Raw genomic sequence first — 70803 nt, 5'->3', positions numbered from 1 at the left:
CACCGAGCTCTTAATAAGCACTTTTCATCCACAGATCTCAAAGTGCTTTATAAAGGAGGCTCAGTAACACATGCCCCATTTTACAGATGGGGAAACTGAGGCACGGGGAAGGGACTTGCTAAAGGTCATAGCTGGGAATAGAACCCAAGTCTCCGTGTTCTATGCACTAGGCTGCACTGCCTGCCAAAGCAGCTTGCACTGTTTGGTTTGCAGGGGAAGGTTTAAAAAACACACTGTTCTCTTTGGAATTTCTTAATTTCTAGGGACTTTGGGGTATGTAACAACCTTGTTTTTACAACCCCTAAATTCAAGGTCTAAATCAACCCCAGCCCTGTCTACATGGGGAAATGCCCCCTCCTTCACCCCACCCAAAAAATTCTAACCAGTTTTAAAACCAGCTGGAGCCAGAGCATCGACCAGGCTCCGACCCCTCCAACCATCGGTTAAGGCGGGCCTGGGCAGCCTGGACCATGCCATGACTCCAGCCACTTTTCAAAACCGTTGAGAAGTTTGGGGGGGAAATTTTCACTGGTCTTCAAATAAATCTCTCTAAAATCTTCCCTTGCAGTGAGACAATTCATAGGTGCACTGAGTTTAAGGCCAGAAGGGATCGCTGATGATCATCATCATCATTCTAGACTGACCTCCTGCATAACCCAGGCCAGGGGATTCCACCCAGTCACACCCGCATCCAGCCCAACAAACTGTAGTGGAATAAGAGCTGATCTTTTAGAAAGAAACATCTAGCCTGGATTTAAAGTCTCCAAGCGATGAAGGATTCACTGCATCCCTTGGTAAGCTGTTTGCATGGTCAATTTCACTCCTTGTTAAAAATTTGCTCTTTATTATTCCCAGTTTGAATTTGTCAAGCATCAACTTCCAACTGATGAATTGTCTTGCCTTCATCTACGAGATGAAAGAGCCCCTGCTATTAGAAATTTTCTCCTAGTGTATTTATAGGTAGTGATCAAGGCACCTGCTCTTTGTTAGACTGAACAGATTGAACCTCTTACCTCTCACACTCAGACCTAGAAGATCTTTTCTGAGCCCACTCTACCCCCCACCCCCCATCTGATTTAAAGCACAGACACCAGAATGGGACGCAGTTCGATGGTGAAAGGCTAGAAACAGATTGTGCAACTGGCCAGGTGAATTTCCCTGTCCCACGCTCAGTCAGATGAAGAGAACATTAACCAAACAGCATCAACTGTGAACATTGCTAATGTTTTTAGACATTAGGACACATTTATATGAGTTTTCTGTTGACAGCGTCCCTTGAATTTCCTCAGCCTACCTGTCGCAAGAGACAGAGGAGCCAGAATCCTCTTACACTGGGGCTGGAAAAATGATCTTAAGTAATAGCATAACCCGCTTGTGAAAAGGGTATCACATCGAGCATGTGGCCCGCATAGAGGATGACAGCTTACTAGTGCTGCCAGCTAATAGAGATCACGCCTTCAGGTGACGTGGTAGAGGACCTCACTTGAACACTGAGAATCGTGGGGTCAAACCCCACCAGGACAGGGTTTGCAATAACATCACCCCTGCTGAGAACTAAAGGACCGTCCCAGAAATCAGAACTCTCACACTGGAGTAGTTATGGGGGACAGATTCTCCCACAGGTCATGCTGGTGTAACCCCCAAGGTACCAGGGCGATGGGGGCACCCCCAGCAGAGTTACACAGGTGCCACAAAAGAATTTGAACCCACAGTTTTGATATTTACTAACGGAGACCAGATCATGAAGCAAACCCCTCAGGGCAGCAACATAACTGAGAGCTGCACTCATCTCCTCTAGACAATTCAGTCTCTTGTCCCTTTTCCCCTTCTGTCCCCCGTTCCCCCCCTGAAATCAATCTGTTCCTTGTTCCTGCCCCGGACTCCACACATCTCATACACTTCCCCTCGCAGCCTCCTCACCCCTGAGGAGGAAGCAGCTGGGGGTGGTTGAGTCCCAGGGACAATGGGACCTGGATTGTGACTCAAGAGACCAAAGTTCAATCCTCAGCTCTGCCTACTTGTATCTGTCTTGTGTGACCTTGGGAGATTCACTTCCCCCCGCCCTGCTCCGTGCTTCAGTGTCCAGATCTGTGAAATAGGGATAATACTCTCTTGCCTCACTGCAAGGATCAAGTCTGTTAATGACCGTGAGGGGCTCAGATCCTATGTCAATGGGAGCCATACAAACCCCTAGACTGGTCCACACATGCCTTCCCACCCCCAATGCTGATCACCAGCGTTGAACAATCCCATGGGAAGGGACTGCCCTCAAGATCACCGTTCAAATCACTGGAGGAAAGAAGAGACCATTCCTGCCCCACCCCAGCTATGTACCCGACACATTCCAAGCCACAAAATTCATTCGAAGACTCACCACCCTCCATCAAGAAATTCAAAGTCAAGGCCCCACCCCTTTCTGGGAGGCTCCTCCCACAGCTCCAGGCTGGAGTGAAAGCACGTTCCCACGGCAACCACCAATTCCAATTTTTTTTTAATTCAAACCCCTTAATTTTCCTTCTTTCAATTATTTAGTGGATTTAGTGCTGGGATTGGGGCCTGACGCCCAGCCCTGGAGAATGAGGCTTCTGGGTTCCCCCTAAAACAGGGGCAGGAGGGCATCCCACCACCCCCCCCCCCCACAGATGGGGGCTCGGTCCCGAGGGTCCATCCAATCCTTGGTCTCTCTGCCAGCCAGGGGCCCAGTCAGTGCCCATGGGGTGGTGACACTGGACATCCATGCCGCTCGGACTGACCGAGACCCAAACCCTTTCCAGGGGCCGGTGAACGGGGCATCACAGGAAGCCTCGGGCCAGCCCTGACCTGCCACCACAGAGTACGAGTGACCCCTATTGGGGGCCAGCAGAAGTGACCCATATCCTAGGGGGCAGAACAGGGCCCGGGGCGGGGCAATAACCAGCACCCCCTCGAGGGGAAAGGCCCTGTGTCCCATTCCCATCCCGCCCACCCGCCAGGACCTTCACTCCCACCCCGGCTCACCTCCGGCCTCCATCTTGCTGGCCCAGCCTGTGGCCTCCTCTGCGCTCGGCCTACGGCTCCTTGGCAGGGCCAGTCCAGCCGGGCCCTGTGCCTGCCGCTGCAGGGGGCGAGAGAGGCGCTCGCTCTCAGCCAGGGCCCCCGGCGCTCTGCCAAGCGTGGGGCAGACTGACCCCGCCAGGGAGCCGTAGCTGGGGGACGAGGGTGGGAGCCACCCAGGATCTGAGCCCTCCGGGATTCCATAGATGGGGGGCAGGCCAGGGGAGCCAATGGGGGGTGGGCGCAAGGGCTTGGCCCCATGGGGGCTGGAGGGATGAGGCCAGGGGATCTGCCCCTGCACAGGGCTGGGAGGGCGACAGATTTAAAGCAGAGGAAAATCAGAGCGATACGAGGGGGTAAGCAGACACCCCTGGGAAGCCACACAAACCTCACGGGCTGCAGTTCGGGGCAGGGGCAGCACGTGGCATAAAAAAATCCTTCCCCCTCCCCTCCAGACGATGTGTTTGTGTTTGTCCCACCGATGGACAGGCCATTGCTGTCAGAGAGACGGCAGCAACAATCTCACCTGACGCAGGTTTGCCAGACGGCGATCGCTGCTCTCTGCCTCAGGACAATCGGTGCCAGGCTGGCATTCTTCCCCTGCCTTTCAACCAAATCCCTCCAAGAACCGAGTGTTTCCCCCAAGCCAGCCGATTTCTCTCTCTAGCATCCACTTACCCCTCAAGTTTTATTAAACCAGATCTTTTGCGTCATAGAGGGACGCTGGTGCAATGGTTAGAGCGCTAGCCTGGGACTTGGGAGATCCTGGCTCAATTCCCTGCTCTACCCCAGACTAACCTTGGGCAAGTCACTTAATCCGTGCTTGAGTTTCCCCATGCTACAGAGGGGGATGATAGCACTTCCTTGCCTCCCCGGGAGGGTTAGAGGATAAATATATTACCAGTTGTGAGGAGCTCGGATACTATCATAACGAAGCCAGATAAGGACCTTAGACAGAAGGATAATGCACTTCCTTATTGTCCATACATGTTTTATCCCCATTTCTTGTTCGACAGCATGAAAGAAAAAGCAGCTCAGCAGCTCTTAGTCATTTTAAGGTCATTAATTTTATCTCTCTATCCATCAACGAGACAATGCACCTCTGCTACTTACCTAGTTTACTCCTGAGCTCTGCAAAAGCCCCGTTTTCCATTAACCCTATTTGTAATTTTCTGCTCCGGCTGCCTGGCATGATTCCATTCTGCCTCCTTGAAATACACACCACAATTCAACTGGGATTCCTTCATCTTCACTTCCGGTCCTAAATTCCTAGGCCCACTCCCTCCCATCCCGTTTTACTGTAGCTGTTACAGGGGAACCCAGGTCAGCAGCTCACAGCGAGGAAGCGAGAGGGTGCAGGGGGAAGGTGCAGTCCAGGAAAAGGGGAAAGGTCGCCGGTTTGATCCCTCCTGGGACACACTCAGGCATGTCCCGAGAGGTCAGAGTCCCTGGTGGCTCAGTTTGCCCAATGCCAGCAACCGCCTCAAGGCTCACACAGACTCTGATCATCCCAGCAGAGCCAGAGTAGGGTGGGCAGCTGTTTACATACTAATCCCGCACCACACCCAGGGGGGCAGATTGTCCAATTGCCACCCCAGGCAGAGCGACTTCCAGCTCAGCCGCACCCTCAGGCAGCCAAAGGGGAGGAGACAAGCACCCACTGCCCTCGCAGTTGCAGCCCCCTGCTAGCCGAGCCCTGGGCTCCCCCTCTCAGTTCTGCCAATGCCCCTCAATCCCAACCCGGTTACATGTGGCTCTTTTGTGGCCCTGGCAGGTCACTATGTCAAAAGCCCCCCACCTCCCCAGAAGAGGCGAGTCAGACCCCTGGGAAATGGTGGGGTTTAGGGTCCAGTCTGGCTCCTGTGATATGATGTTCGTTGGTGTGAAAGATAAAACCTCCCCCAGCTGCAGCACTTCTGCTGCTTGACACCGCAGAACCTGGTCCCTCCTCTGGCTTTTCAGATGAGAATTTGGGGCCCCTTGAAGATCTTTGGGGGGGCCGTGTCCCCTATGCACCCCCAGGAGCTCCCTACAACACTGCCCCATGCCAGGGGCACAGGGACGGCAGTTAAAGGCTCTTGCCACTGAGCCCAAGTTCGGATAATCCAACACATAAATGTCCAAAGGAAAACAGCTCGGGGTCCTGTCAGGCCTGGTCCGTGGCTGTGGCCTGATGCTGGAGGCTGTGACCGAGGGGGAACGCCCGTCCCGGGACTGGCTAGTAAAATGGTGTGGTCTGTCATCTGCTCCTGTGATGGGAGGGGAGGCAGGGAATCGGGATCTGTGAACCTGTCCCTGGAAGTGAAAGATACAGATTAGAGGATTGGGCCAAAAGAAATCTGATGAGGTTCAACAAGGACAAGTGCAGAGTCCTGCACTTAGGATGGAAGAATCCCATGCACTGCTACAGACTAGGGACCGAATGGCTCGGCAGCAGTTCTGCAGAAAAGGACCTAGGGGTTACAGTGGACGAGAAGCTGGATATGAGTCAACAGTGTGCCCTTGTTGCGAAGAAGGCCAGTGGCATTTTGGGATGTATATGTAGGGGCATTGCCAGCAGATCGAGGGATGTGATCGTTCCCCTCTATTCGACATTGGTGAGGCCTCATCTGGAATACTGTGTACAGTTTTGGGCCCCACACTACAAGAAGGATGTGCAAAAATTGGAAAGAGTCCAGCGGAGGGCAACAAAAATGATTAGGGGACTGGAACACATGACTTATGAGGAGAGGCTGAGGGAACTGGGATTGTTTAGTCTGCGGAAGAGAAGAATGAGGGGGGATTTGATAGCTGCTTTCAACTACCTGAAAGGGGGTTCCAAAGAGGATGGATCTAGACTGTTCTCAGTGGTAGCAGATGACAGAACAAGGAGTAATGGTCTCAAGTTGCAGTAGGGGAGGTTTAGGTTGGATATTAGGAAAAACTTTTTCACTAGAAGGGTGGTGAAACACTGGAATGGTTACCTAGGGAGGTGGTGGAATCTCCTTCCTTAGAAGTTTTTAAGGTCAGCCTTGACAAAGCCCTGGCTGGGATGATTTAGTTGGGGATTGGTCCTGCTTTGAGCAGGGGGTTGGACTAGATGACCTCCTGAGGTCCCTTCCAACCCTGGTATTCTATGATCTATGAAAGAAAAAGAATGAAAAATGTGGGAAAGAAAGAAAGAATCCAAGTCTCCCAGGAGAGTTGGTGCCTGGGTCTGTCTTTTAACCCTGCCCGTGGTTAAAGCAGCTCCCTCTGTCGCTAGGGGGCGCCAGTGCTAGACACTTGATCTAGGACACCTACACTTTTTGGACCAGTGATCCAGACCCGGCAGCTTTTGGGGGACTTGCTCAAGAACCCAGTGACCTCATTGATCTAGGCCAGGGATGGGCAAACTACGGCCCGGGGGCTGGATCCGGCCTACGAGTCCTTTTAAGCCGGTCTGCGAGCTCCTGCTGTGGAGCGGGGTCTGGGGCTTGCCCCGCTCCAGCGCTCCAGATGGGACACAGTGTTTGGGCCACATCACGCAAGCTCCCGGAAGCTGCGGCATGGCCCCACTCCAGCTCCTAAGCACTCCAATGGGAGCTGCAGGGGCGGTGCCTGCAGATGGGGCAGCGCACAGAGCCACCTGGCCACACCTCCGCATAGGAGCCGGAGAAGGGACACACTGCTGCTGCTTCTGGGAGCAGCTTGAGGTAAGCGCCGCCCGGAGCCTGGGCCCCTGAGCCTCTCCTCATGCCCCAACCCTCTGCCTCACCCCTGATCCTCCTCCCACCACCGAACCCCTCGGTCCCAGCCCAGAGCACCCTCCTGCACCCCAACCCTTCCATCCCCATTCCCCCGCCAGAGCCCGCACCCCCAACCAGAGCCCTCCCCCTTCCCCCCGCACCCCAACCCCAATTTTGTGAGCATTCATGGCCCGCCATACAATTTCTATTCCCCGATGTGGCACTCAGGTGAAAAAGTTTGCCCACTCCTGATCTAGGCTTTTGGGGCGAAGGCCCTCTAGAACCTAGATCACAACAGTATTTTGGCATTGTTCTAGCCCACATCAGTTTAGTGTCAATCTAGAACATGCCACAGCATTCTGGAGCCCGAGTCTAGAACACCGTGGCATTTTGCTGTTCGCATTTACACTGGGGTGTGGTCAGGGATCACCCGGCACTGTACATACATGCAATAAAATGACACAGGAGATGACGGCCGTAGCATTTTGGAGGTTGGCTCCAGAAAGCAGCAGGGGCAATGCAGCCCAGGGGCCAGCACTCTGCCCTGTGACTCAGAAGCCAACGGTGCCAGCCCTGGGTTTATCAGAGCCCTGGGCTGAACAGGTGCTGCTCCACAGCCCAGTTATGACCATTTCAGAGCCTGTCAGACAAGGGGGTTTCCATCTAAACCGTCTCTCCACTGCCAGGGAAAGGGACCCAGAGCTCGTGTGGAAACAAAAACCCAGCTTAATACTTCACATCGCAAATGCAGTCGCTGGTTTCCCTTCTCTTCTTTATCTTTACAAAGAGGTTTGAAGGACTTTTAGTGGGGTGTTTGCCAAGGGACTGAGCAGGATGAGGTCTCTGGATACAAGCGCCCGAACCTTGTTTAATGTGGCAGAGGGACTGGGTTCTGTTACCGTCTTTGGGCCCCTGTATTCTAGCTAAATCAATACAGAGCTCCGACGAGACAATCAGGCCAGGCAGCCTAGGTGGGCTGAAGTGTTTCAGGCAGCTAATCTAGAACACTGCAGGATGTGGGGGCAAATACTCAAGAATACCAGTGTCCAGAAAGAGCATGTTGTTTTGCGTCATTGCTCTAGAAAGCCACGTTACTGTGGGCTGCGACTCTAGAATCCCACAGCATTTGGACTAGGCCTCCGGACCCACCTCATTATTGTATCTAGAATACTGTAGTGCTTGGTGCGACTGCTCTGGACCAGCCCTGTGTTTCTGGACACGACTCTAGAATGTCACAGCACTCCGGATGATTATTCTGGAATGCCTCCATGCCTTGGGCCGTGACTCTAGAATATTGCTGGGTTTGGACCAGCCCTCCAGAACACAGCAGAGCTTTTGGGTTGTGGCTCTAGAACACCACACTGTTTGAAGCCCTGCCTCTAGAATGCCAGGGCACATGGGGGCCCGTTATGAGAACTCTGCAGTATCTGGGCCCATCGTTCTAGAACACAGCAGCATCGCGCCCCGTGGCTCTAGACCGGGGGTGGGCAAACATTTTGGCCCGAGGGCCACATCTGGATATGGCAATTGTATGACGGGCCATGAATGCTCCGGAAATTAGGTGTCGGGGTGCAGAAGGGGGTGAGGGCTCCAGCTGTGGGTGTGGGCTCTGAGGTGGGCTGGGGATGAGGGGTTGGGTGTGCAGGAGGTTGCTCCGGGCTGGGACTAAGGGGTTTGGAGGTTGGGAGGGTGGTCAGGGCTGGGAAAAGGGTGTGGAGTGTGGGGTGGGTGCAGGCGCCAGGCGGTGCTTACCTCAAGCAACTCCCAGAAGCAGCAGCATGTCCCCGCTCCAGCTCCTACGGAGAGGTGCAGCCAGGCAGGTCTGCGCACTGCCCCATCCGCAGGCACCACCCCTGCAGCTCCCATTGGCTATGGTTCCTGGCCAATGGGAGCTGTGGGGATGGCACTTGGGGCGGGGGCAGCTTGCAGAGCCTCCTGGCTGCCCTTATGTGTAGGAGCCAGAGGGGGGACACGCCGCTGCTTCCAGGAGCCGTGAGGAGGAGGGCAAGCCCTGGACCCCGCTACCCAGTGGGAGCTCAAGGGCCAGATTAAAATGTCTGGAGGGCCGGATACAGTCCCTGGGCCATATTTTGCCCACCCCTGCTCTAGACCACCACCGTAAATGGGCTCGTGGCTGTAGAATGCCATCCAGGTCTCTTTCTGTGACTCCCATCGCCCTTTCCTGTCTCTGCCCTACAAACTGTTCCCACCTTGATTGTTCAATCCAGATTGGATGCTGTTCTAAGAGATCTGCTCCAGGAATCGTTTGGGGTAAGTCCTATGGCCTGTGTTCTACAGGAGGTCAGACCAGATGATCCCACCAGTCCCTTGGAAGCTCGGACTCTATTTTGTCCTGTTCTCACCATGCTGGCCTGTTCAGCGCCCATCTCTCCCCACCCTGCCCGATCTGCACCCCGGAAGCCCTGACTCTCCATTCACAGACACCTGGCCTGGCACATTGAGCTCTTTGATACCAATTTTAGTTCTCCGATTTGCTTTAAAGTGCCATACATTGCTCCGAGGGCGACTCTTGGGGAAGCGCGGCAGCCAGGGCTCTCGGAAACAGGCAAAGGGAGGGGAGGAATAGCTCCATTTGGAGGAGGAAAAATAATCACAGCTTCTGACAGATGATGTGTTAGTGATGGTGTTATGAATTACACCTGAGAGGACACGCACACAACTGCTGCGAATTATACCTGGTAGGACACGCACACAACTGCTGCGAATTACACCTGGTAGGACATGCACACAACTGCTGCGAATTATACCTGGTAGGACACGCACATAACTGCTGCGAATTACACCTGGTAGGACATGCACACAAATGCTGCGAATTATACCTGATAGGACACGCACACAAATGCTACGAATTACACCTGGTAGGACACGCACACCAATGCTGCGAATTATACCTGATAAGTCACGCACAGTTCGAATCTAGGCTGAGGCACATAAACAAAGTCCACAACTGCAGAGTTCCCAAAAGACACTAAGTTTATTACGCTCGAGCATGGTGCCCCCCTGCTAGCCAGGAGGGGACCCTGAATACAGATTATACAAAGGTTATATACTTTTTAGCAAAGCATGTTGCCCTCGTGCATCGGAAACCTTAGCCAATAAACAAACCCTTGTCTTATCTACCACCTATCCCTGCTTGGTGCATTCCTTGTGCTATACCAGTATGTTAATTACACAGCATGGTCCTAAAGCCATGCATCAGTAACCTTTATTATCAGGATGGGAGGCCTCACATCAAGGCCAAGAGACAGGGAGTTAGAGACTGACAAAAACCAGATACTGGGAGTCAAGGCAGACTGGAGACAAGGAGGAGGATTTTTACAGGGATTCAGTATCTAAGGATCACTCCTCCTGGTGTATGATGTGCTGGCATTTAAACAATGGTGGGCCCCAAACCAAAATGGAGTCACATGTGCTAACTTTTCCTTAACAACGGGCAGTGTGAGCAGGGAGGGGCCCTGGCCTTTTAAAAAGCCTACAGATACTGGTGAAATTCTGGGCTTGATTTTTGGTTCCCAGCTACTGACACAAGCCTGGGAATTAGCAGCGCTCCCCTCCCACACACACACACAGTGAAGGAGGGGCCTGCATCCTGTCCAAACGGCTGAATGGAGTTGTTCTGGACCAAGCCCCAGCCAGGACTGATGTGGTCCAGTGGGTAGCATCTAGGGTAGGAGTCAGGACATTGGGGTTCTGGCTGGGCCTAATCTGGGCAAGTCGCCGCCTTTCTCTGTGCCTCAGTTTCCCCTCCCAAACAGTAGATTGTAAGGTCTTTGGGGGCAGAGGCCGTCTCTCAGTGTGTTTTTCTGCAGACAATGGGGCTCTGATCTCGGCTGGGGGTCTGTGCAGCACCTGACACAATGGGGCCCTCATCTGGGGCTTTCTGTACAGAACTGGGGACAAGGAAGCCCTGATTTCAGCTAGGGCCTCGAGATTCTGGTGTGTTAATAGCTCTCAGTTTGGGAACATGTGACAGGGAGAATTATTTGGATGATGGGTTGGAATCCTGGTTGGCTTTCCGTGCTCGAGCTCAACCATCAGCTATGGGCTGGAGGCAGGAGTAGCCGGGCGGATTCTCTGGCGTCTGCTATACAGTGGGTCAGCCTGGAGGGCCTGAAAATCTAGGAATCTATGAAAGTTGCAAACAGAAAGAGAAGGGAAATTCCTCCAGTACATTATTTGTTGCAAACTTTTGGCCCCGTTCTAGCAAGGACCCTGTTACCCCCTCCCCCCGACCACCCCATTTCTGGGAGCAGGATGTCCGTTTTATGATGCATATAAAAGGCAGCACTGCTACTCCATGTTAGGCCATTGGTGTCAGCGCTGATGGAGAGGGGAGAGGGCCACCTGCTGAGCCCACACCCTGCTCCCTGCAGCATAGTGCCCCCTAGTGCTGCACTGCGGCCTTGGGGTCAGCGCTAACCGAGAGGGGAGCGCCCCTGCTGACCCCTCACCTTGCAGCACAGCACCCCCTCCCCCACCAATTCTTTTCCCTGTCTGTGCGTCCCCTGTGGCCAGGCATCCCCCATGAAATGGCCGATCACCCGGCGCTGGTGGCTCGGCTTGTTTGGTTCCTCTCCTCCACCCTCGCTCTGTCTTATTTTCCCTCTATTTATTCTTGTTTTTCCCCCCCTCGAGAGAAAAAACGTTGCTCTCAGCATGAGAAAAAATAAATAGCAGTGAGCAGCATCGGAGACGGATGCCGGGAGCGGGGCGGCTGCAGAACGTCCAGGGGAAGAGCTTAATGACATGATGCTTCCTCGCTAATGAACTTCTCCTTGTGTTCACATGCAGCCTGCTGTTCTAGCTCCCTCTCCAGCCCCCCCAAGCAAACAGCCAGCCCTGCCGAGGGGCTGAGCTAGTCCCCATCACCCCACTTCCCGCATGGGGGAGCTGGCCCATGTCCCCGCTTGCGGCTGGCTTTGGTGGTGCTGCAGAGTGGCATTGGTGGAGGCTTGGTCGCCCCTTTAGGGGATGGGGGAGGTCATGGGGCGCTTCCATGCCCTCCCCCCAACCCTGACAACTAGGGGCTCAGGGTCCGGGCGAAGTAACCCTGGGTCCATCCAGAGGAGGCGCAGCTAAGAAAGGCTGGCTCAGAGGGGTGGGGAATAGAGCACGGAGCCTTTCTCCTCTAGGGGGCGCCTGTCTGGCGGGGGGGCTGGAATGGGACACAGGAGCCTGTCTGCCCTGGGGGGGGCTGCTGGTAGCAATTGACCTCTTACCCGCTGCCCCCCATTCTGCTGCCTCAGGGGCCCCCTTGCTGCAGTTCTTTCTGGCCCCCAGCACTCCCTTAGAGTCCACAGAGACGAAAGACTGATGCCAGCTGAGGATCTAGTTTCTTATCTGGCTACCAGCCTCAACCAACGGCCCCTGGCCTGAGGGATGGTACCAGGCACAGCTCCGTGCAGGACATCTTGGGGTATGAGGCTCCAGCCAGGCATGATGAAGGAAGTGGGGGTCAATGGGGGGGCTGGGGCGAGAACACCAGCCTTGGTTATCATCACTTCATAGATGGGAAAATGAGGCAGAGAGAAGGGCTCAGGTCACACAGTTGGTTGTACAGGACCTAGGAGTCCTGACTTTCAAGCCCCATCCGACCCTAATGCCCAGAGCCCACTCCCCTCTAGAACCCAGGAGTCCTGACTCCCAGCTCCAGCTGCCCTGGCCTTACTCAGTAGATCCCGTCACAGAGCTGGGACTAGAACCCAGGAGTCCCAGCACACAACCCCACCCCCATGCTCATGCACCCCACTTTAACCACTAGGACATGGTCCCTTGGCATTGCTGGAAATAGTAGCCAGTCACATGATCAGTCCTATGCCCTCTGACATGGGGGATGGATTAAGGAGGGGCCATGCTTGAAGCCGCCCTGCTAGGCTAATCATGGAAGGCATCCAAAATGGTGGATGGGGACAGTCTGCAGAGGTGTAGCCGACATAGGCGGGGTGGAGAAAAGGACTTGGAGAATCCAGACTCCTGGGTTCTATTTCCAGCGGTGGGAGCGGAGTGGTGTCTAGTGGTTAGGGGAGGGGCTGGAAGCCAGGACTTCTGTGTGTGCTCCACTGTGTATGAGGGGAATAATACCTGACACACACATTAAAGACAGTCAACATGCAATCTCAGTGATTTTTTTAAAAAGGAACTAAAAGTAGCTTAGGTCCAATGCCAGCCCCCACCCCAAAATCCTCTGCCAATTTTTACACCCATGTTTCCCTTTTTAGGCCCCCCACTCATGTAAGACCCACACCAAAGAAACAGGGGGATCTACCCATAGCCAGACAGCAACAGAGACCCGAGAAAATGCTGCAAAGTGTAAACTGGGCAAACTTGGAAGGCTATTTGCCTGGCTCCTGTCGCTGCAGCGATGCCAACCCCGACCAGTGAAAAATAACGACGGGCCTCAAACCAAATCTTGAGATTGGCTTCAAAATCGTGAGATTTTATAAATACTTGGCAGGGTGTTTTTATTCACTTCCTGCTATGGGGACTTTTAAAAGGTCACCTGGTTCAAGATTTCTCTGCAGTGAAGAGGGCGAGACAGGGAGGGTTTTTCCACCTGAGGAAATTAACAGAAAGAGTTACAGTGGAACATAGCGACTCCAGTCAAATTTCCCCATGCAGACAAGCCCTGATTGCTTTTTAATCAAACTCGCATGATTTGGTGACTGGTGCTTTAAGAAAAAAAAAAAATCCCCACAAAGAGTGTCAGCCTTGTGCCCAAAGCACAAAGGTTGCTACGAGTAACAATATGAAGGTTACATTAAAAAATTGCAGCTGGGTTCCTTTGTAGAGGCAGTGGCAGCCCGAGGCAGAGCTGGGCAGGAGTTTTATCACCAGAAAACCTGATTTATAGACAACAAAACTTTTCAAGGATAGATTGGTTTCAATAAAAGGTTTCTCAGGTCAAAATGAGACACCCTCCCAGTAACCCAGTGGTTTGGGCACTCACCTCTGCTGGGGAAAAGCAAGGTCCTGCTCTGACTCACTCCAGTGTAGAATGGGATCGAATTTGAAACCCTCAAATTCTCTCACAAAACACAATCGGTTTCCAGCCCGATCGTGCTTGGAACCCCCTTGTGCGAGGGGTTGTATGGAAGGGCTCATCACTTTCATTTTATTCCTCATAAACTGCCTTTCATTCACAGGGGTTTCCTCTCTCCCCACCACCACACCGGGAATTAGCTGGCCTCTCATTACCTGATCCCCTTTGGAAGCAGATTCACACACATGGCAGGAGTTCCCCTGCAGTAAGGAAGGAGTGCACATATCCACACTTTGAGGAGAGTATTCTGCTTCTGGCAGTCCCCTGCATTGCTGCACACCGGGGTCGGCCTGGCTGTTCACCTCTCCTGCCCCGGCCTCATAAGGCTAGATTATCGATTTAGACAGGACCACTGTGAGCACCTCGTCTGACCCGCATAACACAGGCCACAGGACTTCCCTGAATCAACTCCTGTTTGAATTGGAGCTGATCCTTTAGAAAAACCTCCCATCTCGATTTAAACAGCGTCAGTGATGAAGAATCCACCACGATGCTTGGTGAATTGTTCCAACGGCTAATTACACCCCCTCTCCCCACCCCAGTTAAAAATCTGCCCTTTTTTCCTGTCTGAATGTTTCTAGTTTCAGCTTCCAGCCATTGGCTCTCCTTCGACCTTCGTCTGCTAGCGGGACTAGCCCGTTATCACAGTTTTATTCCCCATGTGGGTACTTGGAGACAGGGATCACGGCACCCCTTAACCTTTGCTTTAAGAAGCTCCTTGCCTCTCAGCATAAGGCAGGTTCCCCCCCATTTAATCGTTCTCATGGCAACTCTCTGCCTATTTTTCCCCTTCCTTCTCGAATTGTGGGTGTCAGACCTGGCCATGGTATTCCAGCAGCTGTCGCCCCCCGCCAAACACCGAGATAAAATAACCGCTCCGCTGCTGCTTGCGATGCCTGTTTATCCATCGGCCAGACGCCCCCCCCCCCCCATTGATGCGCGGACACTCGCCCCTTGGGGCTTCCAACTCCAGGCGAGTTCAGGTCCCGCTTATGGCAGCCGCCGGCCCCCCGGCTCCATCCCTGAACTCCTTGGGCCTCCGGGGAGAGGAACAGCTCCCAGCTCATCCCAGCCACGACAACTGTCCCCTGAAACCGGACAGCCCACACGCCAGTCTGATTTTTGTTTTTTTAAACAAAACTTTATGGTTTCCATAAAGCCTTATGGGGGGCACCAACCGTCACACTCTCTCTCTAGCCTGTTGAGAGGGAGGGACCTTGCTGCTGGGAGGTGAGCAGGTACCTAGACTGGAGCAGTGCTGGGGGCAGGCCATAGGAGCTAGGGAGCTTCGGCCTGGAAACCCCCCAGGCTGCAGGCCTAGTGTAAGGTCAAATAGGTACTGGGGTCGCAGGGGCAGCCCAAGGGTAGGTGGAGGCAGCAGGTCCAAACCCTCCTTTCTCGTGATGAGGGGCAATTATACTGCAGTCTGCCCCAGTGAATGGGGGCTAGATGGTGTCTGGCAGAAGCCATATACTGAGACAAGGTGGGGATAGGGGGTTGGGGGTTCCTCGTGGAGGGGAGACCCAGCGAGATGGCAGGGTACTACCAGGGGGCAGCCCCCAAGAGAAAGGGGCACCGGGGTCCAGGAGGGACATGGGGGTCCAACGGCAAGTGGGACATCGGCCTGCAGAGGGCGCTCCGACCACTGGAAAAGCTAATTCCTGAGACGACCAGCAGGAGGTGCTACAGGGGTGAGTCTCGCCTCGCTATGGGGGGGGGGGGCGGGAGACCCCTTATTCTAAACATGTAGTAAGTAAACAACAGTAGAAAAGGGCAGGAGTCTAATTTCTCCCATGCACACCCCTGATCCCCCCACTTGCACATGCTTCCCCCCACACCATCACAAGCCTGCAGCCCCCCCGAGCAGCTCTCCTCATCCTCCCTGACCTGGGGTTTAAACAGATTTCCACACACACACACTCAGCTCCCACTAGTTACTTTCCACCCCCTCACACTGATCCGGTTACCCCCACACTGCCTCTCAGTCCACACGTGCTGCCCCCCCCACTGTCCTGGCCGGCTTTATTGGTGGTTTTTAGTTTTTGAAGGGAGGCGCGGGGGGCGTGTTTTGCCATCAAATCTCCCCCAGATCTTCATGGCTATTTCAAAGGCTTCTGGGAGCAGGGTGTGGAGCAAAGATGCCCCAACACCCACTGACATGGCAGATCAACATCCTGGCTTCTGGAATAGCTTTGAATCCCCCCACCCCCCAAGGGGGAGACAAAATCACAGCCCCCCTCACCGCCACTCTGGAAAGTGTGTCTCATTTTTTAAACTGGGGCGGGGGTTGGGCTCCTTTTTTTTTTAATTAAAAATAAATAAGTAAATTAAACTTTATTTTCTGTTGGGGGATGGGGGTGGGGAAGAGGTTTTAAAAATGGAGGCGTGGGGCTGGGCTGGGCTAACTTACCCTACATGCCCTAACTTACCCTGGGAGGTGTTCTCACAAGAAAGCACCTCTGAACTCTGAGGATAACACCAGTGTGTGGGGTGAGATGGAGGGAAAAGTGAGGGGCACGTTAAATAAACATTTGTTTGTTGGACTATATTTTAGTGACTTTGCTCTAGAATGCTAGATTTGTGACTGGGAATGGAAACATATAAATGTATTTCCTAGTAGGCCAAGATTTTTAAAATGCATTATTTGCCAAGGTTGTTATCTCACATCGTTGCTATCTTGAGAGGTCATTATGTTGGGGAGTTTCTGTACTAAACATTATATTTAATTTTTACATAAGAATGGTCATACTGGGTCAGACCAATGGTCCACATAGCCCGGTATCCTGTCTTCTGACAGTGGTCAAGGCCAGGTGCCCCAGAGGAAATGAACAGAACAGGTAATCATCAAGGGATCCATCCTCTATTGCCCATTCCCAGCTTCTGGCAAACAGGCTAGGGACACTCAGAGCATGGTGTTGCATCCCTCCCCATCCTGGCTAATAGCCACTGATGCACCTATTCTCCAGGAATTTATCCAGTTCTTTTTTTAATCCTGTTATAGTTTTGGTCTTCACAGCATCCCCTGGCAAAGATTTCCACGGGTTGACTTTATGTTGCATGAAGAAGTACTTCCTTTTGTTTTTTTAAAACCTGCTGCCTATTAATTTCATTGCATGACTGCTAGTTCTTGTGTTATGTGAAGGATTAAATAACATTTCCTTATTCACTTTATTCGCACCAGTTAAGATTTTATAGACCTCTATCGTAATCCCCCCTTAATTGTCTCTTTTCTAAAATGAAAATTCCCAGTCATTTAATCTCTCCACTTGTTTCACACCCCAAATCATTTTAGTTGCCCATCTCTGTACCTTTCCCAATTCCAATTTATCTTTTTTGGGATGGAGTGACCAGATCTGCACACAATATTCAAGGTGTGCACATACCATGGATTTATATAAAGGCAATATGATATTTTCTGTCTTATTATCTATCCCTTTCTTAATGATTCCAAACAGTCTGTTTGCTTTGTTGACTGCCGCTGCACATTGAGTGGATATTTTCAGAGAACCATGCACAATGACTCCAAAATCTCTTTGTTGAGTGTTAACAGCTAATTTAGACCCCATCATTTTGAACGTATCATTGAGATTATGTTTTCCAATGTGCCTTACTTTGCATTTATCAACATTGAATTTCATCTGCCATTTTGTTGCCCAGTCACCCAGTTTTGTGAGACCCCTTTGTAGCTCTTCGCAGTCTGCTTTGGACTTAACTATCTTGAATAGTTTTGTATCATCTTCAAATTTTGCCACCTCACTGTTTACCCATTTTCCAGATCATTTATGAATATGATGACAAGTAATGGTCCCAGTACCAGCCCCTTAGGGATACCACTATTTATCTCTCTCCATTCTGAAAACTGATCATTTATTCCTAACCTTTGTTTCCCATCTTTTAACCAGTTACTGATCGATGAGAGGACTTCTCTCTTATTCCATGCTGGCTTACTTTTCAAAAGTCAATTTAATTATCATTTTTCTTTAAATGATATTTTTTTAGAAATCTAGAACTGTGATGTGTTTTGGTGTATTTTGCATTATCCTTATGTTAAATTTGCATTATCCTAACAAAACATTTAATTTATTCATATCTCTTTTATATGTTGCAAGTCAAAGAGAAAATGAAAGACAAAAAACAATACAACAATTTTTCCATGCAAAGGCCTCAAAAACTAACCAAGGTGAAGAACACATCAAGAACCAAGACTATATCAACATGTCATCTGAAGGGTCAAGTGGTGTACCTACATCCGACCAGCCCGAAGCACAAATACAGCTACCTACTGAAGAAACAGTGTCTCCAAAACCTAAAGGCAGTTCCCGATGTTTGTCGATCAAAGTGTTCCCATTTATTGAAGTTACAAAAGATGGCTACTGGTGCACCTCTTGTAAAAAAGCTTACAAAGACGGAAAGCTTCCCAATGCTATAATTGGTAAAAGTGGAGGAGCTGGGCTTGTCAGACCGATTAACAAAGCCAATGCTGACAAACTACGTGAAAAGGCAGCAAAACACCTCTGGAGTGCATCAACATGAAGAAAGCCTCATAAGCCCCCTTTCAAAGCCAATTTGAGACATACTTAATGAGGCTGTTAAGAATGCTGGAGACACAACACAGTTCATAAAAAGAAAAGGAGTACTTGCGGCACCTTAGAGACTAACAAATTTATTTGGGCATAAGCTTTCGTGAGCCACAGCTCACTTCATCGGATGCATACTGTGGAAAGTGTAGAAGATCTTTTATACACACAAAGCATGAAAAAATACCTCCCCCCACCCCACTCTCCTGCTGGCAATAGCTTATCTAAAGTGATCACTCTCCTTACAATGTGTATGATAATCAAGTTGGGCCATTTCCAGCACAAATCCAGGTTTTCTCACCCCCCCCCCCCCCCACACACACAAACCCACTCTCCTGCTGGTAATAGCTTATCTAAAGTGACCACTCTCCTTACAATGTGTATGATAATCAAGGTGGGCCATTTCCAGCACAAATCCAGGGTTTAACAAGAACATCTGCGGGGGGGGGGGGGGGCGGGGGGGTTAGGGAAAAACAAGGGGAAATAGGTTACCTTGCATAATGACTTAGCCACTCCCAGTCTCTATTCAAGCCTAAGTGTATTTTTTCATGCTTTGTGTGTATAAAAGATCTTCTACACTTTCCACAGTATGCATCCGATGAAGTGAGCTGTAGCTCACAAAAGCTTATGCTCAAATAAATTGGTTAGTCTCTAAGGTGCCACAAGTACTCCTTTTCTTTTTGCGAATACAGACTAACACGGCTATTACTCTGAAACCTGTCATTATGCAAGGCACTGCATTTAGCCGTATGGAGTGGAAATCTATCAACTGCATGAAAAAACTTGTACAGATACAGACAATCATCTTCCTTTCCAAATGCAAACGGATGGACATTGTACCAAAAGGACTGAAGGTAAAAAATCCATTACAATCTACATAGCACACAGACTATGCTGACAGCTTGTGCCACACGCTCTCAAAGAAACTGCGGAATCACCTGATCAACATCCTCTACAGCAAACAGGGAAAGATTAAGAATGAGCTCTCAAAAATGGATACTCTCATAAAAAAACAACCTTCCACACAAACTACCTCGTGGCTGGACTTTACTAAAACTAGACAAGCCATTTACAACGCACACTTTGCTTCTCTACAAAAGAAAAAGGACACTAAACTTTCTAAACTACTACATGCCACAAGGGGCCACAGCAATGGTTCCCTCAACCCACCCAGCAATATTGTTAACCTATCCAACTATACTCTCAGCCCAGCAGAAGCAGCTGTCCTATCTCGGGGCCTCTCCTTCTGCCCCTCCACCCCCACGAACATGATACAGTTCTGTGGTGACCTGGAATCCTATTTTCAACGTCTCCGACTCAAGGAATATTTCCAACATACCTCTGAACAACATACTAATCCACAGAGACCTCCCTACCAACACTACAAAAAGAAGGATTCTAGGTGGACTCCTCCTGAAGGTCGAGACAGCAGACTGGACTTCTACATAGAGTGCTTCCGCCGACGTGCATGGGCTGAAATTGTGGAAAAGCAGCATCACCTGCCCCATAACCTCAGCCGTGCGGAACACAATGCCATCCACAGCCTCAGAAACAACTCTGACATCATAATCAAAAAGGCTGACAAAGGAGGTGCTGTTGTCATCATGAATAGGTCGGAATATGAACAAGAGGCTGCTCGGCAGCTCTCCAACACCACTTTCTACAAGCCATTACCCTCTGATCCCACTGAGAGTTACCAAAAGAAACTACAGCATTTGCTCAAGAAACTCCCTGAAAAAGCACAAGATCAAATCCGCACAGACACACCCCTGGAACCCTGACCTGGGATATTCTATCTACTACCCAAGATCCATAAACCTGGAAATCCTGGGCGCCCCATCATCTCAGGCATTGGCACCCTGACAGCAGGATTGTCTGGCTATGTAGACTCCCTCCTCAGGCCCTATGCTACCAGCACTCCCAGCTACCTTCAAGACACCACTGACTTCCTGAGGAAACTACCATCCATCGGTGATCTTCCTGATAACACCATCCTGGCCACTATGGATGTAGAAGCCCTCTACACCAACATTCCACACAAAGATGGACTACAAGCCGTCAAGAACACTATCCCTGATAATGTCACGGCTAACCTGGTGGCTGAACTTTGTGACTTTGTCCTTACCCATAACTATTTTACATTTGGGGACAATGTATACCTTCAGATCAGCGGCACTGCTATGGGTACCCGCATGGCCCCACAGGATGCCAACATTTTTATGGCTGACTTAGAACAACGCTTCCTCAGCTCTCGTCCCCTAACGCCCCTACTCTACTTGCGCTATATTGATGACATCTTCATCATCTGGACCCATGGAAAAAAAGCCCTTGAGGAATTCCACCATGATTTCAACAATTTCCATCCTACCATCAACTTCAGCCTGGTCCAGTCCACACAAGAGATCCACTTCCTGGACACTACAGTGCTAATAAACGATGGTCACATAAACACCACCCTATACCGGAAACCTACTGACCGCTATTCCTACCTACATGCCTCCAGCTTTCACCCTGACCACACCACACGATCCATCGTCTATAGCCAAGCTCTGCGATACAACCGCATTTGCTCCAACCCCTTGTTAGCCGATGGCCAGGGATGTTTGGTGAGGTGCCAGCTATGCCCATTTATACCATCCGTGACTTTAACCGCTAGGACACACTGTCCCTTCGCGGTGGGCAGCCCGGGCTAGGCTGACGGATGCCCCAAGGTCCTAACCACCCGTGACTTTAACTGCTAGAGCTCAGAGCTCCTTCGCAGCGGGCAGTCAACACTGACTGACAGGTGCCCCAATGGCAGCACTAAGAGCCTCTCCACACCCGTGACTTTAACTGCTAGAGCTCAGAGCTCCTTCGCAGCGGGCAGTCAGGATTGACTGACAGGTGCCCCAAGAGTTTGCCCCGTGGAGGCGGCACAACTCAACGCTAGGCTCTTAGTACTCTCACCTAATGGCCAGGCTTTATAGCCAAAACGGCTGAGGTTCTTTAATTGTGTTGGCTGCTTCACAGTAAACCAGAGAAACAAGTCAGGCTTATGCACAAATGGTTACCAAAATTTATTAAACTAGATTCTAATCATGTGGTTACAAAATTGCTAGTGCCTACTTATTTAAATGTAGAGATGTTACACACACAAACAAATTACAAAACTGAAGCTACAATCCCAAAGAAAGAAAACAAAGTATAGAGCTCTATTTCAAAATATGTGTACACTAAAGATAGGAGATCAGGTGTGGGTGCTTCTTACCCTCCTTGCATCTCTCGATTCCAGCGGTGCCAAGCCAGGATCGGTCACTCAATTCCGCGGAAAGACGAATAAGGGACAAGGCTTAGGGACCTTCTTAGCTGCAGAAGCCTTGGGAGGCTGTCACTTATCTGACCAGCAGATAGATAGTGAAAAGCACTCCAAAATCATGGTGCTGTAGGTCCCCTACTTATACCTCTGTACTCCTTTATTCTTTTTCTCCTTTCTATGCCAAATTGGGGCTGGTCTGTCGGGGTGACGCCAGCTCTCGCAAGAGTAGTTCACACTTGCAAGGGAGAAACAATAAGTTTCGACTACTGGACATTTCTTTTATCAGGGTAAATATTTTCCCACCTAGGATGTTGGTGTGTGTGCATCATGCTGTTTTAGTAGGGGCTAAGAGCCATGTCTGTCACAGCGCCTCTGCCTGCTGTGAGCCCAATCGTTGTATATGTTCCCAGTGGCACATTGTAGCAGCACACCTGTGCTTCTCTCAGCTTCAAAGGCTGTGCTGGAATTCATGTTAAGTGCCCTGTGGTTTTTGGCTCCCGTGTGTTTCCAGCAATGCTGGTCTGAAAGGGGGGGCTGGCTGTCTGGCTACACCCCTCAGACAGAGACAAACACCTACAAGATCTCTATCAAGCATTCTTACAAGTACAATACCCACCTGCGGAAGTGAAGAAACAGATTGATAGAGCCAGAAGAGTTCCCAGAAGTCACCTAATACAGGACAAGCCTAACAAAGAAAATAACAGAACGCCACTAGCCGTCACCTTCAGCCCCCAACTAAAACCCCTCCAACGCATTATTAAGGATCTACAACCATCCTGAAGGATGACCCAGCACTCTCACAAATCCTGGGAGACAGGCCAGTCCTTGCCTACAGACAGCCCCCCAACCTGAAGCAAATACTCACCAGCAACCACATACCACACAACAGAACCACTAACCCAGGAACCTATCCTTGCAACAAAGCCCGTTGCCAACTGTGCCCACATATCTATTCAGGGGACACCAACACAGGGCCTAATAATATCAGCCACACTATCAGAGGCTCGTTCACCTGCACATCCACCAATGTGATATATGCCATCGTGTGCCAGCAATGCCCCTCTGCCATGTACATTGGTCAAACTGGACAGTCTCTACGTAAAAGAATAAATGGACACAAATCAGATGTCAAGAATTATAACATTCATAAACCAGTCGGAGAACACTTCAATCTCTCTGGTCACGCGATTACAGATATGAAAGTTGCAATTCTTCAACAAAAAAACTTCAAATCCAGACTCCAGCGAGAAACTGTTGAATTGGAATTCATTTGCAAATTGGATACAATTAACTTAGGCTTGAATAGAGACTGGGAGTGGCTAAGTCATTATGCAAGGTAACCTATTTCCCCTTGTTTTTTCCTAACCCCCCCCCCCCCCCAGATGTTCTTGTTAAACCCTGGATTTGTGCTGGAAATGGCCCATCTTGATTATCATACACATTGTAAGGAGAGTGGTCACTTTAGATAAGCTATTACCAGCAGGAGAGTGGGTTTGTGTGTGTGTGGGGGGGGGGGTGAGAAAACCTGGATTTGTGCTGGAAATGGCCCAACTTGATTATCATACACATTGTAAGGAGAGTGATCACTTTAGATAAGCTATTGCCAGCAGGAGAGTGGGGTGGGGGGAGGTATTTTTTCATGCTTTGTGTGTATAAAAGATCTTCTACACTTTCCACAGTATGCATCCAATGAAGTGAGCTGTAGCTCACGAAAGCTTATGCTCAAATAAATTGGTTAGTCTCTAAGGTGCCACAAGTACTCCTTTTCTTTTTGCGAATACAGACTAACACGGCTGTTACTCGGAAACCTGTCAAAAAGACTGAATATCTTGGAAAATATCGAAGATACACTGGGACTGAAGTTCAGATTAGTCCAACCTGGGAAAACCCGCTGGCTTTCTCATGAGCGATCCTTGGCTGTTGTCTTAAAATTACTCCAGCCATTATTACTGGCTTTGGAAAGTATCTACCAAGATGGGATGGATCTAAGTAGTGAGGCTGGTGGATTACTTTTGCTACTACGTTTAGAGAAGACTATTGCCATTCTCTCTCTCGTAAGTCTACTGTTGAAACCACTTGGGTCATTAAACAATGCCATCCAGGCATCTGCTACAACAGTAGTAGATCTTTGTCCAGCAATAGAGGCTACATTTGGATCAATCAGAGAGCTATACATTGAAAAAGTACTGGAAGAAGCAAAGATTTCAGTCCAGAAGTTGACTAATCAAGGCATTTATATTGAATCCTTACGTGAAGAGGACAAGAAGTGTTTTGTTAAGACAACTGAAGACGTACACAGACTTGATTCTTAAAAATCAACAACAGCAACTTCTAGATTCTGCTCAACCTCTACATAGCTTGTACAGATGCCTGTCCCATAAAACACCGACAGTTGAGTGGAGTGAGGCACTACCAGCAATGGGGCTGCCGTGCGCTCAGGACAAAATAGAGAATTTGAACACAGAGTGAAATATCATACGATGAATGAATGAAGATTTGACTTCAACTTCTTTTTTATCATCACTACTGGCTTGACCCGATCTTTGTGCTACGTGTCCTGGGATGAAAGAAGTAGGAATTCATCTCTTGCTACTCCCAATCACAACAGCTACAGTTGAGCGCTCTTTTTCATCATTGAATAGAATTTTGTGTTCTGAAAGAAGTCGCCTTCTGCCTGATCATGTGAATGAACTAATGAGCATATCTGTTGAAGGAATGGAAGTACTGGACACAGGAGAAGCTACAAAAGATGAACACATTGCATTCAAGAAATTCATTAACAGAGTTGTGCAAAATTATAACAAGAAACCAAGAAGGATGTAAACGTAGTGCTTCACAGAAGGCTTGAGTAGCCAACTTTAATTTGTGTGATTTTAAAACATGAGTTAAATCTAATAAAATGGTCATGAAACATTTTTCAGTTTTTACTATGATGCTATACAGCCCACCTTCACCCCCACGGTCTCACCCCTCATTGGCCCTGACACCCCCCCCCCCCCGGAAATTCAAACACGCCCCCCTAATTTCAATTCCTGGGGAAACACTGATCTGGACCGGATCATAGTCTCCGTGGCCAGCCCACCCCACCTCCTGTGCTGCCATGACTACACAGCTGCTCTACCCGCTAGCTCAGTCAGTTCCTGAGCTGGAAATTACACCTCTGGCTACAGTGTAGAGGCAAGTGCCAGAGATGGGTTGAAAATGCACCAGCAGGATTTGTAGCCCAGCACGGGCTGGGCAGGGAGGGAAGACATGCAATCAGAGCCCAGCTTTCTAACCTCTCTCTAGTTGCTAGTGTGAGCCCCGTCTCATAGCTTAAGCCAGGAGGGACCATCAGACCATCCAGTCTGTGTAGCACAGGCCATTGCACCTCACCCACATGTCCCTAATGCTGAGCCAAGTGACTCCTATTAGACAAAAGCATTTCAGCCCTCGGGTAACTCAACTGGTGCAGAAAACAGGAGACATCTAGGTGCTGCCAACAGCCGAGGCCCCTGCAAGGCAGGGAATTGATTAGGGGAGGTGCCCAGCTGCTCCCAGCAGGCGATCCACGCGACATGCTGAAGAACAAGCAAGCCCAACCCAAGGTCCCTGCCAATCTGACCTGTGGGAATCATCCTGAATAACCCCAAACCTGGGGTCAATGTGACCTTGAGCTTGGGAGCAAGAGCTACCAGCCAAAGACCTGAGTGCCATCCTCCCAGCCCTGGGGTGATAGGCACCTCTATGCATCACTGCACAAATCACAGCCATTCCCAGGTAGCGCTGGGCCGCTGGCACACAGAAGCCACTAGCTTGAGCTCTCATGGTCTAATGCATTGTACTGGCCTGTGTGCAGACACAGGAGAGACAGTCCCTGCCCCAGAGAGCTCACAGTCTAAAGAGACAAAGGCCTGGGAGAGGAAACTGAAGTAAAGAAAGAGGAACTGACTGACACAAGGTCACCCAGCAGGGCAGTATCAGAACAAGGAACAGAACACAAATTGCCAGAGTCTCAGTCCGGTGCCCTAGCCATGAGACCACAGAGCCTCTAAACCTAGGGAAATGAATGATGAGGCAGAGATCTTCCAAAGGCACAGTGCAACTCAGGTTGACATCACCGGCCTGACAAGCTGGTGCAATGGTGTCTAGTTACCGCTGTTCTTGCTAAACAAGTACACCGGACTCTCGCTATAGCTCACGTCACTATAGCATGGGTTTGCGTACAGCATGGTCGTTGCCATGGATCCCAAATTTAAATATTTAAATTGGGATCCATGGCAACGCGTCCCCTGTGTTAACGCAGGGACCGCACATGGATCCCAAACCCTGGGCTATAGCGAGGGTCCGGTGTACCTCAGAGAGATAATATAGAAGTGTTGTAATAGTGAGCTTGCAGCAGAGTAGGAAATAGAACCCAGGAGTCCTGATTCCCAAACCCCTGCCCCACCTAAAAGACTCCACTTCTCTCCCGAAGTGGAAAATAGAACCTAGGAGTCCTGACTCCCAGCCTCCCTGCTCTCCCCCCCGTGACAAAGGGGAATTTTCTGTAATATTTTTATAATTCCTAGGCATGTCTCAGTTTCCCTCAGTACTTTGCATTGCTTCCCAGTGAGTGCAGAAGGGTTAACTCTGCTCTTGGGGCTGAGCAGAAGCACTGAGGTCACGTAGCTGTCTGGGATGGCATGAGTGGGGCATTAAAGGACTGGTGGTAGCAGTGGAGGATCCAGAAAGACAATGGGACCCCAAAGCCTGAGCAACTGACACCTCTCCGCAGGCAGAACATGTGAACTCAGCCTAGGCCTGGGGGAGGAGGTGAATGGACTGAGGGGTGGCAGGAGGCTAAGATAAGAGCTGGCCTCTGGGGAGATGCAGAGCTCACATCTGGGACTGACAAAGAGAGAGGGCCAAAAGTGGATTGGCTGGGTGGTGCTCTGGCGTGGCCAGGATGGACGGTGTCTTAGCCTTTGCTTTTGTGCGCTAACCTGGCAACTTCCTGGGATGGGTTCTAGCTAATAAACCTGACTGGTTGTAAAGGCTCCTGATGTCACTGCAAATCCTTGCCAAGGTACATTTGGGCCTGAGGTGCGGACAAGTGTCTGACCAAGTGTCTGTCTCAGCTGGATTCACTCCAGCCCCAGAGGCTCAGTCGCAGAGGCATTGAGGATACATGGCCTATGCTTGAGGAAGAGCCTGCAGGACCCCTTGGGGGACTGGCCAACTGCAGGGTTTCCTTTGAGGGACTGTTTAAATGCTGGGGCATAGCACAGATCCTGTGGATCAGTGATATATCTCCACTCCTCACCCAGAGCTGGGAATGGAACCACAGGGCACTGACCACCATCCTCTCCAGTGCCCAGCTGCCCTGAACCTTGGCACAGGGGAAATCCCAGGAGAAGAAGCCAGCCGGGATTGACACAATAAACAGACCCCCCTACACCCAATCCACAATGGCCTTCCTGAGAGAAGTGGGTGTGTGCAGGGGAAGCTCCTGCCTGGAGCTGCGGGGGGGGAGGGAGGGTTGGTTCCCCAGGGCCCCCCTTCACTAGTGCTAAATTCACAGATCTCTTTGACACTGATGGGGCTCCTGCTGGGCACGCGGAGGCTGAAGACGCCCATCCCCTCTTGGCAAGGCACAGTCCTTCCATTGTCCCCAGCCCCAGGGCAGCTGCTCACCCAGCCCCGCTCCCTCAGCAAACAGACTTCACCCACATCGGAGCAGCCACGGACTGGTTGGTGTACATGTGGCACCGTTTCTGCCAAGAGCCAGGGTCAACCAGCCAGGGGACCGTGTTGAAACTGACACACGCCAGGCTCCCCCAGGGACCTGGGAAAACTGAACATTTCCCCTGGGCCCCCCAGCCAGCAAATGTTCCTCACCCACAGCACTAAGTCCGTGTGAAAAACACTGAAAACTTCATTAAGGGGACCAGGCACAGAGCTGGAATCTGGGAGATGCAGCAACCACAACTCATCTTGATACGTGCACTCCTCCTCCTCCCGCTCCCCTGCTCTGTGGACCGTGGAGGGTCTTGGCTCTCTCACAATTTGCCCCATACGAAGTGTGTCTACAACTAACAACTAAACCACCCCCCCCGCCCTCCCCGCAGTGCCTTTGGCAGTGCCCTTTGCTGCCATGTCCCTTTTGCAGGGGTGAATTTCCAATGCGCCCCACTCTGCTTTGCACCGTCCCAGAGCCCTGGAATACACTGGGCCAACCCCCGTCCGGCTGCCAGGGGAAGCTGCGTGGTCTCATTCAGAGACCCATAGGCTGGCCCAGCAATAGTGATTTCAGCTACGCTGGTGCTGGCAGGGGGCGTTGCCTCTAACCACAACACCATCTCTACAATGCCATCTTTGTATGCCAGCTCCACTGCCCAGGGTCCCTTACTGAGCCAACTATAACAATTACAGTGCTAGTGGCACCGGGGAAAGGGGCCCTTATCAGAGTCACTCAGCGTGGTCAGTGCACTCAGCAGTTTCAGGAAAGAGCTACCAGGGATGGAGGCCCATTAGCAGATAAAATACCCATGCACAGAATCCATGTCACCACACTCTCCCCCCCGCCCCCACCTTAAAATGAACCTGGCTGGTTTGTGCCCAGGCTTTACTCAGCTGTGCAAGATGAAGGCTCTGGGTACGGTGACTCTTCACTCAGGGTTTGCTGCTGCACTTTTGCTGCAGTCTTGTCGTACAACAAGGAGCCCCATCTTTCATCAGCCCTGCACCCACAACGTAAATGAATGTTAAACTAAATGGCCAGAATGGTCCCAGTGGGCAACAAACATGCAAATAAGGTCCGGCTCATTCTGTCTCTTCCTCCAGTTCACCACTAGATGGCGGCAGAGATCCCCTTTCCTCTACATTTTAGACCAGAGGGCTTATTGAGGTGCCCTGTGTACATTGGGTGGGGAGGGGGTTCGACTGGGTTGAGGACACAGGGCTGGTGCTGTGTTTGCTGCTTTGTTATTGCCCTAGAGGTGTTCTCACAATAAATGTTTTGGTGGCCTCAGTGTGTGGCCACCAACTCTCACTGGAGGCCGCTCTGACACTTTTTCCTAAAATACTTCCTTAACTTTAGAAAAAACAATTAAATGTGCACAGATTCACATCCAAATCAGTGTGATTTATATTTGTAGGGTTTTTTTGGCAGACTCAATAACAAAAATAATGCTGCCTCCCCTCCCCCCCCCGCCCCTCCCCCAATTCAGGGCTTAAGTGAAAAGTGATATTTGTTAATATCACAGCACACAGCTACCTGGGAGGCTATGAAAAGTGATAAGTGATATTAACAAACATACAATTATCACTTTTCATAGATAGCTAGTAAGTCTGCTGTGAAAAGCGATACTTGCATGTTTATTAATATCACTTTTCCCAGCAAGCCCCAGGACCCATTAAGCCCTGGATGGGGTGGGGGCTAAGGGAAGGCAGCAGGGACCAGAGGCAATGGTGGGATGGATGCAGGGCCTGGGAAGGTAGCAGGGGCTGGGAGAATGGTGGCGAGGTGAGGAAGGCAGCAGTGTCCTGGGGGGGTGAGGGGGGATGGCAATAGGACTGTGGAAGGCAGCGAGGGCCCGGGGCAATGGTGGGGGGGTTGCATGCGGGGCTGTGGGAGGCAGCGAGGACCAGGGGTGATGGCAGTGGGTGATGAGCCCTGCTGTCTCATGGCCAGAGCCAGGGCCTGGTGTCTGCTGCCATGGGGCCAGGACTGGTGCGGTTCAGTGCCGCTGCGTGGCTAGTGCTAGCATTTGCCGCTATACAGCCAGGACCAGGGGTCAGCATCTGGAGCCAGCTTCCACCACTGCATGGTCAGAGCCTGGGAACAGAGCCATGGGTTGGCATCGGCTGCCATGCAGCTGGGGCAGGGGATCAGCACCAGGGGCTGGGGTCATGTGGCTGGAGCCCGGGGCCAGTGCCTGCCACCGCACGGCTGGAACTGGGGGCCAGAGGCTGACTGAAGCTCCGCGGCCGGAGCTGGGGGTCAGCACCTGCTGCCCTGTGGCCAGAGCAAGGAGTTGGCGCCCAAAGCCCCATGCTTGGAGCCCGCTGCCGTGTGGCTGAGGCTGGGGGTCGGTGCCTGTGGCCAATGCCTGCCATTGTGTGGTCAGACCCCAGACTCCTTTTACCCCCCCCACACACACACACACACACACACTCCCTCTCCCGATTTTTCACACTTGCTGTCTGGTCAGCCTACTTTCCCATCCGCCACTTGATTTCATGAGCGTCAGTGGGGGATGAAGCCCAGAGTCTGAGCTATTCTGACTGTAGCCAGCAGGGGACAGCAGAGGACAGTAGATCCCCCTGCCTCCTCATGACCATAGGGACACTGGCAGTAAGATTTCAAATGGCCCCTAACTTTGGGTGCCCACGTTGAGACACCTGGGGCCTGGATTTCAGAGGTGCTAAACACCCGCAGCTCCCAGCAGGGCTCGTGGGCACTTAGGGTGTATCTACACTGAAGTTACATGCCCATGGCTGGCCCGGGACAGCTGACTCCAGTTCACGGGGCTCGAGCTGAGCAGCTGTTTACTTGCAGTGCAGACAGTTCTGGCTTGGGCTGGAGCCCGAGCTCTGGAACCCTCCCACCTCGCAGGGTCCTAGAGCCGAAGCTCCACTCTGAGCCCCAAAGGCTACACTGCAGTTAAACAGCCCCGTAGCCCAAGCCTCGGGTGCTGGAGTCAGCTGGCCCGGGCCAGCCACGGGTGTGTAATTGAAAATCAGCCTCCAGCCGTCTCTGGGTGGGCATCAAAACCTGAATCATCCACTGCTGGCCATTTACTCCCTACCGAATCCCTGGACCTGAACTCCATGGGCGAGGTCACCTTGTCTGGCCTGCGTTTGGCTCTAGGCTGCATCTACTGGGAGTCTAGCAGGTCCTCTAGGTTTGATGTATCTTGAGGGCAGCACATGGCTCTGGGAAGGCTCAGTAATTGGATGAGTCTGTTCAATTACATGGATCTGCTTCTAGCCAGGCCAGGATGCAGCGGTTGGTTGCGTTTTGCTTGGGTCTGTAAAACAAAACTAAATCAAAGTGGCTGGTGGAAGCAGCGCAATGAACATTTAATAAGAATCAGTGTCAGAGCTAAAAGCGGGCCGGGGGGCAACCGCCCCCCTTGGCAGCCATTAGGTATACGTGTGGTGCCTTTTCAAGCCAATAGGTATAACTGAAGGTAGAACCACCAATGACCCAGCTGCCTCCTGGTTCCACCACTGCTCAAAATGTAGCTCCGTTGATCCTAAGAATCTGGAGTCTACTGAGCAGGAACATGGGACAGACAGCACCCTTGCTTGGAGAACCCATGCTTTGCAAAATGAGACATGGACTTTCATTCACCCTGCACTGAACTGCAGCCACTTCTGGGGTGGAGCGCAGTAGCTGCATAACAACACACAGCAACACTGCATAGGGATTGCTCACCCAGGACTGAAATGCAGATACTTCTGGGGTGGAGCGCAGCAGCAGTGTAGTAACACAGCAACACTATACAAGGATCACTCACCTGGCACTGAAATGCAGACATCTCTGGATGGAGCACAGCTGATTCATAGATTCATAGATACTAAGGTCAGAAGGGACCATTATGAGAATCTAGTCTGACCTCCTGCACAACACAGGCCACAGAATCACACCCACCCACTCCTGCAAAAAACCTCTCACCTATGTCTGAGTTATTGAAGTCCTCAAATCATGGTTTAAAGACTTCAAGGAGCAGAGAATCCTCCAGCAAGTGAACTGTGCCCCATGCTACAGAGGAAGGCAAAAAACCTCCAGGGCCTCTTCCAATCTGCCCTGGAGGAAAATTCCTTCCCGACCCCAAATATGGTGATCAGCTAAGCCCTGAGCATATGGGCAAGATTCACCAGCCAGATACCCAGGAAAGAATTTTCTGTAGTAACTCAGATCCCATCCCATCTAACATCCCATCACAGGCCATTAGGCCTATTTACCATGAATATTTAAAGATCAATTAATTACCAAAATCATGTTATCCCATCATACCACCTCCTCCATAAACTTATCGAGTTTAATCTTAAAGCCAGATAGATCTTTTGCCCCCACTGCTTCCCTTGGAAGGCTATTCCAAAACTTCACTCCTCTGATGGTTAGAAACCTTTGTCTAATTTCAAGTCTAAACTTCCCAATGACCAGTTTATATCCATTTGTTCTTGTGTCCACATTGGTACTGAGCTTAAATAATTCCTCTCCCTCTCCGGTATTTATCCCTCTGATATATTTATAGAGAGCAATCATATCTCCCCTCAACCTTCTTTTAGTTAGGCTAAACAAGGCAAGCTCGTTGAATCTCCTTTCATAAGACAAGTTTTCCATTCCTTGGATCATCCTAGTAGCCCTTCTCTGTACCTGTTCCAGTTTGAATTCATCCTTCTTAAACATGGGAGTTAAATAAACAGTATTCCAGGTGAGGTCTCACCAGTGCCTTGTATAACAGTACTAAAACCTCCTTATCTCTACTGGAAATACCTCTCCTGATGCATCCCAAGACCGCATTAGCTTTTTTCACGGCTATATCACATTGGCGGCTCATAGTCATCCTATGATCAACCAATACTCCAAGGTCCTTCTCCTCCTCCGTTACTTCTAATTCATCCGTCCCCAGCTTATAACTAAAATTCTTGTTATTAATCCCTAAATGCATAACCTTACACTTCTCACTATTAAATTTCATCCTATTACTATTAGTCCAGTTTACAAGGTCATCCAGATCCTCCTGTATGATATCCCGGTCCTTCTCTAAATTGGCAATACCTCCCAGCTTTGTATCATCTGCACACTTTATTAGCACACTCCCACTTTTTGTGCCGAGGTCAGTAGTAAAAAGATTAAATAAGATTGGTCCCAAAACTGATCCCTGAGGAACTCCACTGGTAACCTCCCTCCAGCCTGACAGTTCACCTTTCAGTAGGACCCGCTGTAGTCTCCGTGTTAACCAATTCCTTATTCACCTTTCAATTTTCATATTGATCCCCATCTTTTCCAATTTAAATAATAATTCCCCATGTGGCACGGTATCAAACGCCTTACTGAAATCTAGGTAAATTAGATCCACTGCGTTTCCTTTGTCTAAAAAATCTGTTACTTTCTCAAAGAAGGAGATCAGGTTGGTTTGGCATGATCTACCTTTTGTAAAACCATGTTGTATTTTGTCCCATTTACCATGGCACTCGACAACACTACACAGGGGTCACTCACCCAGCACTGAAATGATGCCACCTCTGGGATAGGAATGCAGCAGCTGTTGAACAGCCACAGAGCCACACTACTCACAGTTTAGAGCAGGATGTGAAGAAGACTCTCACTTCCATTCGAAAGCTCTGGGGGAGTTTTCAGAAACAGACCATGCTGTTAACCTGAGCTGAACAGCAGCCAGGACACAATAGATTGGGTCTGTACTGCGGGTAACCGGACAACAGCTCTGCCGTGAGGGATTTGTTTTGACTGATGGAGGGAGGGATGGGGCAGGGAGCCAGTGAAGCCTGGGGAACAAATTCCTTCTCCAGGACGCTTTGCTCCAGGATCTTGGAGCCCAGGGTCTACGGCCATTTATTACTGCACCACCCAGCCGGAAGGGAAGGGCTGGGGCAGGTCTCTGCGCTCCACATGTCACAGGAGGACAAGGCAGAACGAACCATGTCACAGAATGAATCAATTGCATAGCCTGGACTAGAACCCAGGACTCCTACCTGCCAGCTCTCTGCTCTAACCATTAGACCCCACTCCGCCCGCAGTCAGGATAGACCCCAGGAGTCCTGATTCCTAGACACACACACACACACACGTTTCTCTAACCCAGTGGTTCTCAACCAGGGTTATGGGTGCCCCTGGGGTACACAGAGGTCTTCCAGGGGGTACATCAACAGGTTACACAAAAAGCATTAGCGAAGTCAGGACAAACTAAAATGTCATACAGACAATGACTTGTTTATACTGCTCTGTATACTGTTGGGTGTGTTTTGTTATAGGATTATAGTCTGTTAAAATATGTGTATATTAAATTCAATATGGGGTTTGTGAAGACAGAGCAGCAATCCAAGATGGCGTCTGAACTGCCATCTTGTGACCGCCATCTTGTTGTTTACGGTGATCATGGCCCAGTCATAACTGGATCCAACCGGTTTTTCCCGCCATTGGCAGCTCCCAGGACAATTTTACCTCAGACTGTTTCCACCCCGCTGGGACTGTACCATGTTTTCCCGCCACTCCGTGCAGGAAGGGCCGGGACGGGCTGAGCAGTGGTACAGTCCGTTCCCTCCGGCCCTCCCCGCCCCCGGCAGCGCTGAAGGACGCCATTCCCGACGGGGCGAGACGGGCAGCGGCCGCTCGCTCCATTCGACCTGCTCCTGTTCCTGGGTACCACACGGGGCCTGGCTGAGGGGGGCTGGGTGGAGGGGGGGCAAGGAGCCTGGCTGACGGGGGGAGGCTGGTTGGAGGTGGGCGAGAGGCCTGACCGAGGGGGCGGGGTGGAGGTGGAGGGCGAGGGACATTGCTGAGGGGGGACACTGGTTGGAGGGGGGGCTTGCAGAGAAAGGGAAAAAGAAAAGGAGGACTTGTGGCACCTCAGAGACTAACAAATTTATTTGAGCATTATCTATTAGTCTCTAAGGTGCCACAAGTCCTCCTTCTCGTTTTGCGAATACAGACTAACACGGCTGCTACTCTGAAACCAGAGAAAGGGAAGAAGCCATTCCCCCTGACCTGTTCCTGTTCCTGGGCACAACATCAACGTGGGGGGAGGGAGAGCTCAGTGGTTTGAGCATTGGCCTGCTCAACCCAGGGGTGTGAGTTCAATCCTTGAGGGGGGTGTTTAGGGATCTGGGGCAAAAATTGGGGATTGGTCCTGCTTTGAGCAGGGGGTTGGACTAGATGATCTCCTAAGGTCCCTTCCAACCCTGCTATTCTATTCTATTCTATGATCACCAGAGGGTTTTCTTCCACCCGGAGACATCGAGGGACTCTCCAGTGCTCCTCCTCTGCGGGTTCCAGTTACCCAGCGAGTTGTAGGTCCTGGATGTCACCACCACCACAGAGGTGCTGACAATACAGTGAGATCAATCGGGTTTTTCTCTCTCTGGGGATTTCTATGTGTTATTGCCAGGGTGATTTGTAGTTTGGGCCTGAGCTTCAGCTCCTGTTTTAAAGCTGCTGTTTCACTGTTTTGTATCGTTTATCTAGTTACTGTTGATTCCCAATTACCCTTTCCCTGATTTGTAAATTTATCCCCCCAATACACTTACCTGTCGTTTTTACCTTTACCTATTCCAGTTTTTATTTATTTGCACCACACACAGGGAAGAAGGAAGGAGACCTGTACACCAGTCCGCTGGTGACAGACACGGCAGAGGGCGGGTCTGCTCTTCTGAGTAAAAGGGGCTTGTTTTACATCTCGTTACCTACACCATTATACATTTAGGATTACCTTGGCTCCCCTTTGAGGTAACATTTTCTGGCGACTGCGGCAGAACTCTCTGGGGATTGGATTGGCTGTCTCCTTAGGGTCCTGTTAGGCTTAGGTTTTGTTTTATTTTGTGAACAGCAGCAGTGTTGGTCCGTGAGACTGGGGGAGGGGGTCTGTGCTGGGATTGTATTGTAATAGCCGAAGAGCAAGGAAACCAGTTGGCTCCTTTTCCCTGCCTTTGACAAGGCTGGGATTTATTCACAGCCCCCTTGAAATCCTGCTACTGTGGACCAGAGGTCACGGGGACGCCCAGGACGCCCCATCGGTAGTAGGTAGCGGCTACTGGTTGCCCTGTCCAGTGCCGTTAGGCCTTTCCGAAGACAGGATTGGTATGGAGTGGTCTGTGCCCCAGAAGGGTGGCCACTTTTCTCTTTGGCATAAGGCAGCATGTTAGGCTAGCCTAGTCTGGGCCGAGGTGCTGTGTATAAGGGCACAGTTTTCTTATCAGAGCCCCTCTATCTTTCTGAGTAGCCCTTTTATTTCCTGGAGTTGGGTAAGCAACTCCTAACAACAGCACAATGGACCGGATCTTTAGCTTGCACGGATGGACTCCCCGGTCTAATAAAAACTCTTTGAACTATGCAATTGATTTATTTGGGAAGGGAGGAAATCCATGGCAGCAGGAATCATTGGCAGGAGGTGATTCCTTGGGCAAGTTCTCCATCCTATGGGCTAGCTATAACACCAGCAGGCCAAAGCCCAGTAAAAGGGAGAGGAAACGAGCTCTGATCTACGGCCTGGCCATGGTCCGCCATGAGCTCAACTCCCAATTGGTGCTGCTTAAAGAGCAGGTAGACCAGAAAACTGACAAGAACAAGCAGCACGTTCAGCAGGCTGAACAGCAAGCCGCTGAGCTGCAAATGGCCAAAGCCACTATGACCACGCTGACATTTCAGCTGGCTCAGTTAGAACAGCAGCTGAGAGATCTTAGCCTTAAGGCTACAACCGCGGCTACAGCCACTGAAAGGGCAGTAGAAATCAAAGCGCAAGAACTGCTGGAGTCACAAGCAGCAGTTCGGCAGCTAATAAAGGAGGCTGCTGATAGCCAAAAACAGCCTGCCTAACATGTGGAATGCCAGCATCACATTAGGCAATTGCAAGAACAACTGCAATTGACACAAGGGTTAATGAAGGCAGAAAAAACCAATCCTTTAGCTGCCTTAACAATAGACTGGTGTGAAAAACATCCACCAAAAAGTTGGTGTGAAAGAGAGCAACCATCTTCTGCACCCCCAAGCTGGGAGGAGGTGGAAGCTGCTCAAAAAGGATGCCCGCTGGCTCCTGTCATAACAACGGTTACCCAATTCGAAAATGATGGGGAACCTCCCCTGGTAAAGCACGAGAGTAAAGTTCTGACACCAGAGCAAGCTCGAGCAATGGGTAAACATATGGGTCCATGTAATCGGGACACTGTGCTTAATTGGTTAGCTAAATTATCTGTAACACCGAACGTAACACAAGAGGATGTGATTTGTGCATTGAGGGAGTGTATGTCCAGTGATGATTTTGCAGCATTTCCTTACAATGTGTTAACTGAGGCAAATGAACATCAGCTGCTGCCATGTAGCTGCCAGCTCCCAGCAGCTGTGATGCCCAGCAAGGCACTGGGAAGTGCATTGTTAGTGCCCGTTGCAGCTGTTCACTAGGCTATTGGGGGTGGGGGGAGGGAAGGGCGAGGACGAGCCCTCCACCAGGGGAAGGGCTGGGCTGAGCTGGACCGGGCCGGCTGGAGGGGCCTGGCTGGTGAAGTTCTGGTTGAAATGATTGACGGTTTCAATGCTTCTGGAATTTTCTCAGATTAGAAATGATGGCCCAGGTGCCTGGAGCCTCGTTAAAGGAGGGTCGCACCCAGTGTGTCTTCATGTAGGCTGGGCCACATACCCACCGGACCCTGAGCCCCCACTCCAGAAATCAGAGCACCAGGAAAGGTTGATGGGACTGGATGTGACCAGAATCCATAGAGCTCTGATCAGAGTGAGGGGAGCAAGGTCCCTGGCTCGGGGGCTAGAGTTGGAGGGTGAGCTGCCCGGGGGTAGGGAGCTAGTTGGAGTTGGGGACCAGGGGCCTGGTGCGCGCAGTGGGGGTTGGCTGGAAAGGGGAGGGCAAGAGACCTGGGTAGGGTCTTCTGGTTAGAGTTATGGGGGTGAGAGGCCTGGGTGAGGGGGCAAGGGGAGGCTGGCTGACGGTGCGGGTTCAGGGGCTTGGTAGCAGGAGAGGGGAGGTTGGTTGGAGGTGGGGGGCAAGGGGCCCAGCTGTCTTGATCACTACCTATAAATACACTAGGAGAATATTTCTGATAGCAGGGGCTCTTTTCTCTGGAAGATGAAGGCAAGACAATTCATCAGTTGGAAGTTGATGCTTGACAAATTCAAACTGGGAATAATAAAGATCAAATTTTTAACAAGGAGTGAAATTGACCGTGCAAACAGCTTACCAAGGGATGCAGTGAATCCTCCATTGCTTGGAGTCTTTAAATCCAGGCTAGATGTTTCTTTCTAAAAGATCTGCTCTTATTCCACTACAGTTTGTTGGGCTGGATGCGGGTGTGACTGGGTGGAATCCCCTGGCCTGGGTTATGCAGGAGGTCAGTCTAGAATGATGATGATCATCAGCGCTCCCTTCTGGCCTTAAACTCAGTGCACCTATGAATTGTCTCACTGCAAGGGAAGATTTTAGAGAGAGTTATTTGAAGACCAGTGAAAATTTCCCCCCCCAAACTTCTTACCGGTTTTGAAAAGTGGCTGGAGTCATGGCACGGTCCAGGCTGTCCAGGTCCGCCTTAAGCGATGGTTGGAGGGGTTGGAGCCTGGTCGATGCTCTGGCTCCAGCTGGTTTTAAAACTGGTTAGAATTTTTTGGGATGGGTGAAGGAGGGGGCATTTCCCCATGTAGATAGAGCTGGGGTTGATTTAGACCTTGAATTTAGGGGTTGTAAAAACAAGGTTGTTACATACCCCAAAGTCCCTAGAAATTATGAAATTCCAAAGAGAACAGTTTGTTTTTTAAACCTTCCCCAGCAAACCAAACAGTGCAGCATTCAGAGTAGCAGCCGTGTTAGTTGGTATTCGCAAAAAGAAAAGGAGTACTTGTGGCACCTTAGAGACTAACAACTTTATTTGAGCATAAGTTTTCGTGAACTACAGCTCACTTCATCGGATGCATTCAGTGGAAAATACAGTGGGGAGATTTATGTACATAGAGAACATGAAAAGGTTCTAAGGTGCCACAAGTACTCCTTTTCTTAGTGCAGCATTGTGACAGTGCAAGCTGCTTTGGCAGGCAGTGCAGCCTAGTGCATAGAGCATGGGGACTTGGGAGACTTGGGTTCTATTCCCAGCTATGACCTTTAGCAAGTCCCTTCCCCATGCCTCAGTTTCCCCATCTGTAAAATGGGGCCTGTGATACTGAGCCTCCTTTATAAAACACTTTGAGATCTGCGGATGAAAAGTGCTAATTAAGAGCTCAGTGTTACCTCAGACTTTTGATAGTGTGGGGTTGAGGAGATCTCCGTGGGGCTCTCTGTTCCCATTGTGCCATCCCATCAAGCAGCTCCCCCTTCATGATCCCCTAATGTCCCGGGGCAGCGACAGACAACGTGGAAAAATAACCTGAACGTAGCAATTGCCAGACTGGGTCAGCCCTGAGGTCCATGTCGCATCAGCATTAGAGGCTGCAAAGGAAGGGTAAAGAACCCACAGTAGCAGGGGGGAGGAAAACTTTCCATCACCATAGGTCTCATCCTGTTGTCTAGCAGTTCAATTTAAACTCTGAAGCACAAGGTTTAATATCCATTCCAGAATTATTGTTGTAATTTAAATTATAGTCCTGGATAGTCTTTCTCCATGTGAATGTCCAGGCTGGTTTTGGTCTCAACTTCATGTGGTGGTGAGTTCCACAGGCTAATTGAAAAGTGTTTCCGCTTATTGGTTTTGAATTCCCTACCTTTTAATTCTATTTGAGTGTCCCTTGGCTCTTGTGGCATGAGACAGGAAGACCAGAAGCTCCTGATCTCCCTTCTTCATCCCAATTATTATTTTATAGATATTTATTATGACCCCTCTTATTGGTCTCCTTTCTAAAGGTAAACAATCCTTTCAATCTCTCCTCATATGAGAGTTTGTCCAGGCCCTAGATCATTCTCGTTCCCCTTCTCTGAACCTTCTAATTCTGCAGTATCCTCTTTGATTTAGAGTGAACCGTGCTGCAGACATTATTTCAAATTCAGATGAAGAAAGTCTTTAGTGGGTTGATGCAGTTTAGTGGCTGTAAACAAGGAATCGGCACTAGCAGTTGCTGAGGTGTCTCCATCTGCTGATCACAGTTCAGTGTAGCAATGTGGAGTGAGTTAAGTACCAGAAGTGAAACTGACTCGAACTGGAGTGAAATTGACCAGCTGTAGTGGGTGTTTCCCCCCCTATTTGTCCATGCTGAAATACCTGCAAAGGCAATAAGTGTGGAGGGATTTATATTAAAAACAAGCTTTAAGTTTAATAAACCCAGGTGCCGGTAACACAAGAAGGAAACATAGTTTTTGTTGTAATGTTGTTTTAAACCAGTAACATCTCTCTAAATCCTCAAGCAAATGGTTTTTTTTTTTACTGAATTTTCTTTCGGAATCCTGAAAAGTTTCTCTCTGCATTTGGTTTTTGAGGAACTCTTTGAGGGGAGGCAATAACGGTCTCGGCGGCTCCAGCTGAGCCTCCTGCAGGCAGCGGGCGCCGGAGGGAGCAGCAGGGGTAGCGGAAGCCACAGCAGGACCCGCCGGGGCCCCAGCAGCACGATGGGCAATGCGACGACGGCCCAGAAGGGCGGCAAGCTGGAGAGCAGTGAGTGCTGGGAGGATCGGGGAGCAGGGACTGGGGGAAAGGGGAGAGCGCGGGGTCTGGCGGGGGTGATTGGGGCCCCGGGGGGGAGGAGGGAGTGGAGGGATGGGGAGAGCGTGAGGCTTGGTGGGGGGATCGGGGCTCCAGGGTGGTGGGGACAGTGCGTGGCCTGAAGAGAGGATCGGGGCCACAGGGGGGAGCGGGGAGTGGGGGGAGTGCAGGACCTGGGGGGAGTAGGGAATGGGAGGCCTTGCGGGGGGATCGGGGTCCTGGGAGGGATGGAGACAGTTTGGGGCCTAAGCTGGGGCAGGGGAGAGAGCACGGGGCCTGGGGGGAGGAGTGTGGAGGAGAAGTGGGGAGTACGGGGGATTGGGGATTGAAGGGGGGGGTGAATACGGGACCTGCCCTGTGTTAGGAGGTACCGGGCCTGGGGTCGTGGGGACTGGGGAGAGCAGTGTGCCTGGGCCTCGGGGAGGAGGGCTTAGCAGTTCTGGAGAAAGGCCTGTTGAATCCGGGCAGGGTGAGTGTGGAGAGGACAGGCTACTGAGGGGGCCCCCCTCTGCCCCCACTTCACCCTGCCTGGGACACCCAGCAGTTCTGTGCTGGCCTGGCTGCATTCCCCCAGCCCCGTGAGCCCATAGCTCTAGAGCCTTTTTCATACCTGTGTACCCCTGCCCTGTCCCTCCATGCCCCACACTGCTGCACTTTGCTGCTGCCTGTGCCCCCACCCACCTCATTGTGTGTCTGGAGGGGTCTGTCTAGCACACTGGTTCTCAAACTCGGGCCGCCCACCGCTTATTCAGGGAAAGCCCCCGGCGGTCTGGGCTGGTTTCTTTACCTGCTGAGTCTGCAGGTTCAGCCGATTGCAGCTCCCAATGGCTGCGGTTCGCCGCTCCAGGACAATGGGGGCTGCGGGAAGCGGCGGCCAGTACGTGCCTCGGCCCTCGCCGCTTTTACAACCCTATGTTTGTAAATATACATAGTTTTGGGGCTGAAAATGATTGCAATTCTCTCCTGCATCAGCATGTGTTTGTGATGTGAGCATCTGAGCTGGCTTCCTGCTTTCCTTTTGGTTAAGAATGGGATGGATTTGTATTATTTGTATTACAGTAGCACATGATGACCCGATCCGAGGCCCTCCAACACCTGGAAAGAGTCTCTGCCCTAAAGAGCTTTGAATCTAAAGAGAGCAGACACACAATGGAGGGATTCATAGCCCCATTTTACAGACAGGGAGCTGAGTTGAAATGACTCACCCAAGGTTGCGTGAAGTTGGTGTCCAAACTGGGAATGGAACCTAAATCTCCCGAATCCCACAAGGCTTTACCACAAGGCCATCGGTCAGAGATCCCAAAGCCAGCCGAGACCACAGTGTTCATGTCGTCTGGTGGTTTTCAACCTGTAGTCGGCAGACTCCTGGGGGTCTGCAGACAGTGTCTAAGATTTCCAAGGGGTCTGCATCTCCATTTGAAATTGTTCAGGGGTCCGCAAATAAAAAAGGTTGAAAACCACTGGGCTAGTCTGACCTCCAGCGTGCCAGAGGCCATAGGACTTGCCCGTTTGACTTAGAGCAGATCTCTTAGAAAAGCATCCACACTTGTTTTGAAAATTGCCTGTGCTGGAGAAACCGCCACAGCCCCTGGTAAACTGTGACAGAAAGCTTGCTGTAACTTAGGGAGTGGAGGATTGTGTGCAGAGCCTAGGTCTATATTTCATGTTGTCTCTTGCCTCCCCGCCCCCCCCTTGATCTGTTACATCTTCCCTTTTCCCTGTGTGTTCACAGACCCAGCTGGCTGCTGTTGGGGGAGCAGAAGCAGGGTTAATGGGGGCGAGATGTGTATGTTCTATACCTGCAACTGCTTGGGTGGGCTTAGAATCATAGAATCATAGAATATCAGGGTTGGAAGGGACCCCAGAAGGTCATCTAGTCCAACCCCCTGCTCGAAGCAGGACCAATTCCCAGTTAAATCATCCCAGCCAGGGCTTTGTCAAGCCTGACCTTAAAAACCTCTAAGGAAGGAGATTCTACCACCTCCCTAGGTAACGCATTCCAGTGTTTCACCACCCTCTTAGTGAAAAAGTTTTTCCTAATATCCAATCTAAACCTCCCCCATTGCAACTTGAGACCATTACTCCTCGTTCTGTCATCTGCTACCATTGAGAACAGTCTAGAGCCATCCTCTTTGGAACCCCCTTTCAGGTAGTTGAAAGCAGCTATCAAATCCCCCCTCATTCTTCTCTTCTGCAGACTAAACAATCCCAGCTCCCTCAGCCTCTCCTCATAAGTCATGTGCTCTAGACCCCTAATCATTTTTGTTGCCCTTCGCTGGACTCTCTCCAATTTATCCACAGTTCAGTTGTTCAAAGATCACGAGTCCCTGCGATGGCTTCTGAAGCAGGGTGGCTTGCCTGCTAGGCCAAAATGAACCTATCTGGGTTAAATGGCCTGTACTCCCAGTGGTGCTTCCTTGGGTGCACAGGGCTGTTCAGCAATAAACATTCAATGCTTCCCTGATGCGCCCACTTCTGGGGTGGAGCAGGGATTCCACTGCTGAAATGAACGACTAATGAGCTTCAGGCTGCCAGAGCAGATAAGCCCCTAGTTAGACCGGGTGTACCAAGTGGGGCTCTCACTGGTGCTGCCCCATGAGGCTGACTGCCCTGGGGTCACCATCTGTGGCCAGGCCATGGTGCTCCAATTGCTGAGGAGGGCAAAATGCCATCTGCTGTGTCCGTTTGTCCCTCCTGCTGCTGCTCGTTGCTGGCTGCAGGTAGATGATTTTTAGTGAGCACGCTGGAATATTTTAAACCTTTCGTGCTGAGCCTGCGGGACCCGCCACCTGAGATGGCAGAAAATTCCCCTGGTGCTGCCAAAGCTGCACCTGCACAAGGTTAACCCTTTCGGCGTCACTCTCGCCAGCCTGTCAGATTGGCACGTGGGGGGGGGGCAGCCCCTCAGGAGTGCGGACTCAGCTACATATCTGTTACCCCCACCCCGATCAGCCAGTTAATTCCCTCTGCTGGTGCCTTCAGACGGGGCTGGCAATGGAATTGTTCTGACCTGAACAGCTTGAGCACCCCGGGTTCCATGGAAGGGGGTTTAGGCTCCAGCTCTGGAGGAAGGGCACTGATGGCCTGCTCCAGTCCCTTCCATGGAGAGTGGCTTCGAATCAATTCCCCTTTAGGCCTTATAGTGATGGGAGGAGCTCCAGCACAGGTCCCAGGTAGGAGGGGCTGTCTCAAGACCCACCCCCGGAGTGCTGAGCGTGCAGCAGCTAGTGGAGACCTTCCCGCCCAGCTGCTCAGCTGATCTGCTCTTGTTGGCTGGTCTACGTCAAGGCTTCCATTCACCCAGGCACAGCTCAAATAAGCCAATCATGTTGCATGCGGGAGCAGCACTGGAAACAATACCTAGCACGCTCCTCACCAGGGCAGGCTGAGCCCTGAGCCTGGGAAGTGACAGGAGCGAAGCTGGCTGCTTCCCACCCTGCTACCCTCCAGACATTTTTCCCCCAGAGATCCTGCTTCCGCCCCTCAAAAGGTCCCGGAGGTCTGGTTGGAAGCCATACAGCCATGGGGGAGCCTCAGGCAGCGTAGATAAGGAAGGCAGCCTGAATCAGAATCCCGGCGGCCAGGAGCCGAGGTCTGCATCACCGGGAGCGGCAGCATGGAGCTCAGACCCAGCCACCTTTGTGGGATTGAGGAAGGCTCAGATTTCGATTTCCAGTTCTGGATCCAGCTCCTCCTCTGGGTGCACTTTTTCAGCCGGCTGGTCCATTACCTCCTCTGCACCTTTTGGGGGCTGACACAGTAGCCCCCTTGTCCGTTGCATCCATGGTGAGCAGCTTCCTTTCCGGATTCCCCCCTGCCACGCGCCTGCAGAGTCCCGGTCTCTGCAGACCCCAGCTGTTTGGAAACTGAGATTCACAAGGAAGGGCCTCTTTCTTCCCCATCCCACCCTCTTGCTTCTCCCCTGGAGTGCTACCTGGCTCTCTTTGGTTTCCGCTGACAGTGGCTTCCCGTTCCCAAGATCAAGGAGTGCAGCAGCGCTTGTTTGGGAAAGGCAGAGTAAAGAAACCTCCAGGCGACTAGTCCTGGGTCCCTCCCCTGCCAGCGTTTGGTACTGCCTGGGACTGCGCGGCATGAGAGTCAAACCCCATGGTGCTTCGAGATCTCCTCCCTGGGGTGCTGTTGCAGGGTGCCTCTGAGGGCTGAGGGTTTCCGAATGTGGGTCTCTTTGAACGCCACTTGGAGAGCCACCTTTGATGTGCTGCAACCCCCTGCTGTTCGTCTCTGCGAGCAGGGCCCCCAGCAGTGGACTTAAGGACCTACACCCCTCTGACTCAGGCCTCATGTGAGCCACAAGCCCCCCCGCAGCCCCCCGATTTCCTTTGCAGCCCCAGTGGCTTGGCCTGGGGGACACTGTACTTGTTGGATGGTGTTTTTTCCAGGGGTCTGCCCCCCAATGCAAGCAGGATCGGCAGTGAAGCCAGAGGGAGCCTCTCATGCTGCTTTCGGCCCAAGGATTTGAGAGGAGTGGAGACCCAGGGCACTGTTTTAAGCCCTGCTGTGTGGGTGTTTCCCCTTCCACTGGCCATTGTCCCATCACTTCTGATGCAGAATCTGTCCTCCCCTCACCCTCCAGGAAGTGAAACTGACTTGGCTGGCTGCGTAAGTGACCAGACTCCCCCACTCCAGCTCCATTTCCGCCACCAGGAAAGCCAACTCTCCAGAGAGAGATGGGAGAGAAGAGACCATTTCCAAATCCCTGGGTCTTTCCCGCTTGGGAATGTGCATGGATGTGACTGGCTGTTCCTGAAGAGTCGCGCACCGGTCTGTGAGTTGACAGCCACGCTCTGGGGCTGCTGCAGGGCAGGTGAGCTGTTGGATGGAAATTCTGCCTCCTGGTTTGAAGTCGAGAGCAATCAGCTCAAATCCCCTGTCTCTGTCGGTGAGTGGAGGAGTTTTGCTGAGGCTTGGGGCCATCCCTCTAGTCCCTGATCCTGCTGTCTTCTCCGCTGCTGGGTAATGACCAAGGCTGGAGGATTCCTGGATTGGGGCCGAGCTTCGCGTCGACTCTGGTTGTGAGGGCCGGGGAAGGAAGGAGATAAATAAATGAAGGGAAACATGAGCCACGGAGCAGAAATGACCTGCCCCAACCCCAGCAGGCACAAAGGCGCTAAGATGTCACTGCTTCAGAAGCTGGAGAGCCTGGCTGGGCGGATCTTCTACTGGGGGCCGCAGGCCAGTAGCAAGACAGCCCATGTGTCCAAGCACACTGTCGCCGGGAATGAGCAGAGTGAGTTGGGATGGGAGCCCTGTTGGTAGGACCATGTGCAGCCCCAGATCCCAGGGGGTCGGGTTGCCGTGATTCAGTGCTGGGGAAAAGAGATGCAGCATCTGAGTCCTAGTGGGGATGCCGGGGGGTCCCTGTGATGCAGGCGCCATTGAAGATTGTGGTGGCTTCTGTGGGGTAATCATGGATTGAGTCTGGTCTGCCCAGCTCCCTCATGGAAAGGTTCCCTGCGGGGCAAGGTCGAGGTGAGGGGGAAGCTCACTCAGCCCCTGCTTCTGTATTGGTCATAGTGGTTAAAGGCTGGGAGGCAGGGCTCCTGCGTTCTGTCCCTGGCTCTGGGCGGCAAGTGTTGTCTAATGGTTAGAGTAGGGCTGAAGGAATCAGGACTCCTGGGTTCTGTTCCAGCGCAGGGAGAGCAGAGTCTAGTGGTCGGAGCAGGGGCAGTACAGGGTATCTGTACTGAGGGACAGTACAGGATTGTTTCGGTATTAAGCATCCACGGGGAGGGAGCCTCCAGCCTTTCCCTTGCGGGCAACGGCCCTTCTGGCTATCCGATCTCTGGCTGGTGGCGGATGAATTTCCCCTTACGCTATTCCAGTCCCCCCTTCCCCTGCCAGACCCGTTGCTGCTGCTTCCCTTGTCTCAGAGCAGCAGAAAGCAGCTTCCCCTCCTTAGCCAGCCTGACACTGTCTCCCAGTGTGATCTGCAGCCGAGGTACAGCTGGGCGAGGGATTGATCAAAGAGGGCGGGGCTCTCTCCAGCTTTTAAGCTTTGGCTCCTCCCCTCACGCTCATGGATCAGCTCCAGAGCTGTGTTTATTGAGTGTGGCATTAAATCTGGCCACTGGGAAATCGATCAGGGCTGCTGCTGCATCAGCTTTCCAGCCCTGGGGCAAAAGTTCTGTCCTTCATCTGTTCCGATAGCGGGCAGTGGGGGTGAGGCAGCGTGCTGGCATCGGGATCGGAAACTCCAGGAGCTCCGTGCAGGATCCGGTTGTAGCCTGGCGCTCTCTGGATGGGGGGATCCGGGCAGTGTTTGCCAAGGAGGGAAAAGATCCTGGCAATATCTAAGAGTTGAGAAAGTCAGGCTTCTCGTCAGAAATGCAGGAGTGGGGGAGGGGGCGGGAAGCCCAGTGCTGGAATTGCCAGCCCTCGGATTGACTAGTCCAGTTGGCCGCAGTGGCCAGCTCATCCTTCATGATGTTCGCCAGCCTCTAGCCAAGGAACTTGTAAGCACTTTTGTGAATGAACTCTGCCCCCCAGCACAATCCTCAGCCCCAGTTTACAGAGCTGGAAAATGACTTGACTGAACTCACACAGTCAGTCAGGCCTCCTGAGCGCTCCTGGCTTATCCAAAACAATGTCAAGATGCCCCGTTACCTCACTGGGTGCAGGAGCAAGTCCCACAATAACCCTGACCAAATGCCAGCGTGGTTAAGGGTACGCCACCTCCTCTGAAGTCCACCTCCCAGTGTGTTGGATCCTTCACTCTTCTGCACCGCAATGTGCCTGTTAAGAAGCTGCTGTCCCCACCCCAGAAGCAGCTGCATTTTGGTGCTGGGTGAGCAGTCCCCATGCAGCATTGCTGTGCGCTGTTGCCCAGCTGCCATGACCCACCCCATGAACGTGCTTAGGGATGAGCCAGCATATGAAGGAGAGGGGGCAGGAAGGGATTTCAAGTCATGTCTTTGACCTTATCTCTTGGCATGAGGGTACAGTTACATGCCCGGGGACGGCCAGGCAGCAGGAGGCATTTGGCTTTCATGGCATCCGCTGGAGCTTTTAACCACCCTGGCCCATGCTCCCTTGGGGGAGGAGGGGCGAGTGTAACCTAGTGTGTATTGCGTGTCCCTGACCCATAGACGCTGTGAGTCTGTTCCTGCCCCAGCTGCAGAGCCTGGCTGTGATGAAAAGTTGTAAAGACTCTGTCCTTTAGCTTCTCAGGTCCCTGGTTCAATCCTTGGTGTTGACCAAAACAGTGGTTGTCACAACCCCTTGGACTCCCTCTGGACCTGGCTAGCTTTGGTCTTGTGCTGGTCAATTGCAAGTTTCTCAGGGCTAAGCCAGCTCCTGGGAGCCTACGGGGGGGTCTTTGCTCCAGAGTTAGCCAGGCTGATCAGCCCCCAGTAGCCTAGTCTGGGTCTGAGCAGCCCCCTGCAAAGCCGTTTGAGTAACTGTGTCCTCACTGGCTCTGCACTTGTTCCAAGGGAAAATCCCAGGGCTCTTTGTGCTGAGACGCTCAGATTCTTTCCCTGGCCATCGCGGGAGAACTTGTCTGCCCTGCAGAGGAATTGTGGGAAGGCCTTGGGGGACTGTTGGCACACAAGGGTTTAGCCTCTGCAGAGTGGGTGGGTTCCAGCCCGAGTAAAAGCAGAGCCTAACCGCTACCGTGCCCCCAGCTAGGCCGGTTGGCCCCTGGGCTCCATCTCCCACCCCCACTTGGCCGGCTAGCCCCTCCCAACTGGGGTCAGAGGTGTTTGTGTGTGGAGAGTAGTGGGGTTACGTCAAGTATGCCTTCCATGCTGCTCCAGGCCAGAATTTAGGGGAGACCCCTAGTGGTGATACCATGTAGTGCTGGCTTGGCAGTGGCAAGCCAGAGAGATCTCCAGGGTGTCTCTGTCAAATAGCCTGGGTAAAGGATCCCTGTTTAGTATCTCTGCTTTGTGGGGTGCCCTATAGAGGGGCATGATCTAGTGAATTAGAGCAGGAAAGGGGCAGGGGGCTTAGAGATAAGACTCCTGGGCTCTATTCCCAGCACGAGGCAGGGAGGGGTGGTGTATTGCTTAGCGAATGTGTGGAGAACCAGGACTCCTGGGTTCTGTTCCCCTTTTGCCACTGTTCTGCCATGGGACCTTCAGCAAGATTCCTTCCCTTCTCTCTGCCTCAGTTTTCCCACCTGTAAACTGGGGTTGATTGTATGCCATGGGAGTTCTGCTTTGAGATCCTCAGGGTGGGGGGAATAGAGACGGGCTTTCACAGCTCATAGGGGGATAGGGAGTTACAGTGAGGCAGCTGAAGTGGTGTGGGGGAGGAGTTGGGGGATCCTCTCTTCCTCCTCCAGTAGTGGATCAGGGTAGTGTCCAGGTGCCCCAAGGGATTATGGGTGATGGGGTATTGGCTAAGAACCCAGTTAGACCAGTGTGGGTGGGGTGGGGAAGCTGCAGTTGTTATTTATAAATAGACCCCTGGAGCATCGCTGTGTGAACGTTGTCTCTCTTTTTTTGCACTGCCACCCTGTGATCGGCTCTGTCCCTGTCCTCCCCACCCCCTCCCTGGATGTGCGTCCTCATGCCCAGAGCTCAGAACCCGTGGAAGGGCTGGCTGCAGGCGCTGCTTTCCGGGACCAGCTGCCCCACATACCGGGGCGGTGAAGGGACACTTTGGGGCATTGCCCTCGCCTCGTTGCTGTCTCCATCCCCAGGCAAGTGGGATTGGCAGCGCTGGCAGATCCACCTCTAGCGGCAAACAGGAACCCAGGAGTCCCGGGCAAGGCTGACCTTGGGGGCGAATACTGCTGTATCCAGGGGCAATAGGCGCTAATGGGCACAGACCCCCTGCACCAAGGGAGCTTGAAGGCACCTGTCACCGGAGGATCCGGACACCGCGATGGGGCCCTCCAGCCTGGCATAAACCCGGCCCCTCCGATGCAGCTGAGGGAGTGGTGGTGCCATAGACACACCCTGGTGCTGCCCTGGGCCCTGTGCTGGCTCGGGTCTCTCCTCGGCTCGCCGGAGAAGCCGGGGTCGAAGCAGAGGTTGTGTTTGCTCCTGCTGCCTGGGACAAAGTCTCCCATGAGGCGCCAGGCCAGACCTCCCTCTCTGCCTGCCATGACCTTCTAACCGCAGCCGGCGGCCTCCGTGCGTCACAGCATGGATGGTAAAGGGGGGCTTTGGGGGAGGGGATCCCAGGCAGGGTGTGTGGTCATCTCCCCTCCCTTAGTATCCCTGATGGCTTGAAGTGCCAGGGTCTGTCCCTTCCTTCCTCTCTGCAAAGGGGAGCTGATGACTCACGGCAGGCACACGGTGATCCTGAACCCCCAAGGCACAAGCCAGTTCTGGTCAATGGTCAGCTCGTTTGAGATCTGCTTAACCCATCTGTGAGTTTAACCCTCTGAGACCCGAAGCTCACCTCTACCTGCATCTGGTTACATTATGGTAGCTCTTGAGCCCTGACTGAGCTCAGGGCCCCATTGTGCAGGGCGCTGTACATACTTCCAGTCAGAGACAGTCCCTACCCTGAAGAGTGCAGAGTCTAAATAGACCTGAGTGGGGAGGGGAAACAGAGGCCTGGAGCTAGGCAGTGACTTGCCCAAGGTTAGAACCCTAGCTGCTAGGCTGCGCTGCTTCTCTATGCCAGTTTCTACTAGCAGTCTTGGCTGTGATCTTGCCGTTGTGATCTCTTTGGGGCAGGGAGCGTGGCTTCTGTTTGTACAGCACCTAGCTCAATGCGGCCGGGCCTGGTGGGGGCCTGTCGGTGCCATCGAATCATAGGCTTGACATCATTGTAACCAATCCCCATGGGAGGTGAAAACCTGGCAGCTCGTTGCGCCCAGCGGCCATCCAGCAGGAGGATGTCAGGGTTCAGGGCTCCGTATCCCTGGCTCCCACAGCCACCTGGCCTGTCCGCCCCGATCACTGTAGTGAAGGTCTCAGTACTCAGCTCTCTTCCCCAGCCCGAGGGAGAGGCAGGACAGTCGTGCACTGGCTCCTGCAATCATTAGCAGGGTGCTGGGTGTAACACGGACCACGTGCGCCAGACCGGGTTGTAATGTAGATCTTCATTAGATCCTTCACATCAGGAGCCAGGCCCTGGATCGCTTACACTCCAGCCCCATCACCTGCCCCCTTGGGCCTCTTTCCCCACTGGGCTCATTAAAGGAAATAAAACAGTTTTTTTGGAATCTGCTTGGTGCTCACCAGAGAGAGTCCTTAGTGGCAGGGAAGCTCTGGGTTTAACCCTTCAGCCACCAGCACTGGAGGGATGGGGAGGGGGTGGATTCTCCTCGGTTCTGCCCAGGTAAGATGGAGTTTACACTGTGGGAGATCGGGATCTGGAGCAGCTGGGGGCATGAGATGGGCGGGATGTAGCTGGAATCAGAATAAGGCCTGGGGCTGCACTAGTGACGGTTCTTTCCTGTGGTGCTTGCAGCTTGCCCCGCCCCTCCCCCCATCCTGGTCAGGCGTCATCCCAGTGGAAACCCTCCCGTGGCCAGAATGGCATCCAATGCGGAAAGTGGGGCTGAGGCAGGTTGCTAACATGCATCTAGTGGCCTGGGGGAACAGGCCTCAAAGGGCTTAAAATCTAAATCCATGATGGCAGGTGATGATGCTTGGCTAAGAGGGAGGACGGAGGGGAGTGGAACAAGCCCATGGGGGAGCTGTAAGCACGTTTGTTCCTATTGGACAATCATCGCTTGGGCACGCAAGGGTGGAATCTGTGTGGGTGTTAACCCCGGTGCCATTCTTCCTGAGTTTTCGCCTGTAGTTTCAGGATCTCTTTGCTGTTGTAAGTGTCCCGAAACAGCTGCCCTGTTTCACCCCAGAGGTGGCTGCATTTTGGTAGCGGATGAAACGATCCTTTTAGTGACCACTTAGTATTGGTTGCTGTGGAAGCTTTGCCTTCAGGAGTCCTGACCTCCTGTCAGTTACACTCCAAATGGCAGGGGGAATGAGCCTGCTTTTAAATTCTGGCTGCGTTCCAAGGTGACCAGTCCCTGTAAACCTCTAATCTGCTCTTCACCATTCATGCCCTTTGTGCCTCTGGGGCGTGGTGAAATTTGATTAGTCAATTTCACTTTGTTTCTGATTTCTCCTGTGTTGATTTGCAGAGGCTGGGGGCCCAACACTGGTTTTGGAGGCGGAGTCTTTAAAGTTTTGTCAAACCAGCCCCCCTCCCCCAAATAGGGGGAAAGTTGTGTGATGTTTTGTAACCCTGGCCTTGTGCAACTTAATTGTTTTTCTTACGCACCTGGCCCTGATCCTGCAACGGGATTTCAGAAACAAGCCTAATCTGTCCTCTCTAGGTTCTTATTCTGCTCTTATCACCGCAGTATCTGAATGCCTTCCAGTCGTGCATTAAATGATGTGACTTCACATCTGTCATGTGGCTTGTTCTCTCATCTTCTCCCTTGAAGGAGAAGTGAGGGCAGTGGAGTGTCTTGTCGTTTTTGAGGTTCTGGTAGGTCAAAGAAACGCGTCTGGATTTGGGATGGTCCCTGGTTCATGTGGCAGGTAGTTCCACAGTCTACAACCAGACCCTGAGAAAACTCTGTCTCCTGCACAGCTGAACTTCACCATGGTGGTAGGTGCCATTGTACCAATGAAGTAGAGTTGTCAGCCATTATATTTCTGTCAAAGTCGTACGCTCATTTAGATCCCCCTTGGCGCAGGCCATGGAGGCCTTGAAGATGGGGACTGAGAACTTGGTTTGAAAGGCAGAGGCTCTAAGGTGAAGCATGAGGTTGGAAGCTGCTACCCACAAGCTGGCGTGCGTTAGGTTTCTGTAATCACAAATGTTGGGCCTCAGACTTGTCATGTCTCTTTAAGAGCAGTCTGCCTCTGATTAGGAGACTCAGCTCTCTTCCAGATAACTCTGATCTCTCCTAATTACAGGTCCCTAGAGCCCTGGTGCTCGGCCCTGCTGGGCTTTGAATCAGGCTCTGATTTCCCTTCAACAGAGAATGGCTTTGTTAACCAGATCTGTGGTCCTAAGTGGTCTGACCTTGTGCATTTTCCTTTTTGTGTATCGGGGTTGATCCCTGTCCCAGGTATTCGAATAATACCTCGTGCTGCTGCATTGGATACAAGAGAACTGGGTGCATTGTGATAAGCAAGAGTGCAGTCTAGCGGTCAGAGTAAGGAATGGGAGTTGGTATTCCTGGCTCTGGGATGGAGAGTGGGATCCAGTGGTTAGAGCAGGGGACTGAGAATCAGAACTCCTGGGTTCTATTCCCAGCTCTGGGAGAGGAGTCTAGCGGTTGGGGGTGGGGAGCTGAGAGTCAGGACTCTTGGTGCTCTTTTCAGTTCTTCCACTTCCTGTGCAACAGTGGGCAAGGGCATGTCTCCCTGCCTCAGTTTCCCTTCCCATAAAAAAGGGAATAGTACCTACCTCCTGGAAGGATTAAGGAAGTTAAGGTTTTGCTCAGTTTGTTGAAAGGTGGTACAAAAGATTAGCGGTATGAAAACATCTCCATTAGCCAGCTATCCTCTGGTGTTTATCCTGGCGCAGGTCAGTGTGTTAGTCTATTGTGTAATTAGAGACAGTCAATTAGTTTCATATGCCAGATTCGTGCCATCTGACAAAACTGACATGAATAGAAATGCGTTAATGGGTCTTTAAAGGGGCTCTCTCAGCTGAAAGGCCACTGAGCTGGAAAGGAATGGCTACAAAACCTCGGGGTTATTAGAACAAGAGGATTCTAAAAATCCAGGTTGCCATTTACTATTTATGAGTTACCGTCAATGGCATGCAGGCTCCTAAAGCCTATAAGCCCTTTGGAAAATGTTACCCTGTTCCCGCTATTGCTTTTGCATAGAAGTTGCTCAGATACTAGGGAGCTGGGCACCCGTATAAAACCCTGAGATAGGTAAGTCTGTCTGCTAAGCAAAGGAAATCTCACTAGTATCAATTTCACTCCTGCTTATAGTCATTTTCACTCTAGGGCTCTCTGAGCTGCAAGAGGGGTGGGGGACCCTTCGTCTGTTTCAAGTGGGACTTAATTCAAAAATAATTGGAATATTTCAGGATTTGTTTTTAGACAGCATTGGTGGGTTTAACCAAAACTTAAATTTTTGGAGGCCAAATTTGAATTGGCTGCGCGTTAAATGGTTTTTTAATTACAGTAGCCCCCAGAGATATTGATTGCAACTGAGGACTCCTTGTGTCTGGGTTCTGTACAGACCTGAAATGAACCAGTGTCTGCCCCAAAGAGCTTACAATGGAACTCCCAGAGCTTGCAATTGATTGTACAGGGGGTATCCCCTTGGAAATCAATGGGGTTTAGTGCCGGGGTCTGTCCATACACTCAACTGCGGGATTGGAGCCTCAGTTAACCCTTCGTCCTGCCACAGTGCCGAGAACCTGCAGGATGGCTTCTTAGCCCTGCTGGCGAAGGAGTGAAACTGACCAGTGTAGAGGCACTGTGTACGTTCCTATCCTGCCCTCACTACCATAGTGTTTGGTCACTTTTCAGTCCATGCCATAAGCAAGGTGACTCCCATCTGTCCCCTGCGGTTCATTCTTTCACCAGGGGGAGAGCTGTGTGTGCAGTGGAGGTGCTGGTTTTGGTAGGGTCTTTTTATATATGCCTGTGCTGTGCTGTTTTTATAGTGGAGAAGGCTGATCAGAGGAGGGCACATAGAACTAGGAGGAAGAGGTGGGGAAGTTTGAGATGATCCCTAGATCCTGTGGCAGTCAGTTCCAGCGTCCGTGGATGGGCTCTCAAAGAAGCTCTGTCTCTCTCACAGAGGAGCTTCACCTGCGTGGTAGAAAGTGCCATGGGACTGGAGGAGTGGGGCTGTCAGCCACAATCTCCATCCCAGAGCTTTCGGCTCTAGGGGTCCCTGACCAGGCCCACGGCCTTGAAGAGAAAGAACGAGACTCTGAGATGAGACAGGCCCAAAAAGGGAACAAATTATTGGTGTTGGGCCAAGTGAATTAGAGGCTGGTGATGCAGAGAAGATTCCTCCATCACTGTCTGGGGCTGTCCCCAGTTTATGTAACTGATTAGCAGAGCCTCACAAGTCTTCCTAGACCTCCAGAAGAAGGCAGAATGGCTGATCTCCCCTCCCAAGGCATTGATCTGGTGTGGATGATGCCAGGGAAGAACAGTGGGGGGAGGGGTGTCGCAGGTCAGGGCAACTGCACCTGTATTTGCCCCTCATGATCCAGCCAGGGAAGCCACTTAGGCTTCTGGCTCCCAGTCATCACCTCTCTTGGGCAGAGACCTGCGTCTCTCTCCTTCCTGCCCGGGGGATTTCCAGGCTGCACAGCTCCCTGCCTACACTGTGAGTTCCCCTGCAAGCCAGACTGCCTGAACCGGCCTGCTTTTCCCTCCTTCCTCAGAGGCTACAAACAGCCCAGTCTCCATGGGTATAAGGTACCACACAGCTGTTAGAAAGCACATTGATTCTTAAGGTAAAAGCATTTCAGGGAAAACCTCTTAAAAACCAGCAAAGAACCAACACGCCTGCTAATAAGCTTTCCAAAGATCACCCCGCTTCCAGCCAGGTAACTCACAGGCAGTGGGTTTCTCCTCGGGGAGCGGCTTCCAGCAGCTGAGGTTTTGCACAACCAGAGGCATTACGTTTGCATACCCCTCCCCTTAGAGATTTCCTGGGAAATGTACTTAACTTTAAAAGGCCCCATAGTTTCAGATGGTCCCTCAAAGCCCATAACCCTTCCCTGGGTTTCCATCGGCGACGTCACATACAGTCCCACAATAATACATAACCGCCTGCCTTTGTAATACAATGAACTCCTAAGCTACTTAAACGTAGTTCTGTAAGGTACGGCCAGGATAGTGCAGGAAATTGTCTTCTCTGTCCCGTGTCCATGCAAGGATCCCTCTTCCCCGCCCCCTTGGGGCTGGGATCGATGGTGGGAGACAGTGGCTGGTGAGCCAAGCCTGTTTCTGTAAATAATCCGGAGAGAGTAGGAGACAAAGTGAAAGTAGGTCAGACAGACTGAACGTCTGGGGAGGCGGATGTGAATTTAATCCCCCTCTGTGGAGCTCCACGGGAGATGGGCTGTGGGGACTAGAGGGTGAAGGGAGTGTGGGCGGGGTAGTTAGCCAGCAAATAGCTGATCCCCAGAAACCTTTCAGGGCTGCCCTGCCCTGTCCTGTGGGATCAGGGGAATCCCCGTAATCTTGGTCTCCTTCCTCCAGCAGTGAATCAGTCACATCTGTAGGATGTTGTTCTGCTTCGCTGGTGCATTTCAGGCCCTCGCCTGGCCTATTTCTCAGCCCTTTCGTTAGGGCAGGGATGACAGGACTAGAGCGCAGTGATGCCGGGTTTCCACAGAAGTGTTGCTATTTAGCGATTAAAGTGGGGGGCTCCTGGGGTTCTGTCCCCAGCTCTGGGAAGGGAGTGGGCTGTAGTGGAGAGAGTGGGGCGGCAGGGAGTTGACTCCTGGGTTGTGCATCTGTGACCCCAAGAACTGCAGCACCCAGATCTGAATCTAGGCTTTTAGCTTGTCCCCTCCCTGGCGTCTGAGCACCAGTGATCCCTGGGGGAGGCAGTTAACTTTATACACCTCCGGTGTGGGGGAGACTTGCCTGTGATGGTGGGGGCAGGGGTGAGCTCTGGGTTCAAAGCCACCCCCTGCTGCTGTTCTGTGCTTGGCCTCGCTGCTGCAGCCATTCAAATCCCGTGGGCATCTCTTGCACTGTTAAGAGCTGCGGGACTTGTCCCTGTTGGGAGCAGCAGGAGGCAGCGAAGATAAAAGGGGCTCTCGGTACCAAATATCCCTCCAGATGCTGCAGATTGCTCCAACCCCCATCCCGCTTCCTCCCTCCCATGGTTCTGGGATCTGGCAGCAAGGACAGGGAGCCCGGCTGGCGAAGGAAGGATCACCTGGCTGGATGCCAGAGAGCGGGACACTTGGCTGGTCCCAGGCTGCTGCTGTGGAGGCTGTGGCAGGTTGTTTTAACCCCTTTGTGGGCAAAGCCCAACTGGGGTTTGCGACTTTCACGGCTGCCTTCTGCAGCTCTGTGTGTGTGCACGGAGCACCCCCTTGTGGGCTGTTGGTGTAATTGATCTGCGATGCCTGCATGGTTGAGAGAAGGCTACACACAGGCCTCTGCCCTTTGAGCTAAGGGGGAATCTCCTTCCCCTTCACCCCCCTTTGCTGGCAGCAGTAGTAGATCCCGTATCCTCCCATTAGGGAAACTTGATCCATGCATCTTAACGTCCTTTGACTGGAGGGTTGTACGAGTGTCTTCTTGTGAGGTGCAGGTTGTGTGTCGAGGGGCGTGGAACAGGCACCCCAAGTGGCATGTTCAGCGGGGGGATAGAGGCACAAGTGCATCCCCTTGGTTCTGGGGGCTGCATTAGCCCTCTCTGACGGGGCTGTTTGGTGTGTCCAGGGGCACGGGGGTGGGGATGTTGCGGGAGCACCCCCACATGGACCTCTCTCTAGCCAATCTCACCTGAGCCGCCCTTTATAGCCAATGAGGCACCACCATCCGGCTGATATGCTTAAAATCTCCGTCCCCTTTGTGACTGTGTGCCTCTTCGCTGGGTGGGGCGGGGCCTGAAAGGGGAGCTCTGTCCACCAAGCTGGGTGACCCCCTCCTGACTCCTCACGCTGCTCCCTCTCTCTTTCCCTTACAGTGGAGGAATTCTTAGCCAAAGCCAAAGAAGACTTCCTCAAGAAATGGGAGAGCCCCTCTCAGGTACTGTGCCCCCAACCCAGATCACACCCCCCGCAATCAAGGCCTTTGCAGCCCCAGGCTGATTACTCCGCAGTCACCCCCTAGATCTCTTTCCCCATCACTGAGCCACCTTGCCACACAGCCTCCTCTGATGGTCTGGGGGTTGTTTTTGCTCCTGGGGGGCGGGGCTGAGTGGACCATGTTGCTCTCCCGCCCGTCCCCCCAGTCTGCCCTCTGGTAACTGGAGGGCCAAGAACGCTGTAGGTTCAACTCCACTCTGCTGAGGGAGGGGGACACTAACCATGTGGGACTCCTCCTGATCCAGCCTGTCTCCCCCATCCTCCTTCCGAGGCTCCAGCGTGGTCGTCCAGCCCAGCCCAGCCCCAGATTGGCTCCCAGGGGGGTTGTGCTAACAGGGACCCTGTTCAAAGGGCCTCCATTTGCTGCCTACGCTTGAGCGCAGTGCCCCAGTGCCCTGGGTCTGTCCCCGCTGGAAATCCCGCCTGGGGTGGTTGTGGGTAATTCCTGAGGCAGAGCTGCTGGTCCCTCTGCAGCACTGTCACTTTGCTAGTCCTCCCGCACACCCTGTGTCATTAACACCATGGCACAGATGGAGAAACTGAGGCCCAGAGGGGAAAGGGACTTGGTCATCGGTAATAGGAAGTTGGTGGCAGAACTAGGAAGAGATCTTTTGACTCCTAGTCTCCTGCCCTCTGACCACTACACTTCATTCCCTCTCCTCACAGACCGAGGGCTAGAACCCAGGAGTCCTGACTCCCAGCCCCGCCCCTGCCAGCCCCACTGAATGGAGCTGGGCGGGTCACCTGTCTGGAACTGGAGTTTGGTTCTGCCCAAGGAGCAGGGAATCCCTTGTCAGTGTCTCCTTAAAAATGTAGTGGTTTCCTTTGGCGCCCTCTGGTGGTGAAATGTGACATGTACTTCATATGGATGTTCTCAAGAACAACCCCAGTGCGGGGCAAAGGGGTGCTGTGCTGCAGGGAGTGGCGGGCTCAGTAGGGGGCGGTCTCCCGTCACAGTCAGTGATGAACCTGGGGGGGCTGCCGTTGTGGTGAGCTATAAAAACCGAAGCTCTGACCAGGGGCGGCTCTACCGATTTTGCTGCCCCAAGCAGTCGCTGCTGAATTGCCGCCACCGGAACAGCAGCAGAGCTGCCACCAACTTGCCGCTGTGGGACACGGACTGCCACCCCATTCTGAATGCCGCCCCAAGCACCTGCTTGGAAAGCTGGTGCCTGGAGCCGGTCCTGGCTCTGACCCCCCTCATGGTCATTAAAGATCCCTCCAGTCTTGCAGTGCAAATCCCACTCTCCTGGGCAGGTTCCTTCCTGATGCCCCCAGGACCAGTCTGGCCTCACATCACGTTTATTTTCCCCCTTCCAGAACACGGCCAGTTTGGATCAGTTTGATCGAATTAAGACCCTGGGCACGGGCTCATTTGGGAGGGTGATGCTGGTGAAACACAAAGAGACCGGGAATCACTATGCCATGAAGATCCTGGATAAACAGAAGGTAAGATGCTGGGGGCTGCCGTAGAGATCTGGCCTGGGGCCGTGGAATCCCCAGTGCAGGGGAGGGATTTGGGGCTGAACCCTGCGTGGGGACGTTGGAGAGGGGAGTGCGTGGGAGACGTAGGGGGTGCTGCGCCAGCAGAGGAAGATTTGACGTTGCTACTTCCTTTTCTCTCCCAGGTAGTGAAGCTGAAACAAATTGAGCACCCCGTCAATGAGAAACGGATCCTCCAGGCCGTCAACTTTCCATTCTTCACCAAGCTAGAGTATTCTTTCAAGGTAGGTGTCCTTCGCTTGCCATCCTGGCCCTGGGCTCTGTCTGCCTCCGACTCCCACAATCCCCTTGATTTGTTTCCTATTTAAAACCAAAGCTGTGCTGAAGGGGTCGAAGGGCACAGTCTGCATCTCTTGTATCCTGAGAACAAACCTTCCTGGCGTGACGTCTGGGATCAGGTTTGGAGCTAAGAAAAATCAGTTTGGATCATTCCCCTTTTTCACACTCTTCTGTTCTACTTTTGACTCCAGGTTTTGAACAGTGATACTTCCCCCCGCAACCGGGTCAGTTTTGCTTTCGTTCCTAGTCAGTTTCAGTTTCTGGCTCCCATGCGCTGGCCCTAGGGCATGAGGTCTGGCTTGCAGGGGAGTCTCAGAGGAAGTCCTAACTCCATGCACAGTTGACTTTGTGGAGACTTTGAAACTATCACATGGGATCATTTCCTCCTGATGGAGTTTCTGTGAAAGGTAAAATTCAGGCCCCTGGTGATGCGGCTTGGACCCTCTTCCCTGAACCTGGATTTTGGGGCCTGTGAGCTACACCCTGTGTGTAGGGGGGAGAGCAAAGGTAGTTGTGCCTTAGAGCTCTACAGCACCCCCTGTGGCTGGCCTGATTAAAGAGGGGCTGGTTCTGAAGAGAGACCTGTCTCCTCATCTGTAAGCCTGTGGTTAGTGGGTTGTAGCGAGGAAGAGTTGTCAGCTCAGAGGAGGCTGCAGGATAAACTGAAGCCCCCTGCGGGAGCCTGGAGGCAACAGTATCGTTAGCAGTAGGCAGTGCTGGAAGGGTCGTTTTCTTGGGGGCCCCTCATCGTTCCAGGGTTAAATAGCTTTGATCTCTGGCCCCTTGTCCGCAGAAGCTGCTACAATAGAAATGTCCCACCTGCTCCGTGCCAGCTGCTTGGGGCTGGGCTGTGTAGCTCTCGGGTGACACAGTAGCACTGGGACCAGCGGCTTCTGTCACACAGGCTGGCTCGCTGAGCCAATCGCTTCTCCTACGACAGCGTAAAATGAATACCCCGCAGGTGTAAATGTGGGAGAACTTCACTGAAATCAATACGACTGCTCTGGATTTATCCCACTGAGCTAGGAGTCTGGCCTGGTACGTGCTGACTGGGCGTTGGGGCCTGTCTCATTGGCAGAGGGTCAGGAAGGCCCATGTCACAGCCCAGAATGGCCTGAGCAGGGAGATCAAGGATGGGCTGCCTTCGTCCCCTTCGAGGACAGCAGGGTTCAGGCATTGTTCCCCGTATGCTCTAGGGCACCCACCTTTACCCTGGTCCTGGCTCAGGGCATCACCTCACACTCTGTGGGTTTGCAGGGTCTTTTCCCAGTGAAAGAGCCTCACACAGTAATATCCTTAACCTCTATTTATTAACAGTTACCAGAACAGAATACACCCGCTCCCCATACAATGCCCATCACTCCCAATAAGGCAGACCAACTTTCCCTGGTGGCCAGTCGGGATCAGGTCGTACTGGGTCTCCAGCTTCTGCCCAGTGTCATTGGCAGGGTGTTGAGGTCTGATATTGGGCTGTGTCCTGGAGCTGGTTCCAAGAACTTCCTTTTGGACCCCAGTTTATAGAGTGAAACTTGAGTCCTGCTTAGCTCTACCTTAACCCATCATTTTAAGCAAGTAGTACAAAATAATTCTCTGACCAATCCGAACATAGTGTGAAACAATTCTTTACCCAGTCGGATCCCACCACCTTTGTTGATGTACACCTAGCAAAATTAGTTATGTAACAGAAACAATCAAAGAACCAGACAGAAAGCAGACAGATAAACAATAGAGAAGGGGGACCAGCAAGGGAAAACAATAAAGAAGTAGAGATTTCACACCCGCACTGCTGATAAGTGATTCCTTTGAACATCCTAAGATCTGTTTCTTTGCCTGGTGATGGTGGGTCCTAGTAGGACAGAATTGCCTTCTGAACAGCCCGATATTACCTTGTTTTGATATAATTTAGCTGGAATGTGAGGATGTGACTTTCTGCTTCTTGGCTGCTGGCTCCTGCTCTCCTAATGCGGCTGCAGAAAAAGGTCTCTGACCGTCCAGCATGGGGCGCTGTGCCCATGCCCTGGCTGGACCCTCTCTCCAGGGCTAGCTGGAAATTGACCCTGGGCTCGAGGGCAGGGGAAGTGGTCTCTGCTGGCTTGTGCGCGGGTGCTTAGTGCTCATATTCTCATCACTGAGCCGGGTCGGCTTTCACTAGCAGAATGTTTCAGAGGGGCAGCCATGTTAGTCTGTATCAGCAAAAACAACGAGGAGTCCTTGTGGCACCTTAGAGACTAACAAATTTATTTGGGCATAAGCTTTCGTGGGCTAAAACCCACTTCATCAAATACAAGGAGTGGAAAATACAGTAGAGAGGGAAATTTCACAGCCCCCCGACGTGAAGCAAATACTCACCAGCAACTACACACCACACAACAAAAACACTCACCCAGGAACCAATCCCTGCAACAAATCCCGTTGCCAACTCTGTCCGCATATCTATTCAAGGGACACCATCATAGGACCTAACCACATCAGCCACACCATCAGGGGCTCGTTCACCTGCACATCTACCAATATGATATATGCCATCATGTGCCAGCAATGCCCCTCTGCCATGTCCATTGGCCAAACCAGACAGTCTCTACGCGGAAGAATAAATGGACACGTTAGAGAGCTTATTCCTTCACTCTCCCTGTTCCCTGGTCCTTCTCGCATGAACAGAGAGCAACAATACCCGAAGTCCAAAGGTGCAAACAATTCGATGTTTATTGGGGTGAACTTCCAGCAAGCTTAAATCCAAGTTCCTTTTTCCTTATTTTCGAATCCCAACTTACTTCCTGTTTGCCCCTAATTTATATAGTAATATTCCTAGCTATACCTTAACCAATCATTCTACTGAAATTTACCTAACCAATCCTAATATATTGTAACATGATTAGCTAACCAATTATATCCCACCACCTTAATTAGTTTACACCCAGCAAAATTAATTATACAGCAGACAGAAACAATCACAGAACCAGACAGAGACCATGCAAATAAACAATAGCAAAGTGAGAACTATAATGACAAAACAATACAGAAGTGAGGATTTCACAACTACATCTATAAAGACATTAGGGTTTCCCAGCGGTGTCTATTGATAAGTGAGTTCTTACCAGCCAGAAAACTATCAAACTAAATTTCCTTTTACATCTTCTAGGCTCTTCCCTTTCTCTGGTGGTGATAGATCGGATCACCATCTTAACAGCCCCATATTGACTAGTTTGGAATGTGAGGATGTGACCATTCGCTTCCCAGCTTATGGCTGTCTCTGCTGCTTAGCCAAGGCATTGGCGTAAGAACAGGGCCTCAGACTGTCACAGTGAGAGAAGACCCTTACACAGATTCCTTCTTGTTTACCTCTATTACTAGCTAAATGATAAACATATACCTAAATTCTTAAAGTATAGGCCTTTACAGGCAGGCCTGAATATCTATATCCTAACAACACAAATCTGACATCAAGAATTATAACATTCAAAAACCAGTAGGTGAACACTTCAGTCTCCCTGAACACTCAATAACAGACTTAAAAGTGGCAATTCTTCAACCAAAAAACCTTCAAAAACAGACTCCAACGAGAAACTGCAGAACTGGAATTAATTTGCAAACTGGACATCATCAAATTAGGCCTGAATAAAGGCTGGGAGTGGATGGGTCACTACAAAAACTAATTTCCCCACTGCTGATACTCACACCTTCTTGTCAATTGTTTGAAATCGGCCACCTTGATTACATTGAACTCATTAGCACTACAAAAGTGATTTTTTCGTCCCTTCTTGTCAACTGTTGAGAATAGCCCACTAGCGGAATGGCTTTGTTGGGCTCAGCGGAGTTACTTTGCAGCGGTGAGGGAGGGTGAAGCCAGCCTGGTCAATTTCAGACACCGCTTTTGAGAAAAAAGAACAGGAGTACTTGTGGCACCTTAATTTGTTAGTCTCTAAGGTGCCACAAGTATTCCTGTTCTTTTTATGGATACAGACTGACAGGGCTGCTACTCTGAAACCTGCTTTTGAGAAGTTTCACTTCCTGCTTCTGCTCCTTTGGCTGTCAGACCTGGCGGCAGGTTGGGTTTCCCCTTTGATCGGAGACATCAGAGCTGGGAAATCCCTCTTGGGCCTGCCCGTCCCTGCCCCTAGACCAAAGGTGGGGGAGGGGTTGAATTTTCTAGGGCTCTGTACTAAATACTCCAAGCAAATAAAGCTTGCGCCCTCTCATTAGTGAGTCTGTTCCCCAGCCACGTCTGTGCAGCAACTCCCACTGCAGGTGTGTGCCTGGGACCTTCGGCACCAAGCGCAGCCCCTCTGGCCCTTGAGCCAAAGCAGTAACAGCAGCAGCTGGTGGCAGTAGTAGGCTGTTATCTCCCAGACAGCGGGTGCACTGCATTGTGTGCTATGGGGAAGCCAGGCCAGTTCATCAGGCTCCCTTGAGGAGTGTGGGGTTAGTGTTTTGAAAAGGATGGGGCTAATAAAGGAGCAGGGGTGTGGTGAGCAGCTTCATCCTGGTGTCACAGGCACTGACGGGGGGCCGGAGTGACTCCATCCCTTGCACTCAGTTTCTGCTGCATTTCCTTCTAGGATAACTCCAATCTGTACATGGTGAAGGAATACATCCCGGGCGGGGAGATGTTCTCCCACCTACGGCGGATCGGGAGGTTCAGGTGAGCGTTGCCACGGGAGCCGATGTTGGGGACAGCGTTGCTAATGGATAGAGCTGGGTCCTAATCCTGCCTCTGCCATTCACTCCTTGTGGGGAGGGGGGAGAATCACTCTGTGCCTCCGTTTCCGCATCTGTAAATTTGGGATTTAGTTCAGTAGAGAACTAGACCTTTTATCCACTAGCAGCATCTGCAGCGACACTGGCTTTGATCCTCATGCTGCAGGGCGTGACCTGATCCCCAGCTGGGCTGGTCAGGAAGGGATTCCGCATGGGGAGAGCTGCTGAGATCTTCTGCCAGCATGAGCCACAGTCAGTGGCAGGGATGCCAGGGCCAGATGGGGCCAGGCTGGATGGAGCTGGAGGTCCATGGGGGTGTGTGTTGGGGGGGGAGATGCTGGTCTGGGAGGGGTTTTCCAGGCTGGGTGGACTCAGGGGTCTAGCAATGGTGGGTGGGATGTGTGGGCTAGGGCAGATGGGGCCACCAGGCCCAGAAGGGTTGGGATATCTTGCCTGGGGTTGCCTGGGTAGATGGAGTCAGGGATCTATAAGGAAGGTGAAGCAGCTGCGTAGCCAGGTGGAGGGAACAAGGGGAGCGATCACCCAGCGGCGCTCCAGCGGCCGGCCTCGCTCGCACCGGGTGTCTGCAGCCGCCCTGACGCTCCCACCGCCGAGGTGCCGCCGAAGGCCCGCAGCAGGTGGCGCTTTCTTTTTTTATTGCCAAGACATTCAAAAGGCGCCACTTGTGCTCAGTGAGGGAGGGGCCGCTCCCCCGTTCCCCCCCTAGCAATGCCACTGAGGTGAAGGTGGGGGCGGCAGGGGGCCGAGGGTGCTGGGCTGGCTGAGAGGGGGCGGATCTGGCCCGGGATGCCCACGTTCTCCTCCCACCTCATTGCAGTGAACCTCACGCCCAGTTCTACGCTGCGCAGATCGTCCTGACCTTTGAGTATCTGCACTCGCTGGATCTCATCTACCGAAACCTGAAGCCAGAGAATCTCCTGATAGACCAGCAGGGCTACATCTTGGTGATGCCCCTCCCCCACTCCTTCCCATCCCCATCCCCATCCCAGCGCTGGCTCCTGGCTCCCTGCCGTGATCTCCTGCCTGTCTAAGTCTCTCTCTGCTGCCATCCCCTTCCCAAAGCCAAGACACCCCCAGAAATGTAACACGGCCAGAATACATCAATCTTCTGCTCCCCCCCCCCCCATTCCCCTCCTGCTGTCACAGCCTCCAGGCTGATCCAGCTTCTCCCCTCTCTGTGTTTTGGCTCCAGGTGGCGGATTTTGGTTTTGCCAAGCAGGTGAAAGACCGAACCTGGACTCTGTGTGGGACCTCAGAATACCTGGCCCCCGAGATCATCCTCAGCAAGGTGAGCTGGGGAGGGCCTGTCCGCTGCCTGATCTCTAGCTGATCCCTGGCCACCAGGTGGTTCCTCCCACCCCCGAAATGTTCGGTGCATGACCCCAGCCTGCTTTCCCCGGGCAGGGTTATAACAAGGCTGTGGACTGGTGGACTCTGGGCATCTTCATCTACGAGATGGTGGCTGGTTACCCCCCATTCTTCGCGGACCAGATCATGAAGCTCTACGAGAAGATTGTCTCTGGCAAGGTATTTGGGGTGTGGGAGGGGACACTTGTGTGATTTTGTGGGCGGCAGGATTTCGCCAGCAAAAGGGACGTGCCAAGTCTCAGCGACTGATCAGAGAGATGCTTACACGCACCACACACATGTTCATGCCCTCCCATGCTCCCCCAATCCCCAACACGTGGGCATCCTCCCTGTCATGTACCCCATTCCCCCTGCACCCCAACACATAGACCCTCCCTTGCCACATACTCCTGTTCTCCAACATATGGACATCCTCCCCATTATGTCCCCCACTCCTACGCCCCACACATGGGCCCTCCCTTGCTGTGTACCCTACTTCTCCACTACATGGACTCCATTCCCCACCCCACCACCACTGGGCTCCCTGTAACTCTCATGGGGACTCCTGGAACAGGTGCTTTTGGTTTTCTTATACACTGTCGTGAATTGCAAAACTCTCCACAACTCTGCTACGTTGCAAGACTAAATGTTCCTTAAACACATCAGTCACCTCCAGGCACTGGTAGAGCACTCATCACCATAGTAACCAAGAGCCCATAATATTCCTCTGCCCACCCCAGCGCCTTCTCGCCAAGGATCTCAAAGCACTCGTGTCGGACACGGTCAGCTTTAAACCTAGTGGGGTTTTAAAAAAGCAAAGTTGTGTGGCCTAGTGGGAACTCAACAGACCTGGGTTCTGTTCGCGGTTCTCCTACCAGCCTACTGAGTGACCTTGAGCAAGTCACTTCTCCCTGTGCCTCAGTTTCCCCTTATGTAAAATGAGGATAGTGATGCGGCAGCCCTGTGGAGGAAAAATGCTCAATAAGAGCTGGGGGGCTGCTGCTAATTAACCATTTCAGTTCCTGTGTCAGTCCTCAGTAGCCTGAGGACTAACTTCTTGTCCACTCATTGTCCTGGAGTGTTTTTAAAGGGCTTGTTCTTTATTATTAGGTGTATTACAATAGTGCCTACAAGTCCCAGTCATGGGTCAGGACCCCATTGTTCTATAGGGCCGTACATTACTACGTGTATTATGGTAGTGCCTAGGTGCCCCAGGTGTAGCCCAGGACTCCCCCTGCGCTAGGGGCTGTACATTACTAGGTGTATCTATGAATCTAGCCATGAGGGCAGGGCAGACCTCTATCTCTCCTCCCCACCCCAGTTCCGGCTCCCGTCTGACTTCAGCTTTGACCTGAGGGACCTGCTCGAGAACCTGCTGCAGGTGGACCTCACCAAACGCTTTGGCAACCTCAAGAACGGGGTCAACGACATCAAGAACCATAGGTGGTTTGCTACCACCGACTGGATCACCATCTACCAGAGGAAGGTAGGAGGGCGGCGGCAGGCAGAGGAGAGCCTGGGTAACTCCCACCTGGTGCAGCCTCCGTCAGCAGGAATTGAACCTGGGATCATCAGTGCCCAGGCCTGTGAGAGCGCATTGGTTACTGGGACTCTGTAGCAGGGTGTTGTGGCTGGGTCCAACCACTAGGGGGAGATATGCTCACCCAGCATTGGTTTAAAGTCGGGAGCCCTCAGTCACCTGTTTGTAACATGGTGGCAAAAGCAAGGTCCTGTCCCCACCCCCTGAGGATAACAGCCTCCTTCTGCTGCTGCCAGCTAATGGCGTTATTCCTCCATGTCTGGTGGGAGAGGGCTGGGCTGAAGGTCCTGATTAAAACCCTCCTGATGATGCAAGTGGGGGCTTTTACGGGGATCCAAGGGGCTCGTGACCCCCTGCCCTTCCCTGATTTCAAAGTGAGAGGAGGAGCTTCTGGCTAGATAAAAGAGGGCTTGAGGAGGTACTGATCCGCATCCCTCACCTGGTTGCTAAGGGGCCCGATCCTGTATCCCTTAAGGGTGCTGGGGGTTCTGATCCTGGGCTCCTAAGGGGGGTCATGGGCTCCCCCTTCTGTGATTGCAAAGTGTGCGGGTTTCTGGCTGTATAGTAGGTGGGGAGGCGGGGCTGATCCTTGCCTGCCTTGTTGCAAAGTTGGGGCCTGACCGTGCGCCCCTAGCAGACCCAGGAGTGGCAGGGGATGGGTAATACAAATGTTGATCCCTCATTTCGTCCCCAACCTCCCCCCACTCCCTTCGCAGGTGGAAGCTCCCTTTATACCAAAGTGCAACGGCCCCGGAGACACAAGTAACTTCAACAACTGTGAGGAAGAGGAGATCCGGGTCTCCAGCACTGAGACGTGCGCCGAGGAGTTTGCTGAGTTCTAGGGCGAGTGGCCCCCCCCCGGGAGGGTGCACACAGAGCAGGTGGGGGCAGGGTTGGATTTGATCAAGAAAAAGACCCGAGTTCCTTGCCTGTGTGTTTTATTTTTGTGGGCGGGGGGTAGGGATTTGCCTGGATCTGGTTTGGTGGGGAGCGGGAGACCCCTTATTCTAAACCTGTACCCTCCCCCCAAAATCCCCCTTTCCCACAAAGAAGCTTGAGAGTCCCATCTAGAGGGTGGGGGTATCATCCGCCCCGCCCTGGGAAATACATCTGTGTCCTCCGACAAAACTTGTTTCGGAAAAAACAAAACAACCCCCCCAGCCCCCACTTCCTCTTTAACAGTGTGCTTTGTTGTCAACATATTTGAAACAATTACCAATAAAGTTTTGTTTAAAAATAAAATCAGACTGGCGTGTGGGCTGTTGGGCTCCAGGGGACAGTTGTCGTGGCTGGGATGAGCTGGGAGCTGTTTCTCTCCCCAGAGGCCCAAGGAGTTCAGGGATGGAGCTGGGGGGCCGGCGGCTGCCATAAGCGGGACCTGAACTCGCCTGGAGTTGGAAGCCCCAAGGGGCGAGTGTCCGCGCGTCAATGGGGGGAGGGGGGGCGTCTGGCCGATGGATAAACGGGCATCGCAAGCAGCAGCGGAGCGGTTATTTTATCTCGGTGTCTGGCGGGGGGCGACAGCTGCTGGAATACCTTGGCCAGGTCTGACACCCACAATTCGAGAAGGAAGGGGAAAAATTGGCAGAGAGTTGCCATGAGAATGATTAAATGGGGGGGAACCTGCCTTATGCTGAGAGGCAAGGAGCTTCTTAAAGCAAAGGTTAAGGGGTGCCGTGATCCCTGTCTCCAAGTACCCACATGGGGAATAAAACTGTGATAACGGGCTAGTCCCGCTAGCAGACGAAGGTCGAAGGAGAGCCAATGGCTGGAAGCTGAAACTAGAAACATTCAGACAGGAAAAAAGGGCAGATTTTTAACTGGGGTTGGGGGAGGGGGGTGTAATTAGCCGTTGGAACAATTCACCAAGCATCGTGGTGGATTCTTCATCACTGACACTGTTTAAATCGAGATGGGAGGTTTTTCTAAAGGATCAGCTCCAATTCCAACAGGAGTTGATTCAGGGAAGTCCTGTGGCCTGTGTTACGCGGGTCAGACGAGGTGCTCACAGTGGTCCTGTCTGAATCGATAATCTAGCCTTATGAGGCCAGGGCAGGAGAGGTGAACAGCCAGGCCGACCCCGGTGTGCAGCAATGCAGTGCGCTAGCAGCAGGGAGATTGCCAGTAGCAGAACCCTCTCTGCAAAGTGTGGATATGTGCACACCTTCCTTACTGCAGGGAAATTCCTGCCATGTGTGTGAATCTGCTTCCAAAGGGGATCAGGTAATAAGATGCCAGCTAATTCCCGGTGTGGTGTGGGGGAGAGAGGAAACCCCTATGAATGAAAGGCAGTTTATGAGGAATAAAATGAAAGTGATGAGCCCTTCCGTACAGCCCCTTGCACAAGGGGGTTCCAAGTGTGATCGGGCTGGAAACCGATTGTGTTTTGTGAGAGAATTTGAGGGTTTCAAATTTGTTCCCATTCTACATTGGAGTGAGTCGGAGCAGGACCTTGCTTTTCCTCAGCAGAGGTGAGTGCCCAAACCACTGAGTTACTGCGGGGTCTTGTTTTGACCTGAGAAACCTTTCAACCTGTCCTTGAAAAGTTTCGTTGTCTATAAATCAGCATTTTCTGGCGATAAAACTGCCCCGCTCTGCCTCTGGGCACCACTGCCTGTACAAAGGAACCCAGCTGAAATTTTTTAATGTAACCTTCATATTCTTACTCGTATCAACCTTAGTGCTTTGGGCACAAGGCTGACAGGATTTGTGTGTGGGGATTTTGTTTTCTTCTTAAGGCACCAGTCACCAAATCATGTGAGCCTCCCCGGTTTGATTAAAAAGCAATCGGGGCTTGTCTGCATGGGGAAATTTGACTGGAGTCGCTATGTTCCACTGTAACTCTTTCTGTTAATTTCCTCAGGTGGAAAAACCCTCCCTGTCTCGCCCTCTTCACTGCAGAGAAAAGCTTGAACCAGGTGACCTTTTAAAAGTCCCCATAGCAGGAAGTGAATAAAAACACCCTGCCAAGTATTTATAAAATCTCATGATTTTGAATCCAATCTCAAGATTTGGTTTGAGGCCCATCGTTATTTTTCACCAGTCGGGGTTGGCATCGCTGCAGCGGCGGAAGCCAGGCAAATAGCCTCCCGAGTTTGCCCAGTTTACGCTTTGCAGCATTTTCTCGGGTCTCTGTTACTGTCTGGCTATTGGCAGATCCCCCTGTTTGTTTGGCGTGGGTCTTACATGAGTGGGGGGCCAAAAAAGTGTGTAAAAATTGGCAGAGGATTTTGGGGTGGGGGCGGGCATTGGGCCTAAGCTAATTTTAGTTCCTTTTTTAAAAATCACCAAGATTGCACGTTGACTGCCTTTAATGTGTGTGTCAGGTATTAAACACCTCTTACAGAGTGGAGCACACAAGAACCCAGGCGTCCTGGCTTCCAGCCCCTCCCCTAACCACTAGACACCACTCCGCTCCCACCGCTGGAAATAGAACCCAGGAGTCTGGATTCTCCAAGTCCTTTTCTCGACTCCGCCTACATTGGCTACATCTGTACAGACTGTCCTCGTCCACCATTTTGGATGCCTTCCATGATTAGCGCAGCAGGGTGGCTTCAAGCATGGCCCCTCCTTAATCCACCCTCCATGTCAGAGGGCATAGGACTGATCATGTGACTGGCTACTATTTCCAGCAATGCCAAGGGACCATGTCCTAGTGGTTAAAGTGGGGTGCATGAGCATGGGGGTGGGGTTGTGTGCTGGGACTCCTGGGTTCTAGTCCCAGCTCTGTGACGGGATCTACTGAGTAAGGCCAGGGCAGCTGGAGCTGGGAGTCAGGACTCCTGGGTTCTAGAGGGGAGTGGGCTCTGGGCATTAGGGTCGGATGGGGCTTGAAAGTCAGGACTCCTGGGTCCTGTGCCACCAGCTGTGTGACCTGAGCCCTTCTCTCTGCCTCATTTTCCCATCTATGAAGTGATGATAACCAAGGCTGGTGTTCTCGCCCCAGCCCCCCCATTGACCCCCACTTCCTTCATCGTGCCTGGCTGGAGCCTCATACCCCAAGATGTCCTGCACGGAGCTGTGCCTGGTACCATCCCTCAGGCCAGGGGCCGTTGGTTGAGGCTGGTAGCCAGATAAGAAACTAGATCCTCAGCTGGCATCAGTCTTTCGTCTCTGTGGACTCTAAGGGAGTGGTGCCGATTGACACCAAGTGATGCCAGTGGCATGATGTGAATTGGGAATCTGGGCCCGTGCTATCTGAGAGCCAGGTCTGACTGCCAGGTAGCTCCAGAGCTGCAAATCCAACCCAACAGCCATGGGGCTGCACACTCAGGGTGAACGGCTCGGTGGTGTTTTCAGCTGGCGCCAGCCAGCCGTGCAGAGAGGGAAAGCGGCTGCTGCCAGTCTGCCAGCTGTGCTGCAAAATCCTGCCAGCGGGGGAGCGGGCCAGCAGCAAGGGCCCTTAAGGGCTTTCAGGCTTTTGCTGCCACAGTCCTGGGCCCTGGCAGCTGTCTGGGACTTGGGCCCTGTGTCTCACCAGAAGGGTGCCCCCAACCCCCGCTTAGGAGTTCAGGCTCCCTGGCTCATTTGGGCCTGGCTGTGACTAACCAGGCCCCAGCCAAAAGAGCTAAAGTGAGTTGCTTGCCTCAGAGGCTATGGTGGCCCATCTGCTGGGGGCCAGAAAGAACTGCAGCAAAGGGGCCCCTGAGGCAGCAGAATGGGGGGGGCAGCGGGTAAGAGGTCAATTGCTACCACCAGCCCCCCCCCCAGGGCAG

The 70803-nt window shown here is 52.1% G+C and overlaps 1 protein-coding gene across 4 annotated transcripts; it reads left to right on the top strand.

Moving 5' to 3' along the window:
* Positions 1-43203: 43203 nt before the first annotated feature.
* Positions 43204-67248, top strand: LOC141975396 (cAMP-dependent protein kinase catalytic subunit alpha-like). 4 transcript variants are annotated; one of them, XM_074935725.1, is made up of 10 exons: positions 43204-44830; positions 56583-56644; positions 58024-58152; positions 58332-58430; positions 63042-63124; positions 64019-64145; positions 64394-64489; positions 64606-64728; positions 65870-66034; positions 66805-67248. In XM_074935725.1, the coding sequence occupies exons 1-10, from the start codon at positions 44569-44571 to the stop codon at positions 66928-66930; spliced, it is 1272 nt and encodes a 423-aa protein (XP_074791826.1). In that variant the 5' UTR covers positions 43204-44568; the 3' UTR covers positions 66931-67248. The 4 variants fall into 4 exon arrangements, with proteins under 4 accessions (XP_074791826.1, XP_074791825.1, XP_074791827.1 ...); XM_074935724.1 differs by having other exon boundaries at positions 43204-44905; XM_074935726.1 differs by having other exon boundaries at positions 44762-45253.
* The last annotated feature ends 3555 nt before the right edge of the window (positions 67249-70803 follow it).

Source organism: Natator depressus, chromosome 20, assembly GCF_965152275.1.
Source record: "Natator depressus isolate rNatDep1 chromosome 20, rNatDep2.hap1, whole genome shotgun sequence".
NCBI lineage: Eukaryota > Metazoa > Chordata > Testudines > Cheloniidae > Natator > Natator depressus.
This window is presented reverse-complemented; position numbering and strand designations above follow the sequence as displayed.

Coding starts and splice junctions, on each gene's coding strand:
- LOC141975396 (XM_074935724.1), top strand. CDS start 44,569: ATGCAGAATCTGTCCTCCCCTCACCCTCCAGGAAGTGAAACTGACTTG. Junction 56,645..58,023: donor AATGGGAGAGCCCCTCTCAG/GTACTGTGCCCC, acceptor TCCCCCTTCCAG/AACACGGCCAGTTTGGATCA. Junction 58,153..58,331: donor AGATCCTGGATAAACAGAAG/GTAAGATGCTGG, acceptor TTTCTCTCCCAG/GTAGTGAAGCTGAAACAAAT.